A 61614-nucleotide genomic window follows, 5' to 3' on the forward strand; every position below is an offset into this window, starting at 1 on the left:
CCCAATTAGCTAAAGGATGTTTCCGTTTACCATATAAACTCAAAGTTGAGATGGGATATTTTGCACAAGAAACTATTTTAAGAACCACCCCGTGTCTCAAAGTGGTAGGAATGGGGCCTTGTAAAAGGAACAAAAGGATAGGGTCCATCATCAGGAAGTTTCTTGTCTGGTAGAGGAGACATTGTCCTTGCCCTTAGCGAACAGCAAGTAAGTCGTTCACGTCGCGGAAGGAGGCAGAACCATTCTCCAGAAGTTGTAGCTCCAAAGAATTCCCAGTTCTGTGGTGAGCGGCCACCTCCTTCCCCAGTTCTTATGGGTTCGAGAGCCCTGGGTGGCCCGCGGAAGGTGGATGCGTGGGGTGCCGTACCAGAATCGAAGAAGCAATGAACCCCATTTAGCCCAAATGGCCTCTGGAAATCCAGATGCTTGAGGCAGGAGTTGGGGGAGGTAAGAAGAAGAAGGAATAGTTTTAGTGAAGCTGAAGCTAAAAGAGGCATGTGTATTTAAATAATAATAATAGAGCCTGCTTTGAGAGGGCCCAAGAAGGAGAATCTGGTTAAGGATGTAAGGCTGGATGCAGAGCCTTAAGAAAAGGCAGGGAAGTGGAGAGCAGGCTTTGAGGATTTAAACTCGTTGGAGGAAAAGCCTTGAAAGGACCAAAGCTTGACCAAGAGCAACTGGGTGAAATCCAGGCAAGCTCAGTCATTAAGTTAGGATCCTGGACCCCGGTTTCACCTGAGGCCAACTAAGATGGAGATTTCCCAAAATGCAGAGCTAAAGAACAAAGCAGCAGGAGGTAAACATCTGATTGATGTGCTAAACAGAGTTAGAGTTCCAGGCCCTCAGCCAGCATTCTCCTTGGGGATATCCTAGGCAGGTTTTAACCCAGGCGGCTTTTAGTGTTTAGTATAAATACCTTCGAATAATCTACTTAGGTTGAACTGCACATAAGAACTTATTTGAAAAAGGCTTGAGTTGCTTGTTTGTGTATCCCCCACGCCCAGTACTTAAGCATTTAGTTTCACACTATTACTGTTATTTTGCACTCACTGGTGTGTTCCTGAGCTCATTCTTGGATGTCTGGCTCCCCAACTAGTGGTAAGGAGCTCTTATGTTAAGAGTATTTCTTTTCTTTTTTTTTTCAAGGAGGGCGCAGCTCACAGTGGCCCGTGTGGGGATCGAACTGGCAACCTTGGTGTTACTAGCACCACACTCTAACCAACTGAGCTAACCGGCCACCCCGTTAAGACCATTTCTCAGTTCTTTCTTACCATCCTTAATAGTGCCCACACCATGCTCTACCCACAGTAAGTGCTTGCTGGTCAATCAGAATGTTTACTGTTTCACAGTCTCTGAATGTATAGCACTCAAAGATGGTGAATTTAGTATTTTAGAATAAGATCGTACCCTAACTTAACCATTCATCATACAAATACCAGTCTTATAAATGTTTGACATTAGTTAATCTCTTTCATTAGATTTTCAAAACTGCAGCTAACAGTAAAAGAATTTACAGTTTCATTTAGACATGATTCTTGTCCTTGGAACGTGTACACTCTGGCGGCGTGAAAAAGCTAACACCAATAGGATAGAAATATAAGGAAAATGTGGACTTGAGATGAAAGCTATATATTTAGAATGGGGAAAGGGGAATCCTGAGAGCTATTTTCTTTCTTCCTTTCTTCTTTTGAACCAAACATAGTCTTTACTTCGAGTGTCCTTTTCGTCATGACACAGTTAACTCTTGAAGCCGGAACTGATACTGGTTTCAAAGGCTTTGACCAGTGCTCTTCTGTCCATCCTCATCTGCCAGACTTCACATAGGTAGCTCTGCTGTTCTTCCTGCCTCGGTACGTTTCCCAACCTTCTTTAAAATTTACTTTCTTCAGAAAGTCCTGATTTATTATTTCCTAGGTAGTAGAGCATGCTATGGTATTTTGCACTTACTGCTACATTTACACTTTTTCTCATACAATTTGGTAGCTCTTCTGTTCTCCTCTGTCCCTCCCAGACAAATAATAGGAACATAGAACTCCTATTTGTTTATTCATCAGCTCTACTAGTGTCCAGTACAGGGCTTTGATGTCAGACCTGGATTTGAATTTCAGCTCTGCCACTTTCTATCTGCATTGCTCTTGGACAAGTTTTTAAATTTATCTGTGCCTCAGTTTTCTCATTTGTGACATGGAGACACTAATAGCCACCTCACAGGGTTGTCGCCAGGATTAAAGGAGATGATTGTTGTAAAGCACAGTTCCTTACCAAGTAAGTGCTCAGGAAATGGTCGTTGTTATTCATATTTATTATTCCAGTCACCCTAGTCATGGCTATGACATCGTAATGTTTGTGAATATATCTTTATATGGTCTCAATGGCTCTTTGCTTTTGTCTGTTCTACTTCAGCTCAAGAGACACAGAATAATTACCCAGGCATTGTATACCAGGCATTGAGTCACGCCACTGAGGACAAAACACCATGCTTCCCCAGGCCAGTAAGCTCTTTGTTCCAAAACACTATGGAGTATTATTAATAGGAAAACAGAAGGATGAGCAAGCTTCGGAAGTGGTGCAGAAGAGGGAGTGGAGTGTTTTGACTGGAGAGTTTAGGAAAGGATTGATAGAAGAGGTGAAATAAGAGTGGGATTTTATAGGACAAGTACGTTTACCAGTGGACAAGGAGAATAGGGGCTTTCTGTGCAAAGGAAACAGCATGTGTAAAAGCACAGAGAAGTAGAGCAGCATTGTGTGTTGTGCGAGTGACTAACGGCATGGTGGAGTTGCCAAAAAAAGAGACAGGAATGATTTGGGGAACAAGTTCATGCAGAGCCTTGAATGCCCTGCTAAGGAGCCTGGCCTGGAGGTGATGGAGAATCGCTGAAGGACTTTAAGCAGAGGAGTCCCACGATCACACTTGCACTTCAAAGATCTCTTTCTGGAAGCCGTGATGGATACTGAACAGAGTGGCAGGGAGTCCTGAGGCCAGGAGACCGGTTACAACGCTGCTATAATAACATTCCCTGGAGTGGAGGGAGAACTGAACAGGGCAAGGGTAGTGGGGCCAATCCTTTGGGTATGTCCTTGTGCATTTTCTTTCTTGTAACTATATCTTGTCTCCTCAGTTACATTTGTGAACTCCCTAAAAGATCCCTCAATTTCCTTTCAAATGCTCCCCTTGCCAGTAAAATGATAGGTCCCATATTTCAAATAAAAAGTGTAGTTGTTCATTGTTTGCTTCAAAGGCCTGGGAGCTCATGGAGGTTGGGAGCCTTGCCTGGCTGGCCACACTGTCTCCAACTTCAGTCTCGCAGCCTGGCATCTAAAAGGGCTCAGTAAATGGGGTGGCCACTGCCACGTGTTGGCTCAGTTAGGAAAGACTTGCACAGAACCAGCCATCATCTCTCCTCTAAGCCTCTTTTTGACTATGTGCCTAGGGGGAGTTAGGAACAACAGTTTCCCTGTGGACGGATAACTAACTGTCCTGTAAGGTGGGCACGCATGCCTTGACCTTTTTAAGACAAAGCTAGAGTAGCCAGGCCAATCTCGTAACTTCTGAGTACACGTATGGGTGTAGTCTTTATCCCTTTGGGAGACTCTTAGAGGTTGCTGATGTGACCACAATTCATAGTAAAATCTTTTCATCAACATAGTCATGACGGTCACTAATGGTCCTTCCTTTTTTACTCTTGCCATATATGGCCTGGGACTTCTCTTACCTTCTTGGCCACTTGTTCATTTGGTTCTGGTATCACTCTTATCCACCACGCACCCCCAGCCCCACCCTGGGGGAAGGTGTTGGACAGAGCCCAGCAGGCTCAGGCACAGCTCCCCGCCTCTGCAGCTGGGATTATAAATAACCACCAAAACTAAACAGTCAAATAACTGCATTTTGAAAATTGCTCAAAAAAAAAAAATCACTCTGATCCTGATTCAGTAGCTGTTCTCCTATTCCTGCCCATCATCTCCCGCCTTCCTCCACCATCTACCTCCCTTCCCTGATCCAAGCTCCCAAGGGAAGTCAATCTGCATAAAGCCGTGGTATGATGAAGACATCTTTTTCCATATTTGACAGGGCCAAAGCCCTCCAGGGCTGTAGTTATAGTTACACGACGTTGTTATGGCAGCAGAGGCCTCAGGGCAACATATGTTCCTGGGTGGTAATTGGGTTTGCTTTAACAGACGGTCTCTCCCTGGGTTCTCCATGCCCAAATTCACTTATCAAGACAACCAGGGAATTGCCATTATGGATGGGCCTACATTTTTTTATTCCAGCAAAACCAAATTCCTCTTTATTCCCCAGGATGGAATGTACCCAGTCATCATGGGTTGAGACTTTTTAGACTTTAGGCATTTTCATTTATTCATTCAACAGCTATTTATTGAGCATCTGATAAGGGCGAGGCATTGGGATGGGAACTGAATGCTCACTGTGAATAAATAGATGTGGTCCTTCTCCTCCTCAAACTGATGATGTGGGACAAAGTGTATAGCAGGGGGCTGGGGGAGGATGACTCACCTGCCCCAACCCCCTCCACTTTTCAAAAATTATTAACCCAGTGTAATAACACTACCTTTTTAAGAAAATAAAAGACATTCTTAAGCTCAGTGCTACCACAAAGCTATTTTTATTTTTTATATATTGCCTTCCAATTTTTCTCCACGTTTTTATTACATGTGCATATTTTTGTATAGATGCATTCATTGTTTACATGAAATTTCATATTTTTTACACATTCTCAACATTTTCCATGTTCCTCTAATAGTCTTCATAATTGTAATCACTGTGTAGCATTACCTTGTACTGTGGCATAATGTACTCTCACTCTGCTACGTGAGGTTATTGAGGGTGTTTTATGTTAGATAATGTTGCAGTGAGTATTTGCATGCATTTGTAGCTCTCTCTTGCTTTTATTTCTACCTCTTACATATTGCTTGATTTCTTTCCCCAAAGACTTGGCCACATTTAAAGTGTCACCATCATTGTGTAAGGGTGCTAATTTTAAGACATTGTTCCCAGAACTGAGTGTTACCACTTTAGTAGAAATGAAAACTGCACTTCAAATGTGCTTTTAATTTTGTTGCTGTAGTTAAGATACACTTCAGTCTTCCATGTGTGTATTTACAAGTTCTGTTTCCTCTTCTGTGAAATCCTATTATTCATTTCTCTACTGGGTCTTAATGATTTTTCTTTTAAGTTTGAATTATAGATAGATAGATAAATAGATTCTCTGTCTGAGCCACATTCAGTTACAGAGTCAGTGTTATTAAGAAGGCACAACATTTGCTTCATGGTTATTTCTCTAGTCTTTTTCTCCTCACTTGCGCTCTGGCTTTCTAGTTACCTAGTGGTAAACTCTTTGTCAAGTATGCATGCTATTGAGAAAGAAAATGCGATTGTGAACAGAATGTGTAGATGGCATATGTGATACAATGAAGAGGCAGGATATGTCTGACTTCAGCAAGAGTTGAGGGCTATTTTACAGACTATAGTCATTCTTGCCCACTGTAGGAACCATGAAGGTGGTTCTGCAGACACTTTTTATTTTCCTGGGAGAAACTGAGTCCCAGAAAAAAATGTTTCCCAAACCAGTCAACTTCAGGGGGATGAAAAATGACCTGCATGCTGTCATTTGTAAACTGTGGGTCATTTGCTTTGTTGGGAGATGCCTTCCCAGGAATGGGGCCCAGGAATGGGGCCCTCTGAGTCACTTACACATGCTTATCCAGTCTCCCTTGTGACTAACTGTACCCAGATGTGAATCAACTGGCCAAGGTGAGGGATGCAAGCTATAACTAGGAAAAACATTTCTATATTCAAAGCAAACCAGCACATACATGTTCCAAATCCACAATCTTGGTCTTCTAAGTTTTGCTCTAATCAACTGAGGTTACTGATCTCAACCCAGTCCCAGGGGTTAAGAATGATTTTCTCACTTCTCTGGAAGTTACTTGAGGATGAGTGGGCATCTGGTCATTTTCTTATCTGCCTAGCTTTGCCAGTAGATGTCACTACACCAAACCACATTCTCTCCAAAGATAGGACTGGAAGGAAAAAGAGGGCTTCAGAAAGGCTGAGTCTAACCATCATGACCCTCTTCTCCCATGGCTTCCATGAATACATCTGGAAAACTCGCAAGGATATGTAAATATACATGGTTCCAGACAGTACGGGGGCCTGTACTCAGCAGGTCAAACCCCAGGTGCTGGACAGAGTTAGAGTTCTTATCCAGGGGCCTTTCCCAGACTGGGTGGGGAGCACAGCTGCTATAGGAAGGGTGGCAGGATGAGCAGACCATTTAAATGGGGGTATACGTGATAGACTTATCTACGAACAAGAGCCATAGTTTTGGGGCTGTTCCAAACATCACTGTGGAGCTGATATCTCAGGCAAAGCGCTCCACCCACCCTCCAACCCTGGCCCTGTCCGCACTGGCAGGGGCCATCCCTTGCCTGAGGGCTGCCAGGCTAGGGCTGGCTCATCAGTTTGGGGCCTCCCCAATGCCAGCCACACCGTACCTGGACAATGGGGAAGTTCCTAGCAGTTCAAACCGTCGTCACTGTTCTCCAAGACAAGTATAAGCAGCATTCGTAATCTGGGAACAAGAGCCACTATGAGCTCTTCTAGAAAGACTTGTTCCATGTGCTTCTGTAGGATAACCGGGCCTGCAGTGTCCTGCACGGTCCTCTAGTTAACTCTCCAGCCCATCCCACACAACCTCCTTCTCTGTGCTGCAGCCTAGTTGGCTTTCCTGCAATTCCTCAGGAGTGCACTGTTTTTTTCCACCTCAGGACCTTTGCACATACTCTTTACTCTGCCTGGAATGTTCTTTCCCCATACTCTTTTCCACCTATTTCCACTAATCTTTCAGATCTCAGGTCAAATGTTATTTCCTCAGGGAACTCTTTGCTGAAGCTTCCAGACTAGATCAAGTCCCCCATTTCTACACTCTTACAGCACCTTGTACTTTTCTTCATAGTACTTTTCTCAGTTTGTAATGATACATTTATTTGTGTGACTATTTGGATTCCTTCAGTCCCCCCAACACATACCCCAGACTATAGGTCCCATTTGGGCAGTGTCATTTTACTTACCATTGCACCCTTGGCTCCTAGCATGGTGCCTGGTGCTGAGTAGGCATTCAGTAACCACTGGATGTACAAAAGAATGGCAAATGGATAAATGAAGGAAGTTAAAAAACAAGTGTTACTCTTGTTCACACATTTATATAACATTCGTATATGAAATATAGTGCCTAATTCTCATCACTCAGCTCTTAAGGTAGACATATCAGAGTCCAAAGAAAGTCATCTAAATTGTGGAATTTAGGGAATTCTCTAAATTAGGGAATTTAGGGAATTTAAAGGGAAAAGTGGCGGTTACCATGGACTGTGGAAAGATGGAGGCTGAGGATATGATCCATGCACATGAAAATATAAAGGGGACAGATGCAGATTTGTTTACCAAATCCCAGAAGGTCAGCATGAAGGCAAACCTTTGGAAAAATCAGACTGTGTGTTACTCATCTCTATATTCCCAGCACTTAGCGTGATACCTGGCACATAGTAGGAGCTCAAGATACGTATGTTAAACTCTTTTGTTGTTGAAGCTTAAAGGAGATTGACTTGGTTCCGGGCTAAGTAGTATGCAATTATTCACTTGGGAAACCCCAGAGGCAAAAAAAGAAACGTATGAATGGGGTCAAGAAGGGCTCCTTTACATGTACAGACAATAGCTGTACAATAGATTGTTTCAGGGACATTAGGGCTATTCAAGTCCCGTCCCTTGACCTTTTGAGATCATCCTTGTGAAGGGCAATTACCATGCACTCTCAGAAAATGCATCTTCTTTCCACCAACAGGGTCCAAATTCTAACCCATATAAAGCATTGGTCTCACCCGACCTCACATTGTTACCTCCTTCAGTGCCCTCCAGACTCTTGGGCACATGCCCTCTTGGCCTCCCGGCCCTATTCTCCCCTGGTTTTCACCAGAGAAGGGAAAATCCCAGAAGGTGGTGCCCTTCAATCAGAAGTCAAAATGGCTGCATCTCTCAGGGCAACCAGCCCCTGGGTCTGGTATTCCTGAGCCCACAGCAGGGAGGCCATTAGCCCCTGGCCCAAGAATCCCTGCAACCAGCACCCCTGGCATTTAGCTTTCCATCCCTGGCACTTAACCCCCTGGCCCCTTAAGCAGGGACATTTCAAATAGTTTTTCTTGGAGCCATAGAGGGTTCAAAAGAATTCTTGTACATTAAAAAAATAAATCCTCCAAAAACAGCCATTGAGCTGCTTGACCTCACTTATTTCTTCCCTCTCCCAGCAGTGTGGGGCTTAAAGAAAAGGATGAAGATTTGGATGTATGTTCATTTCCCTCATCCCAGCCAGTTCCACTGGTCTCATCCTAGAGGGTACCAGAGTCTTGGGCTGGAGGAGAGATGAGGGCTGTATCTTCTCCCAAAGCTGGGCCTGAAGGCACAGACATCAAGAAAATACTTTGACTCTTGTCAATGGTTTGCAGATGCGTCATGGAAACTAGTCCCAGGGGCTTCCCCTCTCTGGTTTCCCCTCCTCCCCTTCCAGCAGTCTATAAATCACTGAGTATTAAATACTGTCTGGAGGGACCCTTCTCCGCCCACCCCTACTCTGGGACTCTCTGCCAGGCAAAAGACTGCAAACTAAGCAGGGAGAAAAGAGAGAATGGGCAGCAGGCAGGGGCGCCCATCATTTATCAACCAAACACAGTGGTCGGTCACTCTTTCCAGCAGTGCTCTGGCAGTCTGGGCAGGCAGTGCAGCCAGAGTTTTCTGGCAACGGAGAGCACAGTCCAGCAAGAGTTCCCCTTACTTGGCTGCCGCATCCCAGAGGTGGGGAGACAGTCAAGGGGTGAGTCCCTTTCTTTTTTGATTTTGTGGTTTCAGAGTTAAAAAACATTTTCAGTCCTGGATAGATTCTTACCTCCTTCCCACCCTCTTCTGCCAAGTCTTCCCTTGGGCCTCCTCTTGTAGCTTCTCTTTTGACCCCATAAAGAGCTTTCTCACTTTACCTGGCACACAACAGAAGTTTCTTAAGAGTCCCAGCTCCAGAGCTCTGGCACGCTTTCTTAAAGGGCAGCACCACCCTTCTGCCTTCTTTAATCTTCTCTGGTTTCTCCTAAATGGAAATCCCCCAGCTTTCCCATCTCTCCCTACTCCCCAGAGGTAGGAAGCTCGGAGGAAGGGAATGGATTTGGTCCTAGACTAGTCCATTGAAGGACAGACATGCTTTTGCCAAGGAGAAATTCCAAAAACATGTTCAACTCCCACACCAGGAACAGCTGGAACCTGCCAGACTCACCTTCATGATTTCTGAGCACAGTTTCACTGAAATATAAACAAAGTCAGAGTTTTAGAGAGTTTAGGGGAAGTGACAAAGAGGCAGAGAGGAGTAGGTTATGGCATGACTAGTCTGGCCTATATTCCCATCTGTGACCTTCAACCTCTGGGTAAAGAGTGGACCTCCTAGGTCTATATCCCTCTGACCCAGTTCACTAACCACCGCCTCCCCCACCTCCCATCCAGTAGCAAATTACTTAGGTTATAGTAAGTGGAAGTTTTATGCTGTGTAGCAGGAACAGATGGCCAATAGCATCCTGATTATATTACTTCCTTCCTGGAGCCCCGATTATTTCTCTCTCCACAGGTGGTGCAGGCTTCTTGGGCATTCTGAGGAATGCAGACCCACCATTGGTTCCTGGATCCCAGGATTTCTGATCTCTTTGTGAAAGAATTCAGAATTGGGTGTATAGAGCCAAGAAATTGACAGGGTTAGTATCTAAACCCTGGCTTGACATTCTGGGCAAACACCCAGGAGGTCAGAGAATTGGATGGAGATTTTGGGTGGGACTTCCAGGGAAGGTGCCAACTTGTGTGATATTATCAGAGTGGCATGGAAGAAGCAAGGCCAAGCTGCTTCCTACCCCAGCAGAATACAGGCTACATTGTAAACTGCCAGGCCTTTGCCCAAGTTGAATGGAAGCAGGGGTCACAGAGGCCACTGGTGGAATGTACTGGAACATTCCAGGCCTTTCTGCTGCACAACAACACAACTCCTCGAGGCTTTAAGCCATCAGGGGCTTCCAGAATTGGGTACAAGATCCTCATCCTCTACCATGCATAGCAGGAGAAACCACCTGCTTTGAAAGTAACACTATTCTAAGTGCTGCCTAGTTACTAAGTGGAAGGGGTGTCAATCCAGCCCTTTGGGACTTTTTCTTTAGATAGAGACACTTGGCTGCCAAGGCCATTTTGTTGAGCCAGAGCCGTCGTGTGGAATAGATGTGTCGGGTACAGGATATCCACAGGAAAAACCAGGAATAGGCACCTAATTCGGTCAGGGCTGAAGAGTTCGATGAGGTATAACCAGGCTTCTTTCTTTCAGAAGCAGATTTACAATGAAGGTAATGAAACTTACGCGTCAGAACCCCTCAATTGCATAGAACCCTTCCAAGGCCTTGTACCTAATTCTATAATTTTTTTTACTCTTTAATTTAAAGAAGAACCCCGAAATGATATGAGCATTAAGCTTCACAAAACCTGGAGCCTTTCCTATTGTCAGTCTGCAGGGCTTTTAGCCTCAACTTTCAGGAGTGATCCGAAACATCAGTTGGAGAAACAAATACTTAAATAACCAATATTGACTCAGCATTGCCAGACGCAGTGGCTTACACGAGTTGCTGACAAGAAATACCAGAACAAATGGGTCCCTTTGCTCAGAATTGGGGAGAAAGGACAAACATATATAAAATGACTTAGCAGCAATGATAAAGCTACCCATAAGCTAGTCCTCTTAAATAATGGGCTACACACTGACCACCTGAGTCCGGAGAGAATCATTAGGGTCTCACAAGATCAGCTGAGGAATGTTTGGAGGAAGTGAGGTCTAATTGGAAGGTGAAGCAGATGGTGAAGAAGATAGAATTGCAGGGGGAAGCTCATACGTCAAGGCACAGAAAATAAAACGGAGGAAGGGCCTGTGGTAATATTTTTCAGTTATCTATTACAAAAGCCCTTTAGAGATAATATTTTTGGCTCTGAAAGTAAGCTCTGTAGCCTATGCCCTGGATCTAAAGGAAATCAGACTACAAACCAACTTTCAAATCATGCCATCCTCCTGCTATATTTATAATATCTTTGAATTGGAATGATACTTGCTGTCTGATGTGGTGCATGCTGGGAGGGGAAGGGAGAGGGACTGGCCGTGGAATCAGATGCAGAATGTTTAGGATATTGTCGTTATTTGCTTCAGAGGTAATTGTATTTTTTAGGCTGACTTGAAGACGGTAAAGGGTAATACCAGTGGAGAAGAGGGAATTCTAAAGGGGGTTGAAACAAATAGGACTTTTGGTTTACATGCAGTCTCCTGGGAATGTACTTAAACCAACATCTCCTCTCCAAAGACTTTGATCTCTGAGTGGGCCTGGGAAAGTTGGGAGTGGGGGATGCAGACTGTTCCCATCATGGTGCTGCTCTAGAAACCAGATGGTTCCCAGGGTACCTGTAATTACATGATGCAGCAGAACTCGAGTTTATTTTAATGAATTTTTTGTGAAGTGCCATCTGCCTGCTGGTCACAGTGCTAGGTGTAGTAATTGGAGTGATGATGGAGACACGCCAGTTCTCCTCAGGAAATATGTATCTTAGAGAGGAGGACATTTTTTAAAAATGAAATATGCCAGCCTGGATATTCCATAGGCCAAAGAGCCACATCTTATGTCTTGCACAGTGATCTTTTAGGGATGTCATGGGGGTAGGTATATTTGTTTTCCGAGACGTGCCCTTAAAAGAATTGCAGGGTCTGCCACATATCACAGATCTCTCATCCATAAAAATATGTAAGTCTTTTTTTCTTGAAACATCTTGATTGAGGTAAATTACATACCATAAAATTCACTGATTATACGTTATAATTATGATTTTCACTAAATTTATAGAGTCGCGCAACCATCATCACATTCCCCTTTTAGATCATTTCCATCATCCCCAAAAGTTCCATTGTGATCCCTGCTCCCACACACAACCTTAGGCAACTACTGACCTGCTTTCTGTCTCTATAAATTTGCCTTTTCTGGACACTTCATATAAATGGTACTACACAATATGTGGTCTTTTGTATCTGGCTTCTTTCACTTAACATAATTTTTTAAGGTCCATCCATGCTATAACACATATCAGTACTTTGTCCCATTTTATTGTTGAATAGTATTCCATCTAAATTGTTTTAGAAGTTATGTTTTGAGGTAACATTGAATGGGATATATGACCCCTGGTCGCCTGTCCTGCTTCTGATTTGCTGAGTGGCCTCTGGCAAGTCCTTGCCTCGTCCAGGCATCTGTTTCTCCATCTGCCCAATGAGGGGGCTAGATTGTACATAGTCTCTAAGGTCTCCTCCAATTCTTTAAATAACAAAAACTACTTCTTATTTTTCACTGAGTGCCACTAGGTCCAGTATTCCAAAATGTTGATGTCTCTGATCCCACATTTACTCTTTACCTGTTTTAAAACTTCCACCATTTCCTTTAGTAAGGATGAGGAATCTTCATTTTAAAAAGGCTGCAGTTTCGCCAGAAAATTCAATTCCCACCAAGAGACAGGAAAAGAAGAATTAAGGAGTGAACATCATCCAGTCTGAATGAAAGAGAATGAACAGGTGAGATAACTAAGCCAGAGGACAGAAGTGGTTGACGAGCTGCAGCAAGGGACAAAATGTGTCAGACAAAGTGCTGAAGGTCAAAATCCAGGCCACCTGATTACCTTGGGTGTTAGAGGGAAGGGCTCTCGGGAGAGGGAGGCCACCAGAGTGGAAGAGGTGTTGAGGGCTGGGACCCCCTCCCTACTCTGTTCTCATAACCTCATTCATTCCCTCAACCCTCCTTCTCAGTCCCACTCAGGCTGCTCTGCTCCTTCAGTTCTGACCCCGTTTCCTCAGGATCTCGTTCCCTGAGGAGCCAGGCCTGACATTTCAGACAGAAGCTGAGGAAAGGAGGTAGGTCGGAAAGAGACACTGTGTGTCTGCGTCATCTTATTTTCTCTGTTTTATTATTTTGGAACCCCCGGGGCCAAAGACGTAAGCATGTAGACATTTACCAGGAAGTCTAGTCCCCCAGGTACCAAGGAATAGCAAAACTTCTTTATTCTCTGCTGCACAATTGCTACCGAGTATCTGATTTGGGAGGGCAAAAATGGTGATTTGGAATTTCCATTCTTGCTGGTTATTGTGGCGTAAATGCAGAGGGTGAGGGTCAAGGTGCCTTGCAGGTAGGGCCAGACAGCGCCTTCAGACCTGGAAGCGCCATCAGATCTCGACTACCAGAACCCCAGCCTTCTCTTAATTCAGCAGCCAGCAGGATGAGGCTTCCGTGCTGATTCTCTGATCTGCCAGAACTCCTCACGGCCTTTATGACCCCGGGGCTTAGAGGGACTGCTTGGGAGTGGCTATAACTCTGCCTCACACCTGGAGGAAAAATAACTCCAATTCCCTGAGTCCTCATTTATTGTGACTTCTGTGGACATCTCAAGAGCAGGCTGGGATCAAGAGACTAAGTAAGCATTTGCTGTTGGAACTCTCTGAGGAAAATGATGCTCCTATAGATGAAAAACGATTTATCAATATACTTGGTGTATGTAATCCTCCGTTTCTGATGTTTATGAGTGCCTGTCTCTGACCCAAAGTCCCTGAAAGCAGGACCCAGGTCATGTCTCAGTGGAATAGCGTCTAGCCCAGTGCTACTTCTGTGTACAGGCCTCAAGGCTTGCTGAGCTCTGAAGTCCAGGGTAGAGAGCATGTCTCTGAACATTGTTGTCATTCCTTAGTGCCTAGCTCTGTGTCTGGCATATACTAGTCATTTCAATAAATTTTCAATGAATAAATGAATGCCAAGCATGTTGATAAGGGTGACAGGGACAGTGACGAAGGCTTCTTATAAGCTGGAAGATGTTTTAGAAGGCAAGGCATCTCCTCTTAGCAGCATCCACCCCGAAGCCACGGCTTCTTTTATTGCAGGGAAACAGATAGGCATTGATCTTCAGATGAGGTCTTTATCCTCCCATCATGCCCATGCCAGGAGGAGCTATCAGTGGTAGAGGAGAGAATAAGAGACAGCTGGTTGGGCATGATACCTGGGTAAGGAGAGGACAGGGATCTCCTATGCTGGCCTACCTTCTCACTCCTCCAGCTAGGTCAACTTTAGTGTCTTTTGCCACAACTTATCAGGAAGCACCAGGACTTTCTGGACTCAGAAGATCCAATTCTTCAGCTGTGCCATTTCCACTGGCTCTTCTTTCACTGTTCAGGCCCTCAATTCCTAGTACTTTGGCTTTGGAACAAAATTTAAATCCCATGTCCTTGGGACCTACCCATATTACCCTTCTCTCCAAGGAAAGAATGCATCTGTCCAATAATATGCCATTTGATCTTTTCAACAATTCTGTGAAATTGATGGATTCTGGCATAAAGAAAGGGCACCACTTGCCCAAAGTATTTCACAATTCTTCATTCCAGAGCTTTTACCTCTAACACACACTGTATGACTCAAACAATAAAGAAATCATTCACCATCTCCTAAGACTGCCTAAGAATTTACATGTTGAAGGGTCCTAAAATGGAATAAGTTGTGAGGCAAGAACAGATTTCAAGAGACCAACTAGCCCACTCTTTGGCTGTTAGGCCAATGGTCTAGAAGTTGAGTGTTCGTTGGGAAAGTACTTGAATCTGGAATCAAAAGACCTAGGGTGTAAGTCCGGGATCTGCCATTTACTATGTGGATAACCTTGGGCAAATCTTCTAGCCTCTGTGATTTCGCCTGCTGTAAAATAGAGACAATGTCTGCATTTTCTATCTTACATGTCTATTGTGAAAATTAAATGAGATGATATATGTGAAAGCTATAAAGTACCAGACAAGAGTTCATTTTAACATCTCAGCCAAATGTACATCTTTGGAAATTCTTTACATAAAATAGAAATAGAAATCCTTAATATTCATAAGAAGGGTTTATGAGAATAGAGATTGGGAATTCAGCTCTAGAGTCAGGATGCCTGAGTAACCTTGGGCATGTTATTTCTTTCTGAAGCCTCAGTGAAGAGGAGATAATCCTCAACTCATGGTTGTGGTCATGAGCATTAAATGAGATAATGTATGCACAGTGCTTAACATGTACCTGGCATGGAGAAAGGAACTCAGTGAATGTTAGCTGCTACCATTACTGATTTTATTAATGCAGATTGGAGGCAGGTGGTCCAATAAGAGTTCATAGAGATCTGAGCTAGGAACCAAAAGGACTCATCTTTTGAGCCCCAGTTTGCAGCATAATAAGAATTCATGCTTTCCTTCTTCCAGATTTTCATGAGGATTTTTTTTAAAAGTATATAAAAACTTTGAACTAATTGGAATTGAGGAATGTTATAAATTGCAAGATTTTTTTAAAAAAAAACTGAGTTAAGTTTATAAAGACTGAATTTTTTTCATCAGTTCATCAGTTTTCATTCATTCCTATCTACCTTTGGTAAAGTCCTCTTCATAGAAAAGGAGTATAGCATTTCCCAATCAATAAAAAAAGATTTCAAATGTCAGATCTTGACGTAAATCCTTCAAACCTGCAAGAGTACACTCTGCAAAGAAAACCTTTTCTTCAGGATGTTCCATTGCTTCAGTTTGTTCTGTGTATGTAGGCTGATTTTAATATTCAACCAACTCTTGAATTTCCACTTTGGTTATTATCTGCTTTCAAAATTTAATCCCAGAATGGCCTCATCTTGCTTTGCGGCATGCTCCCAGATTACCTTCTCTTCTCTGATTAGTTAGTATGGCTTCAGGGAATACCTTCATTTTAACATTAAACTGGGCAAAAACAGAAATAGAACGATAAATTTGTAGCAAGGTCAAAAATAGAATTCATAGCTAAATATAAATCTGGAGGGAATTATCCAATTATTTGGATGGTCCCTTATCACAGACAATCCAGGGTTGATTGTCTTTTACTTTTTCCATATAAAGAATAAAATGGTTAATAAATACCAAAGGTAATGCTTTTTGTTTCTTTTGAAGAATAATCATTGTTAATAGTAAATTAAATGCTGTTTTTTTCCTCCAAATGTCTTCACATAGATTAATAGCATGTGATTTTTCACAACTGCATTCATTCTCTTTAGGGAGCATCCAGGCTCACTTTGACTTGTAGGTCAGAGAGCATTGAACTGAGAAGACCAGGATTTAGCATGGAGTCACTGAACACATTTGGGCAAAATTTTCACTTTACTTCCATTCTGCCGAGATAGACTTGGAATGAAAGGCTCTGAAGAGAAATTCCTGCTCCTTGACAGTCTCAATTTAATTTACAGGCTAGAAGGTTTTTTTCGTTTTTTTCTTTTTAGGTTGGACCAACACCAAGTAGGGACTTGGAAACGTGGAGAAAGACAAATGTGGGTGCCACAAGAGGCTCGGTAGCCATTAAGTGCACGAATATAATGCAAATCGCATGCAAATGTGTGCAAACTTTGCATTAATTTGTAGACTCTTTGGAGCCTGCAAGCAGCACTGAGATCCTGAGGGTTCAAAACGAATATTTTTAGGTTACACCAAAAGTAAAGCTTTTTGAGGTTGTTGCTTTCTTAGTGCTTGCTAGGACTCAACTACTGAAAGTTTGACACTCCTCCCTATCCCCCATAATGATTTCAGAAATGCTTGATTCCATCTTACGTCTGGTCGCGCCCCCACTCAGCCTGACGTCACGTGACATGTATTTGCATACTACCTGGGACTGGGTGTGACGCACCCCTTTTCTGCGTCTTCTCATTGGTGGCGCCGGAGAACCAACCCTCTTCTGGGCAGGCCAATCAGCGGCCCCTCGGATGTGCGAAAGCGGGGATGAGTGGGATGGAGGTGGGGTTTTGGGTTGGATCGCTAGGCATATTGACCAATCATCCTCTGGGAAGGGAAGAGCTAGCTGTGAATTGGTTGGGAGGAGGGGTCTGGGAACCGTAGGCCAATGAGAGCTCTAGCTTGAGGGGGCCGGTCTCCGCCCCGTAGGGCAGATAAGCAGCAGCAACGGGGGTTGGGAGGGTTGTTTGGGGCTCGCTGTGGGGCCGAGGCAGGCACTCGGGCGGGCGATGGCGGGGGCCGCAGCGGGCGGCAGAGGCGGAGGTGCCTGGGGGCCGGGGCGAGGAGGGGCCGGAGGGCTCCGGCGGGGCTGCTCTCCCCCAGCCCCCGCCGGCTCTCCCCGGGCTGGGCTGCAGCCGCTCAGGGCCACGGTCCCCTTCCAGCTGCAGCAGCCGCACCAGCGCCGGGACGGGGGTGGCCGCGCAGGTGAGCTGGGCCTGGAGCGGGCACCGGGAAGACGTTGGGGGAGGGGGGCGCGTGATGGGGGAGGAGTATGGGAAGAAGTGTGAGGGGAGAGTGGATGGGGGCGAGCGAAAAGAAAGGGGGTCGCGCATAGTCTGAGAGGGCGGAGGGAGCGAGAGCGAGGAGGCGTGAACTGGGGGTGCACCGCCAGGACAGTGCAGGGAGTCGGGGCCCGGAGCTGAAGGGAGGGACCTGGCAGATGGAGGCTGGCTTTGGGGGCGTAACCGAAAAGTGGGCAGAGTGTGGTGTGGGGGTGAGTGGAAAATGCAGGGGTGGCAGCGAGGTGTGAGGAAAGAGTGAGTGGCGCGTGATGGGGGCGCCCTGTGCAGGGCTGACGCTGGAGCATGGAGCCGGTGGGCGCTGGACGTTTGCACGGGGAGGGGGAGGGGCATGAAGGAGAGTCCTGTGGAGCCATGTGTTACTTCTCCAACTTGAGTTTGGTCCCAGCATCCCTCTCTACAGCTCTGGAGTTCCTTTCCTCACCACTTTTACTGCGCTTCCCTTTTATGCCATCTCCAGGAGCTGATTTCATCTGAGCCGTTGGAATAAGTTAGTTTAACGGTTTTGACTACGGTATAAACGCTCCGCTCCGCTCCCCTACATTCCTCCTGGTGTGTCCCAGAAGTTGTATGTTCCCAGATCACTGACTTGCTTAATATGGCTGTCTCATTCCAACCATCTCGCGGCGCGTGCGTGTGCGCGCGCGCGCGGGCGGGCGGGAGTGTGTGTGTGTGAGTGTGTGTGTGTAGGACCTGGGCAGTTTGCCCCCTTCCATTTTCTCCTCCCCCCACCAAGGCCGTTTTGTCCTGGGCATTGCCAGCCAACGTGGCAGTGGAGTGAGGGCTACAATCAAGTACAGTAGCAAATACCTCTACTTTCTGAACAGCCCTGAAAACCGTGTCTTAATAGCAGCTTGATGTGGGTGTGGGGAAACTAGGGAGGAGTAAACTTACCTGACCACAATCAAAGCTGTGATGGGTCCCCCCTCAAATGCAGGCATTTAGGAATAGGAAAAGGAACCTACTTGCATGAAGAGGTTGGCAATAAGTTGAAAGTGAGGCTTGCATTTGATTCACACCAGATGTGAAAAGATCACTGCACACTTCCAAAGTCTCAGAGCCTACCAAATGTACAAAAGTCATGCCTGGTCCCTGCCATCTAACGGTTAATGACATTCTCTAAACCAGAGTTTCTTGAGCTTTTTGTGATTATTAAGCTTAGTTAGTTATTGTACATCACCCTCCCGAAAGTATAGTTACTACAGTGCCTTCTAGGTAAGAATGGAATAAAGAGGGTCTCTGAAGTAGAAAGTCCAAGTCTATCTGGACCTCATTGTAAATGTTAGCATTGCATCTTGGAATGCAGCAACTCGGTCAAATCTGGTAGCAAGATGGTAACCAACTAGTAAAAGTATGTCTAGAATCTGGCGGTGTAGAGCAAAGCAGTGCCCAGACAAACTCATGCCTATTGTGAGCTGTAAAGTAAACCACAAGACTACAAACCTGCTAGTTTTGTTTAGGCTCCTTTGGAGCCCAGGGAAGTTAGTAGAACAGCGAGCACCAGAATCTTAGTCACTGTTAGTAGAAATCAACAGAAAGCCTGCCTGTGTCGTAGCTAGAAATCTATTAGTCATATTTGTAAGAGCAGTTATTCTGTGTCTACTGCAGCATTTATATTAAAAGGACAAACACTGATGGATGCTGTGGAAAGGAGATGAGTGTAGGTTTGGATGACTGGGTTCTTTACACGGCCTGTTCATTTTGTAGGGCAAGGGGTCCTGAGATACTGGTGGAAACATAGGAAGCTCGAGTTCTGCACAACCTGTCTGATGAATTTAGGGCAAGTTGGGTGGTCTCTGGCTTAGGTTCGGGATTGGGCTGATGGATTATTTCTCCACCTGTTAATATCCCTGCAGCATTAATGAGGCATTTACCTCTGTAGTGGGATTATCTATAGATTTTCAGGAGAGAAGAAAGAAAAGAAAGAAAGTGTCCTGAGTCTGGGGACTTCTTTGTAGCCAGACATTAAGGGAATGTACCAGGTCTTTGGTTTGGGATCACATCAGGTTTTCTACATGTTAACTTTAACCCATTCTTTGGCCTTGAGAAGTGGTAAAAGTGGTTTCCTCTAGGCCACCTATAATAGAAGGAAATGGCTTGCAGTCATAAAGCCTTAAGAGAATGGCTTTGGGTGCCAGAATGCCTGGGTTTCCAATCCAGGTTCTGCCATTTACTAGTTGTGTGGCTTGGAGGGAGTTACTTAACTTCTGTGCCTCAGTTTTCTCATCTGTAAAATGTGAATAATACCAACATCAGAAGAATCAAATGAGGTAATAAAGTGCTTAGAACAGTGCTTGGCACATAGATCCTATAAAAGTGTTTGCTGCTGCTTATATTGTTACTCTTCTCTCCACCTGGCCAAGGTGAGAGCACTGTTGGCCAGTGCCCATGGCCTTTCAGGCTTCAAAGAGAAAACCCATATTGGTTTGAAACCAGTACTGCAGGTTTCAGAATTTCAGGTCCTCCCTTTGCACTTTTATTCCCTCATCTTTTAAAATGAGCTTTCTCAACAGGGCTCTGAAACCCAACTGTTTAAAAAGGCCAGGTGAGCTGGGACTGGGTTTCAGGAACAATTAAGTGTCGTCACTGTTTCTGTTTCCCATCTGAAAGTGATGTCGTGCTCAGTGCTGTGCAGTTGTCTCCACCACACACCCTGTTGTGTTCTTGACAAGATATATTAGACCTTTTATAAAATGGTTATGGTGTAAAGAGCAGTATTTACCTTCTGTGGCGATTCATCCAAAAGGGATGTCTTCATAAAGTGAGGAATGGCCTGGGCTAGGGGTGTGGAAGGCAGAAGAGAGCAGAGAGAAAAATGAAGGTCAGCTCTTAAGAAAACTAAGAGCCACTAGTGGGTAATAGAAACCTAGGATAAATATCTTATGCGATTGCCCCTTTAATTAAATTCTCATTTGTGTCCTGGAGGCTGTCAGTGTTTATGTTCTTCCAGGACCACTGATGATGGACAAAATGGGACTAGGAGGTGAATTGTTCTGGGTCCTAGTCTTCCTATCTTGTTTAGTGTCTTTGTCTCCATATCCCTAGAATGAAGCTAATGTTTAATTCAGCTTTGCAAATTCTTCTCCATCTGACAAGCCCCACTGGGGCCAGCTGGGTCCTAGGGAAGCCAAATGCTGCCTCTGTACCTCCTCTGAACCGTCTTAATCTAGGAGTTGGCAATTAGGGACTAGAGGCCAAATCCAAGCCTCTGCCTGTTTTTGTAAATAAAGTTTTATTGGAATACAGCCATGCCCCGTCATTTAGGTATTGTCTATGGCTGCTTTTGCACAACAATGACAAAATTGAGTAGTTGTGATAGAGACCATTTGGCCCATAAAGACTAAAATATTTACTCTCTGGCATTTTATAGAAAGAGTTAGACTTAAACAGTGTTCCTGACCATTATTTCTACCGTATGTAAAGATCAGTTTCAAATGTGTGTAGTATACACCTCAGAAAATCCTAAGGAGATAAAGAAAACTAATAAGCCCGTGTCCCCACTCATATTTTAGTGGTAAAGAAAAGGGGTTATCAGCTCCCAGTTCTCAATCTTTGTGGAAGATCAGCACATGTGAATCCAAGCTGCCCACCCCCACCGTTGTCAGGTGACATGTGTTCAGTAGACATAAATTAAATTGGACTTACATAAAAGCTTAATTGTTAGGCACATTTGCACCCCCTCCCCACTTACCCCCCATGAAAACCTAACAACCCACAACTGCAGTGAACACGTTTTTAAATCAGATGGAAATTACTTTAGGTTTATCTCCTGTTTTGGATTTTTCTTGTTGCCTTTTATTTTTCTGAACAGATCATTGAGAGCTGGTAGTAGTCATGGCTGCCCTAAAATACTGGCTTCCCCACAGGGACATAAGAAGAGTTTATTTCAAATGTTGAGTAGGTTCTCCAGGATGGTCCTTTCAGTGAATATAAGGCAGCATTGTTACAAGAAATGCTATTGGTAATTATTAAACTCCTTTCCTTGCAGTGCTTTGGAAACTTAGGTCTTAGGGCATGGGTGTTTAGATAGGTGTGGAACCGCATAAAGGAGGTTGCTTATGAGAGACCCGAGAGAAAGCCCTCTTCAAACCATGGTCCTTCTGGACCCTGGTGCCAGAAACAGCCTGGAGATTAGAACAGAATATAACTTTTCTATGCCAAAGAGCCATCGTGCTTTAACTGCACTTGGGGGCGCAGTGAAAATCCTGTAAGAGTGACAGTTGTCCTTCAGAACCCTGTGAGTGAGGGAAGCCTTAAACACCAGGCACTTCCCAGCCTGGCACTGCTAACTTGCTTTTGACAGCTTTGCTAGCACCAGGCACATGGTCAGCAAAATGCACTGCTAAAGTATCTGACTCTTAAATGTTATCGTCAGCGATGGCATCTTTGAAATTGCAGGTCACAGGGCCTCATTACTTTACCCCTTTGGTACCTAAAGTTGTGTGGATCCATTTGTTCTTCAGTATTTTGATAGCAAAAGATTATGCATAGATGGGAAATTCTCCGCTTATGTAACACAGAGCTAGGATATTTGAAACCATTTGAGGTCAGTGGAGAAGGGGTGAGAACAGTGGGGAGTGGTGGTAAAACAACATCATTCTCTCTCGTTCCAGATATAGATAGATCTCTAGGAAATTTGAGGCAGGATTGCAAAACTTTCATAGTTAGGTGGCAATGTGAGTGTTGCCAAAGTGGTTGCTGGACATTAATAGCCGGAGAATACTTTCCCTGCATTTTCTGCTGGTGCGTCTTGCTGGGCACCAAGGCGACACTATTCCTTGATCTTATTGGAACTGCCAGAAATTGAGCGTCCTCCTCCAGATTCTTACAGCTCTCATGGAGAGCATTGTGCCAAAGGATTCAGACTTTAGGGTGTGACATGTTCCCAGGGCTGGTCTGGTTTTGAGTTCTTATTGACACTACCACGTATATCAAATGCTATGTGACACTGGCTCCAATGCTTTACTAGACTTCTCTGGGCTTACTCTTATTTCACAGGCAGTTTGGAGCCCTTGTAAGGGGCTGGAAGGGAAAACCTTGTGTTTCCTTCCCAGTTCAGAGCCAAGGTGGGCGCCTACTAGCCAGTTAGTTTAGTGAGAATAGACAGTCTCTTCATGGGTTAATGAGTTTTACTTCCCTCAGAGATGGATAGAAGAAGAAGCAGGAAAGAGTGGAAACAGAGGAAAGATGAGTGGGAAAGCTGGTCAACTTTCTACCTCTGCCTGAATTGAATCTTCCCAGAGGGCTCCCTTTATTTGGTTTGCAGGTTTATGAATTAACCAAACATTAGCCGAATCTCTTCACATTGTTTGGTCAAAAACAAATCCTGATCTCAGAGAGAAGAGTTTTGGATTCTATTGGAAGTTAGAAATGACCTGTGCTCCAGTTCCTCTCCAGTCGTGGGGAGCTTGGGAAGGGGCCATTGTTGGGAACAGCTGTATGGTGGACGGCCTCCAACTCCTGGTCCCCACTGAACCTCCTGGTTTTGAAAACTCTTCCTGGCACTTTGCTTTCTCCTCCACACTTTTCCTCAGGGTCACTCCAAAGCCAAATGCCCAGCTTGGAGTCATTTAAATATTTATCCTCAGGCCCAAGGAATAAGCCTCAATTGACTTTTGCTGTGTGGGTGCACCATAGCCAATCAAGGGTGGCTTTAATGAACTTAAAAGAATGCTATCAAAGTATTTCATAATAGGAAAACTTTTAACTTCAGCCCCTGGGGAACCTGGAACTGCAATCTGGGCTGTGTACAGACACTTACCCTGCCCGACTCACGAGCCACAGACAGCTGACACCGGGGGTGGATGGAGCGCCTTGGGCTCAGCCCTGCCTGCACATTAGCAGTTCTGCTTCCAGCTCCCTAATAAAAAGGGTGGAGGTCGGTGGAGGTCCGGGAAGACTCCTCTGAGGGCTGGAGTTGGTCGGAAGCAGCAGGCCTATGCTCAGGGTGGGAGGTTTTTTTCTCCGAGATGCCTGAATGCGGCTTATTAGACGGGCAGTGTGTGACCCTGTGCTTCCTAGCTTGTGAGTGGTGAGTGTCTTTTCCAGGGGGAACAATGTTAACAGGCATAGGTCTAGTCTACCACCAGATCTGCCACCTGAATCCCTTATCATCTGATCCTAAGTGAAAACGTGCAGGAGAGCACTGAGGTCTAACCTTCTTGAGAGGCAAAGGTAGGATTAAACATACAACTCTAAAAGTAAATAACACGTCCACAAGTGAGTCGAATATATTTTCAAGCTGGAGGAGACTTAGAATGAAGGAATACTGTATTACCTAAGTGTTAGGGTTAGAGAATTGTTCAGTTTTAAATAGGCTTTTTTTTTTTAATTAGCCATTATATTATTCTCCCTAAGGTTAAATTAAGTTTTTACTCTTCCCTCCCTTTTCAGAAGTGGCATTGGTGTGTGTTCCTTAACTTTCTCAAATCTCTTTAGTTCCTTCTACCTCATGTTGGAAATTGTGTGCCTGCCTTTTTAAAAAGTAGGCACCTCATGTTTCAAGTTCAAGTGCATTGGAACTCACCCTGCAGCTTGAACAGATTTGAGTGTTTTTGCAGAGGGAGGGCCAGGGCAGATGGGGAGTGTCGTGCTCAATAAATACTTGTTGGATTGAGTTGCTGGAAAGGCATCAGGGGTGGGGAGAGTGAGCCATACTTCCTCCAGGCTCGCTTGTGCTTTCTGCCATTGCTGGTCCCCATACACTGTGCCCCTTTACCACACCTCTCCTCAGCTACTTACTCCCCCTTCCCCCAAGTATTAGTTTCTCTCTCTCTCTAAATCACTGTTCTCCTATTCGTCCTGGTCATTGGGCTTGAAACCCAGTTGGTGCCAAAGACGTGGCATTTCCATGGATGTCATTGCTAGGCCGGTAGGCTCTCGTCCCCACGGACTTACAGCCAGCAGGTGATTTGGGCAGTTAGTTAACAGGTCAATCCATGGAAACAGCCAATGTGTAGGATTTTGTTAATGATTTTATAAAAAAGCCAGACCACCTGGCCTTAGGCTTAGGTGTGAATATGGGTGGGAGGCCGAGGAGACCAAGATGAATGCTGGATGTCCTGTGACTACAGGTAGATTTGTACCAAATTCCTCGGAGTGCTGTAATGTATAGCTAAGGAAGGCAGGAAGACTAAATCTGAACTGGGGACTTTTTTAGGCCTGGGAGCAGAGTGGTCTGTTGGCTCCTAGGGTGGCTTCGTAGGTAGGATCAGGCTGGAAGCCCTCCCTCCCACGCCAGGTGCCATCCAAGCAGTGATACAAAGCACTGCTGGAAATGCTGGAAAGAGACGCTCATCATTCCCTAAGGCCTGGGTGCTACATAGTTATATCAGCTGCCATAAACAATGTCAGCCGTGGAGGCTGTGTTCCCCTGCCTTTAAAGTTGCCAGCCACGGGCCTGGTGGCTTAGTCAAAATGGTTTTATAAATCTGCCCTGCTGGGGCTAACTTTGAACAGAGTGAAAATGTGATCAGGAGGAAAGAACGGCAGTTTCTCTTCCTTCCTCCTCCCGTCTCTTCTTCCCTATCCCACACATTGCCTTTCCCTTGAAGGGTTTTCTGTGCTCGGTGCGTGTTTGATCACCCGCACGGCTTTGAGAGAACCACTGCTGATAGCGCGTGTGTTCCCTGCCCCACACCTGCAGGCTGGCTGAAAACCTGCCGCACAGCCCCTGTTTGGGATTGTCTTTGTAACTGACGCCCATCAGATATGACATACACACTGGGGCGGAGGGTGGAGGTGGATAACATTTGGCATGACAGAGGGGATGCAACCAGAGCGCTTTCCCAGTGTGATGTAGTGTGGATTCAGAGATCGGGGCGAGGAGAACAATGTGAGTCACATCCATGGCATGTGTGCACATCTTGATGCTAAGGGCAGCACCTGGACTCTTCCTCGTTAGAACCGTAATCCTGGCGAGCTCTGTGTTCACAGGAGAAGACGAAAACAGCTGCTTCTGGGAATCCCAACTCGAAGGCCCCCACTTTCATCTGTATTTTTCAGGGAAGTTGCGAGTATAGATCTTAGGTTTTGACAATGTGTTCCATTTGTTTAGCACTTTGGTCACGGTCGGTGCTCTTGAATGTTTCTCATTCATCCACACGACGGTCCTGCAGGTGCAGCTGGCATTTAGTAGTTTTTCCAGATAAGGCAACTGAGGCCCAGAAAGGAAGTGACTTGCCCAAGACCATGTGACTAAGAAAGCCCTTTTGCTTCTGATCCCAGGGCTCTTTCCACCATGGCCTGGACAGGCCGTTGTGAATTTCCTCCCCAGCTGGCATCCTCTGCTGCCTGCCCAGCACATGCCAGCCTTTGTTTCCCTTCTGCTTGTATATCTGTATTCCAGGAACAACAATTCGTTTGTTCAATTGATCAAATTGGAGAATTGGAAAGGAAAGTGATCTGCAAAGAAGTCTGTCTGTTCCTTTAGCACCTCATAAGTGACTATCCACTTGGGGTGGCTAGTTGGAAAGTGGTAGTTATTACGTTATATGTGTGATATGGTGGTGCCTTTTGAGTGTTTCCAACTGGTTTGAGACATGCAATTTCCATGTGGAATGAGAAGCTAACCTGGGACAGTTAGGACCCAGGAGGCAGGGAGGGCTTTCCCGCTTCTGTGGGGCCATGGTCATGGCTCCTGAGCTTGGGGCCATATCAGGGAGATACTCCTTAAGATGGAGCTTATAGGAAAGGGTTTCTTTCTTAGGTGTGACTATGTGGAACCCAAAAGAGCACCTGGGGATAAGTGTGGGTGGTGCATTCCTATGGTGGGGGGTAGGTGCAGGTGACATTCCATCATGATGACAACTTAGTCCTTCACGTAGGGAAACCCTGGTGCATACCTCCCCCGACCCTCGCGACGCTGTATCTGAGCATGTCTCCCTCTGCTAGCTTTAGGTCACCTGGGACTGGAGTCATTGTGATACATGATAGTGCCTTTGTGAGACAAGCATATGCCCAGTAAGGGGAATAGCTAGGACCTGAACTCTAGATAAAGTCCATTGAGGGACTTGGTATCATGGAGAATTGCCTGGCCTGCTTCATACTGGTTACCTAACCCTCCCGAGAGGGTTATGGGCAGCTCTTACCTCCTTACCTCTCTTACCAACCAGATTCTGTATAGAATTCTTGAATGTTCTAATAACCATATGCTTCCGTGGAACCTTTCTTTCCCAGTTACTTCCCAACTTCATAAGGTAAAATCCCATTATAACATATTATAAAAATGCTTCTGTATAATAAAGCTATTTCCGTGGCTCATATAAATGCTTTGTGGTTGTTTTTTGTGGTTTTTGTTGTTTAAAGACAAAGACAAGAGTAATCACCTATCTTCTGTACCACGTACTTTTTCTGGTCCCTGTCCATGTAATAGTTCATCTCAAAAGCAGAACACTTGGTGCTTGCTGTTCGCATTGAGGTAGGGAGAAGGGAGCGGAGCTGCGGAGCCATCACCAGGAGCAAGGCCCCTTTGCTTTCTCTTCATCTGGAGCCTTCCACCCTCCAATACTTCCTTCTTGTTTTCAAAGAGACCACACAAAAACCCAACTAAGGACAATATATGTGTGTATCTGAATGTGTGTGTGGCAAGTGTGAATGTGGGAGAGTATGTGTTTGTATGTGAGAAAAAGTGCACATGAAAGAAAGCAAGTGATAAAGCAGATGGGGCAAATATTTAACAATAGGCGGGTCTGGGTAAAGGTTACATGAGTGTTCTATGTACTAGTCTCAGTCTTGCATGTATAAGTTTGAAATCATTTCCAAGTAAAATGTTTAAAAAATGAATACATGCTAGACTAATTTGACTGTATCAGGAGTTCTTCAGAAGTTTTCTTCCACCATTCTTATAGCGTCTCTTATTCTCTCCCATTTAAGAGACGAAACAACTGCAGCCCAGAGAAGTTAATGACTCATCTGAGTTCATGTCGCACATTGGAGCAGAGGCAGGGTTTGGGCCCAGGTGTTGACCGTGATAGTAGGCCCCCTCTCAGGACACCTCAGGCTTGACCTTACTGGCTCGACCAGGTTGGCATCTGATTCTGAGAACGGTTGGCAGCCTGCTACTGTGTGTCCGAGCCCAGTTCATTCTCCACGTTGACCCAGCAGGGGGATCACCAGGGTTGTCACAGTCTGCTGAAACGCACCGAGAATATTTAGGGTGTCCGGGTACCGTCTAGGGGAAAACGCTTCCTTATCCTAAGAAACACTTACTCTGCTCTTTATTCTTAAAGTACATGAAATCAGAAAGCCCTCTTGCACCAGAGCTGTGGAGTAATACTACTTCGCATTTTTATAATAGAGATCTGAGGAGAAAGGAGCTGAGTTTGGTTTAGAAAGTGATGCCAGATTATGGGCCTGCGCCAGGCAGCTTTCTCAGCTGTGTATCGGTTGGCTGGTTGTACCGACTGCCTTGCAAATGTACGGGAGCCTGAGAGAGGGCATCTGTATGGTTTAATGCAGCATGTCTTACCAAGTGGACAGGCGTTACAACTTTGTATACAAAGGGAGGGCTCACTCGTAGTCAACAAAAACCTTCCACATACTACAGGGCCCAAGGAGGGGTGGGTCTGGTCATCACTGCTTAGCAGACGGAGTTCGCGCGGTTCAGGCACTGCGTTTGTTTCCCGGCTCCTCTTCTCTCACCAAACTCCATGTTACACATGCATCTGTGCTCTTTGAAGGCACTTCAGTTATTCTTGACATTGTCAAGAATAGTGATATTTCCCCTAGCTTCCAGAATGGGGGTAACTAAATGAGTCCTACTCTGTTTCTTAACATAGAAAAAACAGTTTTTAAAAAAATCCTTAGTTTTAGTGTGTGTCCTTTATCTGAAATGTCTCCCTGCAGCTACCCTAGAGCCGTGAGACTGTGGTTAATTTGACATCAAAGGATTTTTTTCATGGGCTCCAGCCAGTTATGTGAAATAGACCCATGAGCATTTACTATATGATTACCCAGCTTATATACTTAGATTGTTTGTCCTTAGGCAGTTATCAAGTTATATCGGCTGTCCCCACTCTTCTCTGATTCTTCTTGGCTCTGTCCTCCCCCAAAATAAGTGCCAGGTGGCTCGGCATCCAGAATGAGGACGCGAAGCAGGAGGGTTAGAAAGGCTGCCCACTGATTCCCTTCGGGGTATCTAAGCTTAGAGGTCTGTGTTGGAGCTGCTGTGCAAATGGCCAAAGCTGTCTGCTTAGACGGGACCATGACACCTGAGTCTTTTCCTTCCAGTTCTTAGAGGTATGGATAAGACCATCCTAAACTGTTTTCCTTTTGCTTCAGGAGGATAAGCCTTTTCTTTACCTGACTTACAAAAGAAGGTAACATTGCTGTTAAGGAGCTCTTGATTTAAGAGCAGAAATAAATGCCATCATGTACAGGGGAAGTTGGTGTAACTTACCTCCAGTGGTGTGCGTTGCCGTGTCCTTCTCTGCCTCTGGAATCACACATGGAGAGGTGAGCTGCCAAGCGTCCCTCTGCTGTGAAGTCTTCAGTGGTCTCAGGCATATACTGATACCGTAGCAGCAAAAATTTTCCCAGTGTCAGACTTTTCAAGGCCCTTTCTGGAGGGGCCATCTAATTTTGTTTTTCAGACTAGGTTTACCCTGGAGGCACATATAACCTTTGAGGCTCCTTGAAGAGATCTGAACAACCAGCAAAACCAGGGTTTCAGAACAGGGGCTGCCTTGGAATGTTGCCCAGAACGATTTGGGGTTTTTCCACTGGTAGGGCACAGCCTGGGAATTTGTCACTGTGGTGAGGTGAGGCGGGGTCAGTTCCAGGATGTCAGAGGCTAGGTAGGGAACCACTAGATGGGATGGAGTGGTCCCTGGGGGATCTCCTCTTTGAAGCTGGGGACACAGAGTAGCACTGGAGTAAGGAGATGCGGATAACCAGAGAAGACTCTGCAAGGGGGACAAAATGGTCCATGCAGCTTTTCAAGGCTGTGAGTGTTGAGCACAGTAACCCTAATAGGATTTTAGACCCTGAAGGCAAAGCAGATTCTGTGACTGTACTTTTCTGGCCCTGAGGAACATAACTGAGCAATTGCTCCTTATAAGCAACCTGCCTTCCCAGCCCAGAGCAAAATAAACCAGAGTCAGGGTTAAAAGCAGAGGTCCTGACAGATTCCAGCCTCGTACAATCTAGTGAGTGAGCAAACCTGCCTCCTGAGTGCTGCTGTCTACCGGCTGGTTACTCCCAGCTTGCCCAGTCATGTGACCAGGCCTTCTGCTTGTGGCTGGCCACAGGTAAATTGAGCACTATTTATACCTCCTGCTTGGGGGAGGAGGAGGGCAAGATCAGCTGGGAGCTCAGAACACAGCTGTCTGATCGGCCTTGGTAAGGCAAGTCTCCCTGCGACTTGACTTTGTGCCTTTTTCCCCACCTTAACTTACCTTGCCCCAGATAATAACATGAGCTCCGAGTTTTCAGTTAAGCTGAATTGGTCAGTAGCCATCTCTTATTTACCCTTTAACAGTTGGGGAATTCTAGAACTAGAGGAAGCTCAAGACTCTTCTGATGTAACCTCCTGCCTTCCAGGGGTGAACACTGAGACATCTAGGGTCATATAATTCTCTCTCCCTGGAGCTGTTCTTGGGTAGACTCTACAAGGTCCCTCATTCAATTCTGATGAGCAAAATGTTCTTTTATCTAGCTAGACACTCCTAACAAAGTCTTTTTACTGCCCTTCATTTTTGTACCCACACAGGAGGAGACTGATACATTCTTATTCATTTCACCTTCTCCTGGGATCTACCTATGTTTCCCTTAGCCGTTGTTACCCATCTTCCCTGGGATCTCACTGGTTTCTACATTCCTTTTGAAGAGCAATAATGGCAAATGGGTGCCCAGAGGTAACTGGGCATATCTGAGGTTATATCCGGCTCCAACTGTGATTCTGGACCAATAAGAACCCCTTAATTCTGCTCGCCGTCTTGCCCTTGCTCCTGGGATGACGTGACACTTCGTAATATGGTTTAAAATCTCTTTCACTTAGTATCTTTATTCTCCCTTGTACTGATTTACATCTTTCAGTTCCTTGCCTTGGATTAATTCTCATTCACTATTTCGTTTCTTACCCATCTTCTCTTTCTCTAAATTAGAAATTCAGAGCAGTGACCCAAGTGAATTTGAACATAACCTGCCAAGATTGGAATGTGAAAGCGTTTAGATCGTTGCTGAGGAGTTAACTGAATTTCTGTCTTCCCAAATTAAGCCCGTTCTTTTATTTTTCACAACTTTATTTTGGGAAAATTTCAAACCTACAGAGAAGTTGTAAACTCAACGCATACCCATTTGTCCTTCACCTCAATGCATTGATAACTCTTAGCTACAATTGTCTAATCTCTCTTCTCTCCTTCTGTGTATTATGTGTATGTTTGTCTAGACTCTAGACATACACACTTGTGCTTTGATATGCGCCTTTTTGATGAACTGTTTGAAAGCAAGTCGCAAATGTCATAACATTTGCCCTTTACTTCAGTGGCATCTCCTGAGAATAAGGACATTTTTCTACATAATCACAATATTATTACACCCAAAGAAGTTATAAGCCATATCATCTAATATTCAGTTCATTTTCAAATTTCCCTTTGAAGACTTTTGTTTTTAATCTAGGACCAAGTCAAGGTTCTTGTTTGGTTATGTCTTTTTAAAAAGTCTTATGTAGACCTCCACTCCCACCTGTTTTTTTTTGTTTGTTTGTTTGTTTCTTTTTAATTTTTTTTTTTTTGTTCTTTTTTGGGGAAGGGGAACAGGACTTTGTTGGGGAACAGTGTATACTTCCAGGCCTTTTTTCCAAGTCAAGTTGTTGTCTTTTCAGTCTTAGTTGTGGAGGGCGCAGCTCAGCTCCAGGTCCAGTTGCCGTTGCTAGTTGCAGGGGGCGCAGCCCACCATCCCTTGCGGGACTCGAGGGATTGAACTGGCAACCTTGTGGTTGAGAGCCCACTGGCCCATGTGGGAATCGAACCGGCAGCCTTCGGAGTTAGGAGCACGGAGCTCTAACCGCCTGAGCCACCGGGCCGGCCCTGTTTTGTTTTTAATGACTTGAAATTTGTGGACCAGTTGTCTTCTAGCTGTCCCACATTCTGGATTTTTCTGTTTCATCATGATGGTATTTCACTTGTTCCTGCATCTCCTGTATTTCACGCGAATGAGAAGTAGGTCTGGGCCTGATGCAATTCAGGTAAAACATTTTTGGCAAGAACATCTCATGGGTGAGGTTGTGTATTTCCTATTCTATCACGTTGGGAGGCACAGAATGTCCATTACTAGGAATGTTAAGTTTGATCACCGGAGGTGGTGGTCACCAAATTTCCCATTGTAAAAATATTTACATTAAAAATAATAGTAAAAGATTATTCTCTTAATAAGCGGTTTACGGGGTGATACTTTGGCCTTATGTAAATGTTCTGTTCCCCACAACCTTTCTCCCGTTAGTTTTGGCCTCCATCGATGACTTCCTGTTTGGGATATTATTTTGGAAGTTAGATAAAGCCAGTTCTGAATTAACACTAATGGATATAAGTATTGACATGAGCAGTTCAAAAGAAGAATAAAAAATGTGGGGGTTTTGGAATCATTGTGGGGAAGACGACAAAAAGGGGCCATCATTCTGTCAAAGTCTTGGTATTTTGTGTGACTTGGGCTGATATCAAATTGAGGATCAGTTGTTTACGCATACGTTGCTCTCTGGAAGTTTGCTTGAGGTCAGGGAGCAGGCAAGCTGAATGGAGCGAAAAATCAGGGTTTGTTCACAAAGGAGAAATTATTTTGACTATTTGAAAGTTATGTGTAATTTTTATTTGTCTTTCTTTCACTCGCTTTCCACTTTCCTCACTAGAAAGGGGATCCCTCATAGTTTCATTGTCTTCTTCCTTCCTTCGCCCAACATGCTCAGTCGGTTAAAAACAATGTTCCCGGATATGATCGTCCTGATTCCTGGCAAGGGAAAGGAATAGAACCCTTCCAGTGAGTGGAGTGGTTCCTGGACCCATGCAGACAGGCACTCATGACAGCTGAGTCTGACAATGAAACGCAAGTGCGGGAAATGTCCTTTCTAAAGTCTTCTTTTGCGAGGGAAAAAGGCCTGTGTCTCAATTTGCTCTGTGGCTTTGGACAAATCAGTTCACCTCTCTACATGATGGTGCGCCATGGGCCCCCAACCTGTAACACTTGGAAGCTCTGCCCCCTCTTCCAGAGAATTCATGAGATTATGGGGTACACACATTCAGAACAGAAGTCAGGGTACAGTTTCAATCACAATTGTCCTCTCACAGGATGTATTGTAGATAAACCCCCTTAATCTCTGGTTGTTCCTTCACCTCAGGTATCTTAAAAGACTCCCGAAGAGCTGGCTGAACATGGCGATTTCTTCTAGATAGGAATCGGATCATTGTGAGAAGTGAACATACTGAAGGGTTTATGCCTTCCCTCCGAGTTTATAGGCCTCCCAGAAATTCATCACTCCCAAATAACTACAGAGTGAGGATTTTTTTTAAGAGGGAGAGGGTTAGGCTGTGTGCTATTTATGCAAAGGCCAAGTACATCCCTTAAGAAAGCATGCTCCAATCAGTAATTGCTAGTATTTTATTTTGTTTTAAGAATGTTGAAATTCTACAGAACTCTTCACACAATGCAGATAAAAGGTGAAAAGTTCACCCCACTTCCTTCTAATTGCAGCTTCTTGAGAACTGAACAAAATGTCTAACTAACTGTTGTCTTTTCCTCTCTCTCTCTCTTTCTCTCTCTCATCACCCTTTTCCTCCTTGCTGCTGCGAAGAGTTAGCATTTTCCTTACTTTTTCCCCACAATGACATCTCCAGATGGCTCTGTCCTGGCGCTTCTCTCCAACTGCCTGTAGATGTAGTCTGCATCTTGGGTAGTCAGACCCCCAGCCAGAAACGCTTTCACTTGAGCTACACATTTAAGTATGGAGTCAGTAATTAATTGAGTGCCTGGCTAGGAAGTTTTTCATGCATATATAAATGTCACTCTTTTCTCTTTTAGGTAAGCCTTCTTGGTAAGGGAAACCGTGATGTTACTATTTATTTCTTCCTCCTTTTTAATCTAGTTGCTTCTCCCTGTTATGGTTGAAATGAAGCTATTGCTTGGTGTTGAAGCTGTTCAATGCCCCAAGTTTAATTTTCCCAGCTGGGATAGATGGGGTCTCCGTGGGCTTTCCACGGAGGGTGTCTTATTCTTCTACAGTCATATTGGGGATTTCAGTTGGACCACAACTTCCCTCCAAAACCCACACCTCCCTGAATTAAGCAGTTAAGTGGCGCTGGACCACAAGGAGCTCAGAAGACTGCCTTCACTGTTTCATCTGAGCACACATGCACTGAAATGGAAAAATAATCCCTGTGAATCTGCTAAGAGGAACTTCCCCTACGTACCCTAAATCTGTTATTGGGGAACTGCTTAGAAATTCTGAATCACTGTTTTACTTCACCGCTGTCTACATGAACACCTCTTCCCCCAACGAAACTGCTGCCTCACAGCTAGGGGACAGGCCAGGACACGGCAGGGCCCGCTCGCCATGTGCAGCCATGTGCCCTGCTTCACCTCCGGGGCCGCCCGGTCCCCACCTGCTGGTCCATCTGAAGTGATGGTCAGGGATTGAAAAAGGCAGGTTGTAGAAATATGGATATATTATGATCTCATTGTATTAAAAATATATATGCACGTGTGCCTGGTGAGGGACCAGGAAGGAAATGCACAGTAGTGAGTTCTGAGGAGGGGCGTGCGTAGTTTTTATTTTTCAGTTTTCACTCATCTGCATTTTATTTGCAACAACATATGTACAGTTTCTATTATAATAAGAGTTATTTTCTCTTTAAGAGGGTAGGCGAGAAGACTAGTGCTAATAATGCTTCAAAGCCTAACAACATGAGAAAGTGACTCATAACTCGTTTGTTGGACCAGCTAGTTGCTGAGTGTTTGCCATGTGTGAGGTCTCATTGGCTGTTGCTGTCTTCTTCCTTCTGTCGTCCTCCTTGGGTATTTTAGGATCACGCGGCCTTGTGCTAATGGAGGGAGGATGGGGGGAATATAGCCTTATTTCTCAGGCTTCTCTTGCCTCCATGAGAGTAAAATAAGTGAAGTGGCCCCCTTGATGCCAGCCAGGACCCTTTGGTCAGGGCCTGATTTCTCCTCGTAAGTTGCCGAGCCTCCACCCCACATTCTGTCTCTGGCCAAGTTGACAAGGGCAGCCACAAACACCTCATTTCCTGTATCATCTGTTGCCTTCCTCCTTCCCCTGACCCTTTCTTGCCCTTCTTCTAAGAGCTGTCATCCTTCACCTTCGGCCCCCAGGGTGGGGCTTTCCTTGTGTGCTCAGGCCTGAGCTGATTTCCAGCCAGAGACATGAGGGAACAGCGGAGACGGCTCGGTGGACCTCCCGCGGAGGTGTTGGCTGGGGTACCCTCAGGTGCTTAGGGCTTGTGCCCACCTTGTTGGCGGCGTGTCGTCCTAGTCCTGCTCCATGTACCCCAGTGCTTACTGTAGAGCGGGCTTGTGGGCACTCAGGATGAATCAGTCTGTCCACTCTGGTGTGCAGGGCCGCTCTTGACCACTCTTGCATCAGTGTCTCATCTGCCCTGTTGACTGTCCCCCACTGCAGACACTTGACCGCTGGCCCTCTCCACTCAGAGCCCTCTCTCTAAAGCCATACAAATGCAGCAGTTGGGAGACAGGGCCAAGTGGCTCTGGAAGATATCACCCAAGGCTTCTTATCTCCGGTGTGTGCTGTTTTGTTTTTTCCATTTGCCGTTGCCCAAGAACCAAAGCATCTGCCACTGCTCAGCTGCGTGGTGAAATGGCCTGGCCCCGTGCCAGGGTGCTTCGCCAGGTGGTTGGACCGTGGAGGCTGCTGCGTGCGATGGGCCGATAATACCCCGCAGTGCTGGAAACAGGACACTCCACCCTCCTGCAGCCACCCAGCCAGTGCCCGACAGCCTGCTGCTTTGTCATGGCCTGTCAGGATATGGGCATCTCTCCTCAGACAAAGCTGGTTGTCTTTTATTTCCCTCCCCCTGTTTCCCAAATCTGAGAGGGGTACTTTCCAGAAATGAAACCAGTTCATCTTCCAACCACAATCAACGATTGTGACTTTTCAGCGCTGCTTCTCCTTTAACCAGAATCACACAGTTGCAGAGGAGACCCCACTACCCACATCTTTCTGGTCTTCCCATGAGGGATAAGCCCGTGAGCCGCTATTTCAACCACACACACTGGTGAGCTTGCTTAGGGGACATTGCCCACTGCGGTCGGTCTCAGTGGGCAGTACAACTTGGGTGCTGACCCGCCGCTGCTGAGGCCCAGGTCTACAAGCTTTATTCCCCCCGGCACTGTTTATTCACGGTGGCGTCCAGGCGGGGTTAGACTGGCCGGGGTTAGACTGGCCGTAGTAAAGGAAAGGGCTTGACACTGCAGAGGTGCACCTTCCCAGGGGACAGTGGTGAGAAGTTAGAAGTCACTCTGCACCTCTTTTCTGGGTAGTCTCTTTTTAGGCTCCCTCATCCCCACCTTCAATCCTAAAGGACTTTGGTGGGGGGAGGGATTAAGTGACAATTGGTTTGACATAATCCAGCTAATGAAGACTTTAAAGTGTATTTGCATCTTCTGTTCTTTACAGCCTGCCCAGGAGGTCACTGAGGCTGGGCTTGTGTTCCTGCTTGCCAGCTGGGAGAGCAGGCCCAGGGAGGTTGTGTGGTGCCTGCTGCGGTCAACCGCAGGGAGGGCAGAGCTGCAGTCAGAACTAGAGCCCTCCCATCTGAGCCCGCAGATACTTGGGGGGGCTCACGGCTCCAGCCTGTAGCCCCTTCGAAGATGGCACAAAACATGTCAATGTCTGATTCTGGTTTTGGTTTGTGTTGTATTTGGAGGGAACGTGGCACCTTGGTTTAGCCCTTAATTAGTTTTGGTGCCCAAATTAGCAGATGCTCCCCAAACCATTTGGGGTGAGGTTTTGAAGTAAGTGGTAGATTTTGTTTTTCCCTGTCAAAATCTAAAAATTTCAAGTGCCCGCCTCCTTTTTTTTTTCTGGGCATGGAGGAAAGATGGCATTTTAGTCTCTAAGGGGCTGAGACCTGCCAAGAATTTGGGGGTTTGGGAGGGGAGAGGGCCTGGCTGAGGGCTCTGAGACTGAAGGGAACTCTGTCACCTTGTGGCTGGCTGGGAGCTGTGCCAGCACCCTGTGCTAGGATGTGGTCATTGTAGAAACAGGGCTGAGGCCCAGCTGTCGCGTTTAAGAAAAAGAAACTGAGGCAAGCACTCCCGTTTGACTTACATGTGGTGAGATCCTTGCAGATCTAGCAGAGAGGAGGGGGTCAGGGGCTGCTGGTTTAGATTAGGGTGCTTGGTTTTTCCCCATCCCCATTCCTCTCTCTTACGCCCCTCCCTTTTGTGTGTATTTATGGGGGTTTGTTTTTGTTTTTGGTACATGGAAGAGTAAGTCAGGACCCACGAAGCCCTCAGAGTCTTTGTGAATTACTTTGGTCAGAGGTGTCCAGAAAGCACGGAGAGTTGACCAAAATGGGTGGGTGGATTCTCACACCACATTCGGGATTCTGGGTCCTCCCTAACCAGGTGAGTATTGGGAGTAAAGTACCACACCTGATTGCTGCCCTTGAGATTAGGCTCCTACTGTAGCTTAGGAATGGATGGGATAGGAAAGTCCCATCAGTAATAGGAACTGACGTAAAATGGGTATGGTTTAAATTGTCCCTAGGAGAGAGTAGAAGGCTTTCCCCCAGGTTCCAAAGACTTTTTCAAAATAACAAACAAGCGCAAGACCCAAGAAGGGTCATTGCAGACCCCCAGTCAGGCCTAACTCCCTGTCCCTGAGAAGGAGCTAAAAAGGCAGTCCTCCCTCCAGATGTCCAGGCAGGTATCGTGGCAGCCTCACATCACAGGGTGTTCCTGATGCAAGAGCCCCAGTGAACTGACATAGGAGGGAGGAGGCTTGGATTTACATCCAGGACTGCGCTGACCAGCTGGGCAACTGCGCCCAGTCTGAGGCTGGGCTTCTCTGTGCCTTGGTTTCCTTACCAGTCTTCTCCTCACCTCTTTGCGAGCTGGTGGGAGAGTACAAGTTACACACACAAAAGAACTCTGTGGGGATGGGGCAAAACTTGAGTACTGTAGAAGCGCAGTAGAGCACTTAGGGTCTCGGTGAGAAACAAATCTAAAGGAGATTTTTGCAGCAACTTCTGAGGGGCTGGGAGAGAAATCTTTCTCCCTGTCGCTTCTTTCTCAGCCCTGAAGTCACAGCCCTGTTCCTCTGTGCAGCGGTGAAGCAGGCCTTACGGTCATGGCATTCTGGCCTTTGTGCCAGTCTTTTGCTCATCTGCTTCCCACCTGCCTCTTTGTTTCTGTCGTGTAATCTTGTAAACAAGCTTTTCCGGAGGAGGGACACAGGGGACAGCATTTCGGTATCTGACCTGGCTGCCGACGTGGGTCAGAAGCTCCCAGAAATATCTGATTGCCGCTTTTTATCTTGAATGCAGAATAGGAAGAGGAGTGGTTGGAATGCTAGTGGAGGAGATGAAGTGGGGGCTTGAGCTCAGCGTGCCTGTCACTAACTTACGGGGCAAAAAGGCACAGGGAGGGGAAGTAGAGGTTGGGCCTTCTGGAGCCTCAGAGACAGGAAAAATGACAAGCAGCTCTGGGGCTTTCCTCCCAGGGAGTGGATTGAGCGTGGATGTGCAAGGCAGGCAGACTTAGCATCCATGGTATAATTAGGGCAGGTTTACCCTTGTAGTAACAGTTTTTTGATTTTATGCAAATACTCAAGTACCTGCCAATCACCAGGTCTATGTTCTAGGCACTGCGAGGGGTACAAAGATAAATGAGAGACAGTCCTTGGCTGCAGCTTGTTTATTATCTAGGCGTTATAAATACTCACAATCCAAGAGGGAGGGTGATAACTAGAAGGGTCTACAAAGTGCTGGGGTAAAGCGGAAAATCCTGAGACATTCCTTTCAGGGAAACCAGAAGGCTCTGTGGAGATGGAGGTGGAGGCGATTAGGCTGGCCCTGATGGATGGATCAGATTTCAACCCTGGGCACATGTGCAAAACCTCAGAGAAGGGAAGGCCCAGGACATGGGTAGGAAATGGTGCGTAGTATAGTTTGTCCAAGACATAGAGACTTTGAAGAGTAGTGAAGTATGAAGGAAAGGTAAGTGGGACCAGAACATGGGGACATGGGGCCTTTGAGTACCTTCTTTGAAAGAGAGCCTTTGATGAGTTTTAACAGAAATGCTAAGATAATTTAAAAGGATGTGTTGGAGGTCAATATATATTGATTTGGAAAGGTGTTTATGATGCAGGGGGAAAACACATTGCAAAACGATATCAGTTTTTGCAAAAAGATCCCAGTTTGTATTTTAAAGCATACACAAGCATAAGACAAGGCTACAGTGATACATTCCTTGGAGTGTTATTAATGATTATCTCCGGGTGTTGAGATTTGAGGGGTTTTTCCCCCTTTTTGTTTATATTTTTGTAATTCTTGAGTTTTTCCACAATTCACACTTACTACTTTTGTAATTACAAGTCCTTTTGAATTTGTTTTAAGTGAGCACATGTTATATGATAGCCGACAGAGATGACTTAGAAATATGCCGGGAATTCAATAAAAACTGAGACTGAAAGTTGTCCATGCAGTCGTATGTATGATATCCGAAATGGGGAGGAACCCTCAAATGTCCAATAATGTGGGAATAGCTAAGCAAATAACTGCTGATCAACCTGGTGGAATATTATGTAGTCATTAAGAATGACAAATATGTAGATTGTTGATACTTGGAAATGGGTATATGAAATGGGTAGAACAAAGCAGAACATAGCGTAGTACATTTCACATTGATGACAACTATGGCAAAATGTATGTCAGTACCCAACCTGGTGTGGAGAATAGGGAGAACAGGTAGTATTGTTAGTGTCTCTTTTTTATTGTGGTCAAACACACATAACATAAAATTTACCATTTAACCACTGTTATCTTTATAATTCAGTGGCATTAAGTACACTCACAGTGTTGTGCAACCATCGTCACTATCTGTTTCCAGAACATTTTCATTATTCCAGGCAGAAACTCAGTGCCCATTAAACGATAACTCCCCCTAAGCCCCTGGTAACCCCTATTCTACTTTCTGTCCCTAGGAATTTGCCTATTCTAGGGACCTCATATAGGTAGACTCATACAATATTTGTCCTTTTGTGTCTTATTTCACTTAGTATAGTGCTGGAAGTTTCATCCATGTTGTAGCATGTACCAGAATTCCAGTCCTTTTTGAAACTGATGTTCCATTGCGTGTATATACATTTTGTTTATCCTTCCATCTGTCAATGAACAGTTGGGTTGCTTCGATCTTTTGGTTGTTTTGGATAAAGCCGCTATGAATGTGGTATACAAATAGCTTTTTGAGACCCCGGTTTTAATTCTTTGTATATATACCTTGAATGGAATTGCTGGTTTGTATGATAATTCTATGTTTAACTTTTTGAGGAGCTGCCAACCTGTAGCGCCTTCAAGTTTCTTTATACCTACAATCCCCAGTTCCTTTTGCTGTGCTTCACGCACACATGCATTATCAAGGGATTAGTACAGATGGGAAAGCATTTTGCTCGGTTTAAAGGAAAGAGCCTTATGATCTTAAGTAGAGTGTTAAGAACGTGGCCATGAAAAACATGGTCCACCCAGATGATCAAATCTTACAGATGATTCCCGAACCCTTCTATTTTATCAACAGTTTCAACTTTCACCTTCTCCCAGAAAGCTGTAGCCAAGATATAAATTGCTTTATTTTTGTCCCATTGAGCCAGAAGTAAGAGACAGAGGAGAGAACCAAAAGACTTGGATGTTTCCCTAAACTGATTCAAGCTGATTCCTCAGTACGGGTCGTTGAAAGTAGTTATATTGTTCTCTTTGTCTCGGGCACCTACATTCCTGGGGCTAGCCAGTCTTGAAGGAAGTATGAAGAGTCCTTCAGTAAGTTGGGTTGAATTTGTGCAGTGCATGGGAGCCCTGCAGTGAGTGCTAGAGGGAGGAAGAAGGGCCGGAGACAAAAGATGGAAGAAAACTTGGTTTTTGTCCTCTTAGAGTTCCCTCTTTTGTGATGTGAAACAGTCCTGCTCTTAGGAAACTCAGTATGGAGACCGCAGAGTTCACAGTTTGTAGTCCATTAAGGACAGGATGAAAATAGAGGACATGTATGTAAAGCCACCCCAGTCCAAAGTAAAATGGTATAAGTTGTTTCCAATGATAATGACCAGCTGGTTAACCTGTGAGGGGTACTTTCCAGAAATGAAACCGGTTCATCTTCCAACCACGGGCAACCGTTGTGACTTCTCAACGCTTCTCCTGGCCTCTCCCTAAGTCAGGAGAGCCCTCGGCAGACTGCGCTTTAATGGGCAGCTTCAAGTTCCTTTAGGAGGGGGTGCATACAAGTGAAGAGGTGACAGGCAGGTGAGGCTTCCTTGAGGAGAGAAGGTTGGTTACCATGTCTCCTTCCTCCATGCTGACGTCAAGGGGCGGGCTGTGCTCTCTTCCAGCCAGCGTCCCATGTTCCGTGGCCCCAGAAAAGCCAGTGTGTAGGCCTCAGCCACCCCAGGTCCGACGTACATTCTCCCTGGACACCATCCTCAGCTCCTACCTTCTGGGCCAGTGGCCACGAGATGCTGATGGGGCCTTCACCTGCTGTACCAATGACAAGGCCACCCAGGTAATGAAGCGCTCTCCTAATGGGTTAAGGATGGGGGAGGGGGCTGGCCGAGGAGGCCACTGGGCTACTTACCAATCTCAGTCCCTGAAACTTGTCCTGGGTTTTGGCTGTGCATCGTCACCATGCAGCTTTTCATCATCTAATGTTCACCAGCTTGGTTTTCTTTGTAAACTTACATGAAAATGAGTTTGCATTCCACCTGACTGGTGGAGGAGAGAAGTCGATCTGGGTGTTTCAGTTTGGCTTGAGTATTCACGTGTGGCTAAGCAAGAGTTGATTTTGGAACTTATTCTAGGTGTTCAAAAAATGAGATTTACCTTGCTGAAATTAAACTGGGGCCAACATTCAATTGAGTTTGCGTTCTCCAGACAACTGGGAGAGGTGGCCAAAAAGTGTGTTGAGCCGGGGTAGGTCTCTCTGGAGCAATAGTAACGGAAAGCTTGCAGATAATGGAGAGTCGATCCCTAGCCAGCAGCCCCACCGGGATTTCAGTGGACCCGCTGGAATCCTGTGGAGCCCAGGTCCCCTGCTCTTCACGACAGTCACTAAGAATCATAAACTTGGAAGGACTCTCCATAGATCATCTAGTCCTCTTGTCAGTCTTTGAATAAAATAGTGTTAGCCTGAGCTGAAGTCGTCTCATAGGTGAAATTACACAAAGATATTTCTTAATCTGATTTAGGACTTCAGCATTCTTAGCAGTTATGGTAAGAGCCAAATCAGCTCCCTTTTGATGCAGTTAAAACCCATTCCCGTTTCACTTCAGAACAAATGAGTTGTTCTCAGGAAAAGGAGGAAGCGGAATGGGAAGAACATGGGCTCAGAGTCAGACCACCATCCTGGGGGGTACCGGGCAAGTCCGCTCCTCCTTTGCAAGCTGGGGGGCATCTGCCCACTCTGCCTGCTCATAGGTGGGGTGATGGCCAAATGTGCAAGTTTTGTGCGCTCACTTTCCCCTACTTCCTCTTCTGAGCACATCCCATCGGTCCCTTTCTTTTATTTATTTTTTAAACAAGATCCATTTTCAAATATTAGTAGTGAAAGCCTGAATGCCCAGTACTGTTCTTGGCATGTTGAAATGAAGAATAAGGAAATGAGAGCAAGATTTGGCCTGTGAGTCTGGATGCCAGTTCCATGAAGGCCAGTGAACAGACAGCCAAGGGCTGAGATATGGCCAAATGTCTGGCACAGTTCAGAGGAGGGGAATTCTCATGGGAATACCCCACCTTGAACCAACAAAAATTTGCAGCAGTTAAAATCGATGGCCCCCTTTAGATCTACAAACAGAATGTGAAGTGAAAACACACTCCAGGTAGCAGACAGAGCAGGCCTACTTCCTGGGTGCCCTGGACACTATAGTAAGGGTTGTTCCCCATACTCTTTGAAAAGAGTAAGCAGGATAGGTTAAGCTGCGCCCCCTCATAGGCCTGGAGCACACACTTCTTTCTCTTTCGAGAGGAGTATTTATCCCAAATAATGTAGTCAAGGAGGGCTTCCTGGAGGAGTAGGACTTGAGGTTGCTTTGAGTGTGTACGCTCATGATTGCATCCCTCTTTGTCAGTCAGCAGCAGGCTACCTTGTAGCCCTTCTCTGTCATGTCCTGCTGCCAGCCTTCTAGGAAGCCTCGATCCCACTCCTCAGGTAGTGTTCTCTTTGTCAACCCAAGGCAGGCTTGGCCTCAGACGTTCCCTGGCCGGATTTAGAGGCATGGGCTCTAGGCTGTGTAGTGCTGCTCAAGCTCCAGCTGCAGGCCAGATCTTTTATATAACAAGTCTGGGCTTCTTGCCACGACAAGACAGAGGTCAGCGACGCGCCTCTGTGGGTCTGGCAAGGCTGAACTGTGCAGCTTTCCTCTTTTCCTGGGATGGGCTCCAGCCCTCGAGGAACTCTTAGCAACCTGTCAATATTGTGGCTGCAGTCAGGAGGTGGGAGAATTCTGATCAACTAGGCATCCAAACCAAAATATGCACTCTGCCCATCTTTCATTCCTGGCCTTCTGGGAATTTTCTGCTTCTAGGTTTTGAGCTCCATCCAAATTCCTGCTTGAGCCCCCTGACCTGGCACAAACTACCTTCTTCCACACTGGTATTACACCATGATGACCTGTGGTTCTCCTGGCACCTCCCTAAGGCATTGGTGTTCCTTCTCTTCTGAGGGCTGGTGTACCACCCAGAAAGGACTAGAGATGAGGGAGAGGTTTTATTAGGAGTTCAAAGGAAGTGTGGGGAAAGGTAGAGGGAAGGTAGGGAGGCGGGATCTACCAAAGTCCTTGAAGGCTTTTAAGTTGTTAAAAATAGAATGATGCCGGAACCTTACCCTAATTCCTTTGAGCTCAAGGGGGGCTGTTCCCACTCATACCCCACCTTCTGCCCATCCTCTTGCAGCTATACCGGTGTAGTACATCCACCATATCTGACAGGCCCTCACTTCTGCACTCTTACTTTCCCCCCTGCACCCCTCACGCACCCCACTCCAGAGCCAGCAAGTGGAGTGTGTGTTTGGAGACCACATCAGCCCTGGCATTCCCAGGGGCCTGCCTTGCAGTGAGGGCGGCTGCCATTGTTAAGGCTTAGGCTGAGCAGCTCCCCTTTCTGAATCCTCTAAAGCAAGCAAGCGTCCTGCCCATTCCAAGCAAGTTTCAGATCTGGGCAGCAAGCGAAGAACACCTGCCGTTTAGATAGCCAGGCATGCTGTGTCCTGGAGGCTTCCTCACAAGGCAGAGGATGGAGTGAAAAGCTCTCCGTTCTTGAAGATAGCAGGTTGCCCACAGTCCCAGTATTCCCCGCCTGGGCTTAGCTGTGTCTTAAGAGCTCTTAGGCACAGAGGATAGCACGGAGAGTTCCCCAGGCAATTTACAGTCTGACATGGAGAGCTGGGTTACCCACATATTTGGGGCAGGGGAGAAAGAGAGGTGGACGGATCTTATTTGGAAAGTTGGTGGTTCTAGGAAGCAGGAGGAGGTCTAAATGTGGTAATTGGGGAAGGAATGCTTTGGAACTGCTGCATGTTCTGAGCCAGAACAAGCAATGCGAGAGGGACAACCCGTCTCCCCGAGACCAGCGTGGTGAGTACAGGAAGAGTTTGGGTGCAACGGGAGCTGGATGCAGAGTGGCCAGCCAGGGAGGATGAAGAGGGCTTCTGTGTGGAGTGACCATCATCTGGAGGATGTTCCTTTGTGTCTCAGAAGACTTTGTCAGGATTCTCCAGATCAATCTGACTGTTTTCCCCTCTCTGGACCATCCTTCCCCGAGGTCAGCTGGCAAACCGGAGCTAGGGCTGTCAAGTGCTTTGCGCTGGCCCCGCCTAGTAGCTGGGCCCGCACCAGGGCAGTGATGGCAGCACACGCTGATTGAGGTCACCCCTCTCCCTTCTTGCTGTGCAAAGCATCTGAGTCTTCTTGCACTCTTCTAGAGGGAGGAAGTGGTCTCACCACAGCTGGAATGACTGTTTGAGCAAAGTTCCCCCACTGGTGTTCTCATCCTGCAGACGGATGGGCCCTGGGGTACCTGCTCTGCCTGCCTCCCCCACCCCCTCTTCTACTCATCCCCAGCCCCACTTCCTCTGCCTGCTGCAGGTGAGGTGGGGAAGCCTCTGTGACAGACTCTTTTTTTCAGGCCTGACTTACCTTTTGAAAGAAAACAAATAGCTTAAGTGCCTGACAGACCTCATGGAGTGTCCTGAAGGCCAGAGGCAGAGGTGGCCTGCCTTTTCTGGGAAGACTTCCCTCCCTCTCTGTGGCTTTCCCTACCTGTGTAGTGTCTTCCTCCTTTTCCTAAGCCAGTGCCTCAATATTTAGTGATGACACACAACTCAGTCTGCCCATCACGGGCCTTCCTTTGTGGGTGTGGGGCCTGGGCACAGCGCCTAGTTTCCAAACTGGTGAATAGGACCAGTTGTTCAGCATATGGTATGACAACAGCACAGCATGTTTGAAAACGGGTTCATGATGGAAAATGTGAGGGTTACATAGTGATTGTAGGGCCAGAGATGGTGGCCTTGGCCATCTGCAGCCTGAGTTCTCAGTGCTGGCCGGCAGACCCCCCTCGGAGCCTTTCCTGTCTCTGCCTGGCCAGAGTCCCCGGGGGCTGATTCCCTGCTGGATTTCATTTCAACACGTAGTTACTGACCGTCCGTACCAGGCCAGGCACCACACTGCCCTGCACCTCCACACAGGTGTACTGGACTGTGTTCCCAGGGCCCAGCTGGGCTCTGCCAGCGTCACTGGAGGCAAGACGACCAGGACTCTTTCGACCTCGGAGTCCAGGCAGAAACCTAGTTGGGTTGGGCGCAGAGATACAGGTTGTAGCTGGGAGGCTTTTTGGTCAGGCTGTTCTTTGGAAAGCTCTCCTCCAGCCCCGTGCCCAGTTATCCTTCCACATGTTGCTGTGGGATCTCAGAATCCCAGGCAAGCCTTCCTTGGTCTAATCCACGTTCAGTTGTGCATAATCCAAGCATAAGCCAAGCATCATGTGCACGGTGGGCTGATGCCTCTGATGTATGTAAATAGCCCTGCTTCTCCCTCAGCTGCTCCCCCTGGGTGTACAAATAAATCTGTTCTAGTGCATGAGTCCCTTTGACAAACATGACTTTGGCCTGCTGAGCTCAAGCTCTACCCTGCTTCCAAAGGATCATCTGGAACGACAACTTACAGGGCTGTCACGCAGCATGGCTTGGCGCCTGCTGTGCCATAAAGGGTTGCTCTTTGAAGGGTAGCCTTCCTTAGCTGTGACTTTTCTGTGCTCCAAGACCTCCGTGGTGAGACCCAGAGGTAGAGGGGCCTGCAAAGAAGGGGCAGGCCATGGTCCCCACTCTTGATGCCCCCAGTCCCGTTGGAGGGGCCACAGCCTGCACCTGTGTGCGTGCCTGCCCTAGGATCCCCAAGGCCGGCATGCACACAGCTTCAAACACAGGATAACGACTGTAGTAGGTTCCTGAAGCTGCTGTGACAAATTACCTCAAACCTAGTGACTTAAAACCACAAACATGGATTCTCTCACAGTTCTGGAGGCCAGAAGTCTGATTCCATTTCACTGGGCCAAGTTCAAGGTGTTGGCAGGGCTGCCCTTTCTCCAGAGGCTCTCTGGGAGTTCCATGCCTTGCGTCTTCCAGCTTCTGGAGGCTGCCAGCATTCTTTGGCTTGTGGCCACATCACTCCAATCTCTGCCTCCATGGTCACACTGCCTTTTCTTCTGTGTGTATCTAATCTCCCGCTGTCTGTCTCTCATAAAAACATGTGTAATGGCACTGAAGGCCCACCTGGTAACCTAAGATAATCTTTCCACCTTAATTTAATCGTATCTACAAAAAATATTTACCACATTAGGTAACATTTACAGGTTCCAGGGATTAGGGCCTGACCCTTGGGGGGGCCAGTTTTCAACCTATCGCACCTGTTAACCTCGTCTGTTACCAGGCTGCCCCTCACTCACTCTGTTCCAGAGGAGCCAGCCTCCTCCTCAGACACAGCAGGCTCGCCCCTGTGTCGGGGCCTTGGCACTTGGTCTTCCCTCTGTGTCCATCACTCTTAACCTCTGATGTCCACGTGGCTTACTCCCTCATGTCCCTGATGGTTTTCTTCAGACCTTCCCTTTCCACTGAGGACTTGCCAGACAGGTAAAATCATTTAACCCGCAACCCCCCACCCCCACCCCCACGCACCCACATTGCCAGCCCCTTTCTTGGCTGTATTTTTCTCTTTAGTATTTATCATTGTTTAAACTGTGTCCCCAACTAGAATGTAAACTCAAAGGGCATGCGAATTTTTGTTGTTTCCTGCGTTGCTGTGTCCCCAGCACCTGGAACAGTACATGATACAATTTGCTTTCAGTAACTATTTGTTGAACGCATGAATGGTCTATACCCGGAACCCACAGAGCAAAGTAACAGCATGGGGTGGACAAGTTAGGACAAGTTAGGAAGGCTGGGAGAGTTCGTACTTGGATGGGGAGACCAGGCTTAGGGCTCAGGGGCAAGGTAAGAACAAGGACATGGGTCGGACAGAGAGCCGGGTATGGAGAGGAGAGCCCACGGGATGGAGGGCAAGATGGTGCTATCTAAGGCCAGAGGGTGGGTGTGGAGGCAAAGGGAGGCCTTGGTAGCACAGTTTCCGCAAGGTAGGCAGCAGGTGCTGGAAGGTGTTGCAGAGCAGAGAGCTGTGGGGGAACATGGATTGAGAGAGGAGATGATTTGCACATCCTTTCTAAACTCCAGCACTAGCCTCCGTTTCTCCTTCCGCCCCCTCACATATCTCAGAAGAAAGAAGGCAGTTAGTTGAAGAGTTTGCCTTAGTAGAACCGGTGGCAGCCTGAATGTGGCTCTTGATTCCTACCTCTCCCCACCCACCTGTGAGTACAGTATCTTCCTGGAGGAGGGGAAATGGGCTCATTACCTCAGCTTTTGTCATCTCTCCTCTGTAGCCTCGGCCACCTTTCCAGGGACAACAGGCTAGCATGGGACTCAGTGCTTTGACTAGCAGAGCTGGGATTGGGAGTCCTGGGAGGGAATAGCATTCGTATTTCCGCTGGGCTGAGGGGGCTTGCAAGAGATGGACTTCTCCTCACTTTCCAGTCTATGCAGCAGCCTTTTCTGAGGCTCTGTCTGCAAACCCTGGTTTAGAGACATGTGGGCATTTGGTAGTAGACAGCTGCTTGGTTTCCACAGACTCTCAGAGCCAGCTCCACCTCAAGGGCTTTGGGGTACGGGCTTGGACCATGTGCTTGGATCTGATAGTCTCCTTGTGGTGCTAGCAGACAAGGGAAGTAGGGAGGTTGTCTCACCCTGGCTGTGTCCCACAGCCCAGCGAAGGTCCTGATCGGTAGGCAGCTGGGAGAAGGAAGAGCCAGGGAGCCTCAGCTCCCCTGGTGGCCCCTCTCCACTGCAGCTGTCACACAGGGCGGATTGCTCCCACAATCCCGCTCAGACTACCCCTGCCGAGCTCTTCTTAGCAGCTGCTGGGTGTTGAGTTGTTGGTTTTTTCTCGTTTCCTCCTCCTTTCTGTTTGCAACAACCTCTCGGGGGAGGTCAGCAGATCTGGTGGAGGAGACGGTTCCCAGGCCCTCATGGTTTTGGCAGCTTGTGTAAAGAAGTTAGAGAGGAACTGGTTCCACTGGAGCGTCCCCCCTTGGGCCCCTCCCTTGGAATGGAAGTAGGGATGTTGGTTGTGGGGAGGGATCTTGTCCTCCTGCCTTGTGCTGAGAGCCAACAGCTTCCTCCCTGGGATGGGGGCTCCGGAAGTGGGGCTACAACTCCCCCTGCTTCCATCTTGGGCCAACTCTGTCTTCTCTGCAGCAGGGGAGGGAGGCTGGCAGACAGAGCCCTGTTCTCACGAGGCATAGAGCAGGGCCCAGGAGAAGGAGCTGTGGTGGAGCCAAGAGGGCTCAGGAGTCAGGGCTGAGCTCAGAATTCTTGGCTCCCTCCTTTCTGAAAATGTCCCCTCCCCTGCACATTCAGGAGGACTTCAGGTCCCCAACACTTACTCTCTGTACTGGGGAAAATCATGGGACAAGCTTGAGGCGCGGCACTGCACACACGTCTCCTGCTTCGGTCAGGGATGGAGAGTGGGGGATCTCTGTTGACCTTTTGCCTGTTTCACTAATTAACGATTCCTTCCTGGAGGCCTGTCTACTAACTCATTTTCATTAGGCACCCAGGAACCTGGGCATGTGCTGGGTACATAGAAGGTGTGAGAATCGAGGACACCAGTGGGTCCCTGTGCCCATGCTGCTTTGGAGCTGCTGGGACTGAGGAAGGCAGCACGTGTCCTCACTGGAGGGGAGCACTGGGGCCGTCATCCACGTGTAAAAGTCGTAAGAGAGGAGAGAGCAGGTTGGCCTTGCTGGTTTATCGGGGAAGCTTTCCTGGAGGAAGCGGATCGGGAAAGAGGCGGTGCAGGTGGAGAAGCCCGAAAGAGGCTAATGGTTTGAGGAGTTGATGAGCAGACAAGAGACAAGCCTTCAAAGAGCCACCACCTCTGTTTGGGAACCGTGTGTCTGTTTCCCCTGAGCCAGCCTGAGAAGCTGCTCTACCTCACTGGGTTCCTCTCCCTGTCCTCCCTGCAGACGCCCCTGTCCTGGCAAGAGCTTGAAGGCGAGCGGGCCAGCTCCTGTACACACAAACGCTCAGCGTCCTGGGGCAGCACAGACCACCGCAAAGAGGTAACTGCCCCCTTTGCCTTCCTGCCGGGGTCGCTGCCTCTTGTGTACCCCCAGCACCATGGACACAGCTGCTCCAAAGTGGACTCACATTTCCAATCTCATTGCTTCGCCCTAGCCTTTTCCTACTGAGCTGGCTCCTTCCCAGCTGCCTCCCAGCCTCGTGGTGGCTGGGCCGTAGGGGCCCAGGTGCGCCTGCCAGCAGGGCTTGGTCGGTACTGCTGCTGCCCTTCAGCAGCCAAGCACAGGGTGGGAGCCACGATTTGCTCACTCTACTTTGAGGTTGGATCCAGACAAGCAGTTTCAGAGACCGGAGAAAGATAGGGAGAGGGAACGACTTCCTGGGACTTGGAAGGCCCCAACCCCATTTACTACTTCACTGCTCGTCCTCCCTTATTTTTAAAAGAGGAAGAAGATAGGTATGTGTTCTCCAGCACTTTCTCCTGGCTCTCCCTTTTTCCTCAGGGGGGTTCTAGGTTTTTTCCATTGAGGTGGAATAGAGAAAGCCATACTCTAGGCTCCACCCGCCCAGCCGTGGGCAGCTCCTGATAGGGCCCGCTCCCCAGGAGTCACTCTCCACCCGATTCTAGGGGAGTGGCTTCTGCCCTCTTGGTTGCAAGAGCAGAGAAAAAAGATGAAGGGTTTAAGGCTAGTGGGAAATACAAAGTATTTAAAGTTTTTAATTATCAGAGTAAACAAGTTATTTACACTAAGTGTGGAGTCATGGTTGAATGATCCCCAACAGCAAATCTAAAAGCACTTTCTTCCTGGCAGGAGTCATAAATTGTATGGCTGTGGGCAGCAGATCTACTCTCTGAATTCCATTTAATTTAGGCCCGTATTTAAATAACTCTGCATCTCCTGACATTTGCCAGCTGAGGCAAGTAGGTCCAGAATTACAAATGTGACAGGGATAATATTCAGGATTGTTGATGATAATCCCTAATTGTCACAGGAAATGGAAGTCGGGACAAAATCTGATATTCCTTCTGGAGAGCCTGCTCCTTGCTCAGTGCAGTCTGCTTTAAAATGGGGGTAAATCCTTCAATCCTTCCTGGTGCCAGGGTCTTTGAGATAGCTGGGAATGTCCTTTGGGGAGTGAAATCAAAAACATCATTTCCCATTTCTATTAATAGAGTAGTATTCCATGCCTTTGGAATCTGGGAAAGACAAAAATGGTTTCAGCATTGTATATTTTTAATTTTTTTGGAAAGTGGGCCATCTGTGGAATACATGGTAATTCGGAGCATCCGATATCTAGTTAATAGGTTCCCAGCTTGCCCAATGAACCTATCATCAGCGTGTTGAACACCGCTGAGGTATTTTGAGATGGAAGAGTAAGTGCCATCTCCCTTTTGTGATTGTCATGCGCCTCTGGCAGGAGCCACATCTGGGAGGAGGGACTCCTGCACTGTGCTTTGCTTCACCTGCCCCCCTTCTCCCCCTCTCTGGGCTGCCAGATTACCAAGTTGAAGCAACAGCTGCAGAGGACAAAGCTGAGCCGCAGTGGGAAAGAGAAGGAGCGGGGCTCCCCACTCCAAGGGGACCATGCTGTGCGGGGAGCACTGAGGGTATGTGTTGCCCCCCGAGCCCTCTCCCCTCTGTCGTCCTCCATGGCACCTCCCTCCCCTGGGCAGATCCTCTCAGGTTGAGCAGCTCCTGAGCCCGACCACACTGCATGCTACGTGGGTGCCCAGGTGATGTTGTAGAGCAAACTTGGACTTGTTGACTGACATTGGAAGGTCTTCCTGCTGTTCTGAATTTTGCTCTCCTCCACCCTCACCCCCTGTCCAGCTGAGGCAGTGAGGCTCCTGTAGCCTTTAAAAGCACACTCCGGACCTCTCAAAGCTCTCACTTCTGGGGAAAACCCCACTGAACGGGCCTACTGCAATCTGTAACTGTCCCCAAATCCTCCTTTCCTCGCTTGGTTCTGCTGGGTAGACATGACAGTTCCACACCCACCCCTATGCAGCAGAACTGACGACAGGCCGGGGCTTGGTGGGTTTCAGCGACTGCATCATTTGCTCCTCAGGCGTCTCCTCCCAGCTTCCCCTCAGGGTCCCCTGTCCTGCGACTCAGCCCTTGCCTGCACCGCAGCCTGGAAGGGCTCAACCAGGAGCTAGAGGAGGTGTTCGTGAAGGAGCAGGGTGAAGAGGAGCTGCTGCGGGTGAGTAGGGCCCTGCCCTGGATGCGCTGACAGGCAGCGTCTTGCTGAGTCTGGACACGGGGAGGTGGGACTCTTGCTCTCTGGCGCTCACAGGCTGTGGCTACAGCAACAGAGAAACATGCAAGCACCAGCCTACGGAAGGAAGACGAATTGAGTTTATTAACTCAAATGGACTTAACCACAGGGACGGCAGAGCCGGGTAGGTGTAACTGGAGAGGGGTTTGTGGCGGTGGGTAGACAGGGAAGGGACAGGGCTTCGCAGAGGGGCAGGTGCCAGCGGGCAGGGACAGGCATCGTTCTTCAGCCAAAGCGCCAGCTCACTGTTGCCACGTGCTTGGCATCAGCACCGTCACCCCTGTGCCTCCGCTCAAGCCACCCCGTTGCCTGTGCCACCACTTCCCTTCCCTCCATCTCTACCTGGGGACGCACATTCATCCTTCATGCCCAGAGCTCCCACACGGCCCTCTCCCTCGCCCCACTTCCCAGGCAGAATTATTTGCTACTTTTTCTGCCATCTCAGGCACATTTTTATACGGACACAGTACAATTGGGGAATGCCAGTTGGGCAGTATTCATACAGTTCTAGTGGGCACACTCCTCAGTTTACGATTTACTTGCTGGTTGATTTTTAATTTGCATATATATAGGATTTTATACCCACCCAAACACACACACACAGTTTGGTGAGCTGTGGGTCCAAGTACCATTAGTGACTGTTTTAAAAGAGGCCAGGGGTATTTAGTACGTGACGATAATCTGCATACTTGTCTTGCAGTGGCCTACAGTGGTTGCAGTGTCCTGGTGGTGTACCCCCTATCCTGCCCCCCCATTGTTATTCATCTTTGTGTTCCCAGAGCCTGGCACGCAGAAGGCAGAGAAGGTCCCTGCCCTTGTGAGGCTTACAGCCTGGTGGGGGTGACACATTGAGAAAACCATTCAAATAAATATGTAATTATAAATTGGGCTGCAAGTGCTCCGAGGGAAAAGAAGGAAGTGCTAGGGGACACATAGGAGGTGATTTCCCTCAGACTGGGGGTGATTGGGAAATCAGTGACTTGAGGAAATGGCGTCCTGTTGTCGCTGTGTGGTACAAATAGGGGACGAGGACGAGGACAAAGAAAGGGCCCTCAGATTGGATACAGCTCTGCAGGCTTGAAGAGCCAGGCCTGAGAGTCGTTACCCACCCTCTCCCCTGGCAGATCCTTGACATTCCTGATGGGCACCGTGCCCCCGCTCCCCCCCAGAGTGGCGGCTGTGATCACCCTTTCCTGCTTCTGGAGCCTGGCAACCTTGCCAGCTCTCCCTCCATGCCCCTGGCATCCCCCCAGCCTTCTGGCCAGACCAGCCGTGAGGAACACCGGGGTGCCGTAGAGGACCTGGCATCCCTCCCCAACGACAAAGGTAAGCTGAGGAGGCTGAGGCAGCCAGGCCCCCTCAAGGGTGCAGGGGCATCTCCCCCTCTTTTCCGCCTCTAATCAACTTCAGGCCCAGCATTTTTACTTACCAGCCAACTAGAATATCTTTATGAGTCATCTTTATTCTGTGCATTATACCAGTGAGAATGATGGTCCTTGACATCGATTCTGATTTATAATTTATGTAACGTCTCTGCGCCTACTTGTGTACTTCCATTTCATCCACGCTGTAATCCAAAGACACAATCTCCCCCATCCCCATTTTGGCCGAGTTTCAGCATGCCGTAGTAGAAAGCCCTTGAGTCTCTTCAGGTGTCCACTGTACCCATTAGCAGTAATAGGTCTCAAGGTGGTTGTGAATGATAGAAAATTAAAGAATATGGTCTCTTGCCCAGGGTCACCCGGTTTGACCCAGACGGAAACCCAAGCTTTCTGATTGCAAATTTCTACTTTCTACTACTGCCCTGGCTGCTTCACCAAGAGGACGAGACATGAGTCCTTGTTCCCGATAGTACTAGTGACCCTCACATTATAAAGCTCTGTTGCCTGCGTCACCTCATTGGACTCTCACAGCAACCCTGTGAGTAGGCTGGCCAGGGGCATGATCGAACAACACGAGAGGTAAATAGAGCATAGAGTAATAAGGAATAAATGTGAGATAAATACAGATAAAGTCAATATTTGCAACCTAGGCAAAGTACATTCGCTGTGTGGAAAGCAAGAGGAATTTTATCCCACAAGTGGGGTAGAGTAAAGATTGCTTCTCTGAGTCAGTACAAGAGCTCTTCCTGGAAGAAGGGATAGATTTTCAAGGCTGTGGAAAGGAAGAAGCTGTGGTATGTTGGCAGGCAGGGCAGTGCAGGCTTGGAAGAAGGCAGAGAGAGACAGGAGTTAGGATTCCTTTAAGTCTGAGACGTGGACTTCAGTCGCAGTCTATCTCCTGGGAATATAGAATTGGTATTAGTCCTCATTTTCCTATCAGTTCAACTATTTTTTTTATCCTGTATAATAGGATACGTGCTTCTGTAAGCTGCCTCAAAGATTTTTTAAGGTAGAGCGTGGACAAACAACCTGGATTAGCATAAGCGCCCCCTGCCACCCACCTCACTGGGTTTCCTAGCCTCCTCCCTCCACACCAGGGCCCGAGCCGCGGACGCTAGAGATCTTTCCTTCAGCTCCACTGGACTGAGCCTTGCTGTGTTTGTAGCCTCCTCTCCAGGCCACCCAGCTTTCCTTGAAGATGGCAGCCCATCTCCAGTCCTTGCTTTTGCCGCCTCCCCTCGACCCAATCACAGCTACGTCTTCAAACGGGAGCCCCCAGAAGGCTGTGAGAGAGTTCGTGTGTTTGAAGAGGCCACGTGAGTACATCAGAGGGAGGTTCAGGGATGGGGGCTTAGCCCTGTGTTGTCCCATCTGTCGGGCCCTGCTTCCGTCTTGGACTCTCTCATCCTAGAGGTGCTGTCACCTTTAGATGATCGGTATTGCAGATTTTCCATGATCAAACTTGTTGACATTGCCTACTCTGAGCACTTAAATCTTTGCTTATCATTATCTCCATAGAAACCTGCTCTCTGCCCACATGCCAGCCACAAGCGCAGCAGGAGCTGGAAAGGAAAGAGCTCTGAAACCTAAACCCTTTGTTTCTTCTATTTTTTTCCATCCCTGGGAAAGGTGTTAGAATTTGCTAGACCATAATCAGAGAGAGAGAACATATGGGTAGTTCTCTTCAGGAGAGATGAGAAATGTTTCTTCCCCACTGGAGGGACGGGGGAACCTAAACAGCTTTCTAACTGTTTCCGAGTTAAGTCTTCACCTTGTAGCTCTAGTGATTCAAGTGTCATGAATGTCCAGACAGAAATTTCCCATCCTTGCAAGTAAGGACTGTAGAATATTCTCAAATCCGATTGGATGATTCAGAAGCCATTCTTAAGTTGATTTCTTTGCTACAATTCCCTTCCATTAGCAGAGAGGCAAGACCGACCTTTCACATGCCCGCACAGCCAGCCCTCCTTGGCAGGCACCCTAAGAGATTTCATTCCTCCTGCCAGCTTTAGTATTCACCAGGGCAGATTCACCGTGGAAGTTGTGGTTTCCATGGCATTCAGGAAGTTTAGTCATGGTGTGTGTGGACATTTAGCTGGGACAGGGTTTGGGGCCTTGAAGTCTCCATTTGTATCTCAGATAAGGGAGAGGACAACCCATGGTGGTAGCAGTAGACACATATATAACCCTCAGTGGGCGTTAAGGAAAAAGCCATGGCCACCAGGGTGTTACTGGCGTCATCACTGTCGCCTGGTATCTCTCCCGAGGGCTGGGCCCTCTGGGATGGTGTGAAGGGAAGAGGCCAGATTGTGTCGCTTAAGCAGACTCTGGACTCTCGTGCCCTTCTCCAGTCCATGTTAGAGCTGAGTAATTACAACCTGGAATTGCTTGAGGAAATTAGGCAGCTGCTTGTCTTGACTCTTGTAGACTCATAATGCCAGAAGAGGTCTCAAAGTCATCTCATCTAGCTTCCTGCTCTCGTGTCAACCTTTTAAGAGAAGTGCTGATCTGTCACTTACTTTTAAGATATCCTGGGATAGAAATTCTCAGCTCATTGGGGTCTCTGCATTGTGTCAACTTTCTTCTTGGGAAGTTCAGGTTTAGTGGTTCTTTTGCCACATTTTCCTCTTCTTGGCCACTGACCCCCGTAAGATGGCCTGGATTCCCCAGGGAGGGAATCAAGCTGTTTGGGGTCCTGCTGGTTGCCCTCATGCCCCTGAAGTGTTGCTTGGTCTCTCTGGGTCACTTTCCTCACATGCACATGGGCACCCTGAGAACATTCCCTCTCTGTCCATTCCCCGCCCCTCCATAAAGTGGGAGCCTTTTAAACCCTACTTGGTCAGGGGCCATCTTGCCACTGTGAAGTCCGCTGGGACCCCAGGCCTTCACTTCCTTCCATCTCTCACTCTGTGCCAACCTCTGCCTTCCTCACGTCTCGCTCTTCTTCCTGGGTTTGGAATTCTTAGAATTCTACAATTAAAATGGTAACCAACATATCAAGCTACACACTGAGTGCATTGTTCTGTATATACATATTATGCTTCAAGAAAGAGGTGGTTTATGGGAACCATTAGCGACAGAGCCTTCCCATGCTACCACACTTTTGTCTTCTCATCCAGAATCCTCACAACCAGCAGCTTCTTGGGCTGTGTCACCCTCAAAACACGGTCACGCACTTCTTTTTTTTATCATGAGGATTCCTTACTTTAGAACTCTCTGACCTAACCTTTGACCCTTCCATTTCCCCTACATGATCAGAAGCATAGGGATGATTCTTTCCGTGTTCAAGGTGAGACAGTCCAGGCCAAGGCTACGTGGTGAGTTAGAACTTAGATCTCCTGGTAATGTCTGACAGCCTGTCTCACAGTGGTTACTGTCCTTCCCTCCCAGCAAGGGTTTTGAAACTCACTCTTTTCAAATGTGCTGAAGAATGAGATTTTTTAGGCCAGTAGATTTCAATGGGGGGCAATATTTCCCCCCCAGGGGACATTTAGCAATGTCAGAAGACATTTTTGTTTGTCACAGCTTTGGGGGAGGGGTGTCAGGTGCAACTGGCACCTAGTGGGTAGGGGCCAGAGATGCTGTTAAAGCCCCGGCAAAACCAGGAATTATTCTACCCCAAATGTCAATAGTGCTTAGGCAGAGAAACCCTGCTTAAGGCTGTAAAAAATCTTAGAAAGTGACTTTTCCTGGATCTCTGCTTTCAGGCAAGGGAGTCTGGCCCCAAAACACTGTTCACTGATGAAATCTCTCAAAAGATCCCGTGGTCTCCTCTTCTAGAATCACGTTGTCAGGATGTTCTCCTTCCTGTCTAGCGTCAATGCCTCCTGTTTCTAGCTAAAGTAGATTTCCTGCTCTTTAGCCATATTTCTCAAACATGAAGGGCTGAGGGGCCTACAGACTGCTTATTACTCGGTAGTCTGTCGTTTTTTGGTCAAATTACCATCCTGTTTGAACAGAGACCCGGCTCCCCTACTTTCCCAGCACTGGGACATCGCTCATCCCTTCTCACTGGCTGTGTGTGGTGTGTTTCTCTCTCCATCCTCCAGGTCCCCAGGTCCTGACCTGGCTTTCCTGACTTCCTGTCCTGACAAGAACAAAGTGCATTTCAACCCGACCGGCTCGGCCTTCTGCCCCGTCAGCTTGATGAAGCCCCTCTTCCCCAGCATGGGCTTCATCTTCCGTAACTGCCCCTCAAACCCGGGGTCCCCTCTCCCCCCCGCCAGCCCTAGGCCACCACCTCGGAAGGATCCAGAGGCCTCCAAGGCTTCCTCGCTGCCATTCGAGCCATGGCAGCGCACCCCACCATCAGAAGAGCCCGTGCTTTTTCAGAGCTCCCTGGTGGTCTGAGAGCCCACCCCTACCACTTTACCATGGAGACCAGTGCCTTGGTGGCAGGCCCCTCCCTAGCTCCCCTGAGGTGGGAGATGAAGGAGACCTTCCCTCTCGGCCTTCGAGCACTTTCATTTCATTGTGTCAAAGCCCTGGGTCCTCTTTCTAATGGACACCAACCCCTCGGAATGGGATGGGACCTGCCTTCTCCACTAGCAGCTGGGCAGCTCACAAGTCACACCTGTATTCTTGACACCTCTCTCACTTGATGGAAAATCCACCTAGAAGGTCTTGGGTCCCCCACCCCTGGGTGTGAGTCCAAAAGACTGTATATGGGGCCCTTGTCTTTGTCATGGAGTAGAGGGGACGCCACAGATTTCCTTCCCTCTCCTCCACGGACACAGAAGTGGAGACCCGAAGACAGACACCCCGTCCTCTCAGCCCCATCCCCATGCCTCCCTCTCATTGGAGGAGCTGACCAAAGCAGCCCTAAAGGGCCATAACACTTGACCAATCCAGCTGCTGGCAGAGGGGGGAACCTAGTGTTTTCCCAAGTGGCATTTTCATCTCGCTTTCACCCTGACTAAGATTGTCTTAAGCAGCAGCCCAGCCTGCCCAGCCCCAGGTGGGTAGTGGGGGGGAGGGAGAGCTGGCATTCCTCCAGGTGGCAAGTGGTGGCTCTGTACCCTCCACCTGCCCCAGAACTGGGTTGGATTAGAAAAATGCCTATTTTTCTTGTATCGATGTAGAAACTCTATTTTCTCCCAAAGACACTATTTTTGCAGCTGTTTGAAGTTTGTATATTTTCCGTACTGCAGAGCTTCACAAAACTGAAGAATGTTAATGTTGAAGTTTTCTTATCCTGTGTTTAGAAGTTGTTTTTTGCAGATCTTGGTGTTAATAGACCAAATAAATAAATATTCCCAGCAGCTTGAGGTTCTGTTCAATATTTTTTTTGGGGGGTGGTGAGGGAGCAGGATGGAGAGTGAGGGTATTAAATTGATCACTTCCTCCTTGTCTTCAAGTGGAGTCTTAACATATAATGATGCGGATGGACAGAGTCCCTGCCCTCACGCCACCGGGCTCGGATTTTTCACATGAACATATAAACAGTGGATCCATGGAAAGACTGTCCAGAATGAAGAATATGGTGGGGATGGGGGTGAAGGAGTCATGTATTCTTGGGTGAGTCTGGAAAAGCTCCCTAGGGAGAGTGGATTTCAGAGGAAATGAGGGTGACACAGGGCAGACAATTTCACATTGTGGGTGCTCCTTGACTAACAGAAGAAACTGTTCATGTCCTTTTGTCACGTCTCAGGTATTCTAGTGCCACACCTGTAAGAGCTCTTAGGCTTTTGGGGGAAATGGGAGTAACCATCCAACATTCTGATGGTACTTTGCAATTTACAAAGCATTTTCACAAAAGACACATTATCTGCATTGTGTGGATGAAAAGTTGTCCACCCCAAGGGCAGCCATAATAACTACACTTGTACCTTATCTCCAAAGACCTCAGGACAGACTCCTAGGCCTATCCCAACTACCATTCTTTGACTTGGTAAGCATCAGATACCCTGTTAGATGCTGTGCATAAAATGTCATTGATATATCATAACGAGAGAAATGTGATGAATAGGACTGTACTAATGAGGGAGGGACAGAAAGATTGAATTATTTTATCCCAAAGACACAGAAAGGAAGTGGGGTTGTTGGGACTGGGAACCAGATCATTTGAATCCAGTGCCCATGCTTCTAAGCACAGCATTCACCGCTTGTTATATTCCCATCAATTTCAGATGAGGCAACTTGTCTCAGAGGTCAAGTGAATTCTTTTAAGTCCCAGCTGGTGAAGAGGCAGAGCTGGGACTGGAACCCAGGTCTCTTGTGCCAGCTGCTGCTAGGTGCCCGGGGATCACAGACTGATTCAATGGAGAAGCCATTGGGCAAGAGAGCAAATGTATGAAGGTCCCCCTCCCCCACTAACATAAAGGTGAGAGGGGGTTGAGGACAGACCCCATCTTCTATCTCATACCCCTCCCCCTGAAAGATGTTTGGCCTACCCCCAAAGCCTTGGTGAGTCAGGCCCGGAGTGATGGGTGTGGTGCTGCCCTGAGTTTCCTTCCTTTGCCTGAGGCTGTGCCAAAGGAGCAGGCTGCTAGAAGGGGAGAAGGAGCCTCTCCCCAGACAGCAGCTCAGAGTGTAGTTAAGTGGGGGACTGAGGTGGTAGTGGAAAGCCCTGGCGTCAGCCTCGTCCTAGCTCTCTTGGTGCCAACTGGTGGAGGCCCAACATTTGGATGAGGGCGGGGAGGGGTCCAACAAGGAACTCCTTAATAGGAAAGAATGCGGAGGGCAGCCTGGGATTTGCTCCATTGTTGCTAAGTTGTAAGACCGTGAAGAAAATTCAGTAAGCTTCCATTTCCACCTCCAGGAGGTGAGGAAATAAGATCAGGGTTGAGAAAGAATAATGACAAATAGTACTTTAAACCTGCACAGCACACTTTACAGTTTATAAAACACTTTCACAAACCTCAGCTCATTTGATCCTCCGAACAGTCAAGAGGTGACAAGGTGGCTATCACTCATTATCTATCCCTAGTTTACAGACAGAAAACTGTGGCTCGGAATTTAGGTGACACGCGTAGTTTGCCCTGCCTCTAAGTGACTGGGACAAGAGCCCTGCCACCCCTGGAAGCCTAGTGATGTGCCCTAGGAGCAGGATCGCTGTTCAAAGCCGGGCGGGCCTTGAACGCTCTTCTGGTAGCGGCGGTGGAGTCGCTGACGCCGGGCAGCGGCTAGGGGGCGCTCAGCCCCACTAAGCATTTCTTGGCGTTAGGACCCAGGAGAAGCCTGATGGCCGCCCGGGGAAAAAAACCTGCTGGATTTGCCCAGCCGGCCGTACCACCTCCCGCGTCCACCTGTCTGTCTTTACACAGTGCAGCCAATCGATGACTTCCACATCCTTATACGCCATCACTCCACGCCCGCGTATCTCCTAGGCCGTCCCGTCGAGCTCCGGGTTGCAGTTGTCCTCGGAGTTGCCTGATCGGAAAATCTCGAGCGCAAGACATTAACCGCCTGACAGCTGGCTACTCTGGTCACCATGGACACATCTAAGGTCCCACGGCGGATCTCCTTTCATTGGAAGTAGTTCCTGGGTTCTGAGGAGTTCCCCCCTCGGCGGCCCTGAGCTGGCAGTTCTGGCGGTGGCTTCTGGGCCCTGCTGCACGGCGGTCGCATGAAGCTCCTATGAGGCCCCTGTCGCCGGTCGGCGATGTCCGTTTGGAGCTGTCGCCGCTGCTGCCGCTGCCGGCTGTGAGCGGGTCTCCGGTCGGGTCGTCCGGGCGTCTCATGGCCGCTAGCAGCTCCCTGGTGCCCGACCGGCTGCGTCTGCCGCTCTGCTTCCTCGGCGTCTTTGTCTGCTATTTCTACTATGGCATCCTACAGGAAAAGATGTGAGCGGATCCCGGGGTCGGAACGCAGACCTTTCCCTCCTCTCCCGCCCCTCTCCCCAGTCTGTGGCCGGGTTCGCAGTCCTTACGCCCCTGGCCCCGGTGTTCCCTCTTCCTTCCCAGCACCCCGACATTTTTGCAGCGCGGCTGAGCCTCCCCAGATTTCCAAAACACGGAAGTTGGTCTCAGGACTTAGGGGGACCTAGTGATTTTTCTTACATCAATTGCTTTTTCCCTGTAGGTTCTAAGGTTCTGGGTTTTACAGGCTGAGACTTATATCCCCGTGACCTGTACGGGTTCCTCTTTGTCTGCAGCTCCCAGATGCAGACAGCTGGCTCGTTCGCCCTTGGCCTTGCTGCTGTAGTCCAAATCCCTTCTGCTGCCTGGGGTACCTCGTTTCACCATCTAATTCTCTGCGTTTCTTCTAGCTCCATCCTTTACGGATATTCTTGTCCTAGGTAGGCTATGGGATTAGCAGACTGGGATACCCAGTTTCTAAATCCAATAAAATCGACCCCTTTTATAAATGAGCCCAACATCTAGAGAGGAAAGATAATTTCAAAGCTTCCAGTGGCTCTGGATATACTAGATGACACTGAGGGAAATATGCTAATTTCTCCTCTTTCTTTTTCATGCATTTCATTCTCAGAACAAGAGGAAAGTATGGAGAAGGAGCCAAACAGGAGACGTTCACTTTTGCCTTAACTTTGGTCTTCATCCAATGTGTGATCAATGCTGTGTTTGCCAAGATCTGTGAGTACCTAAATAGTAATCTGTTATCTGGCCCCTCCCCTTGGTATCGTCTGCATCAGGCAGTGATCCAGCCTTAAGGTCTAACTCTCAAGACCCCCACCCCTTTAGTGCTTGCACAGCCTCTCTGTTTAGTGTGTAAAACTCATGG

The 61614-nt window shown here is 47.5% G+C and overlaps 2 protein-coding genes and 1 non-coding gene across 4 annotated transcripts in view; 2 read left to right on the forward strand and 1 right to left on the reverse strand.

Moving 5' to 3' along the window:
- Nucleotides 1–1163: 1163 nt before the first annotated feature.
- TRNAT-AGU (transfer RNA threonine (anticodon AGU)) lies at nt 1164–1237 on the reverse strand. The gene has a single exon. It is a non-coding gene; the product is annotated as a tRNA-Thr (tRNA).
- Nucleotides 1238–17072: 15835 nt separating this feature from the next.
- Nucleotides 17073–58199, forward strand: FAM117A (family with sequence similarity 117 member A). Its single transcript, XM_033090434.1, has 8 exons — nt 17073–17333; nt 40989–41158; nt 49216–49311; nt 50769–50879; nt 51341–51475; nt 52675–52876; nt 54098–54248; nt 56982–58199. Exons 1-8 carry the CDS (start codon nt 17138–17140, stop codon nt 57280–57282), a joined length of 1362 nt encoding a protein of 453 aa, XP_032946325.1. The 5' UTR covers nt 17073–17137; the 3' UTR covers nt 57283–58199.
- A 2215-nt stretch (nt 58200–60414) lies between these two features.
- The window catches only part of SLC35B1 (solute carrier family 35 member B1), a 7561-nt gene continuing 6361 nt past the window's right edge, over nt 60415–61614 (forward strand). Inside the window, exons 1-2 of one of the 2 annotated variants that reach the window (XM_033091031.1) lie at nt 60415–60716; nt 61363–61466. In XM_033091031.1, coding sequence (XP_032946922.1) covers nt 60511–60716; nt 61363–61466 — 310 coding nt within the window. In that variant the 5' untranslated portion in view covers nt 60415–60510. The remainder of the gene's footprint in view (nt 60717–61362; nt 61467–61614) is intronic. The other variant, XM_033091032.1, reaches the window with a different exon arrangement.

This window comes from Rhinolophus ferrumequinum, chromosome 21, assembly GCF_004115265.2.
Source record: "Rhinolophus ferrumequinum isolate MPI-CBG mRhiFer1 chromosome 21, mRhiFer1_v1.p, whole genome shotgun sequence".
Classification (NCBI taxonomy): Eukaryota; Metazoa; Chordata; class Mammalia; order Chiroptera; family Rhinolophidae; genus Rhinolophus; species Rhinolophus ferrumequinum.

Bases quoted from the DNA above. Each gene is read 5' to 3' on its own strand.
- FAM117A (XM_033090434.1), top strand. From the start codon at position 17,138: ATGGCGGGGGCCGCAGCGGGCGGCAGAGGCGGAGGTGCCTGGGGGCCG. The intron at 17,334-40,988 runs GTGAGCTGGGCC...GCTCTCTTCCAG, and splicing joins GGACGGGGGTGGCCGCGCAG to CCAGCGTCCCATGTTCCGTG. The intron at 49,312-50,768 runs GTAACTGCCCCC...CTGGGCTGCCAG, and splicing joins GCACAGACCACCGCAAAGAG to ATTACCAAGTTGAAGCAACA.